Genomic DNA, 72,089 nt, shown 5'->3' on the forward strand with positions numbered 1-72,089 from the left:
TAGACGATATTACATTGGATCACAATTGTGGGTATGATAATGTAGTGCACGGGGATGATCAAGGATATGGTAATGGATGTGATAACGATGACCATGGATACGATAACGACTACAATGGATTTGACAATGATGATCACGTATATGATAACGATCATCGCCAAAGATCCGTTTCAGAACCATCGATTGATAATGTTCAACCAAGTTTGCATGAGATTGATGATGATACAAGAATGAGGAGGAGAACGGATCCATTTCGTTTTGTTCCACAAGTACCAGAGGATGTAGGCATTCCGATCAAAAGTACATGATCTTCCGGGGGTGATGGGTTGAAGGCGCATGATATGTTCAAAAGCAAACGAGAACTGCAAGATGCACTTGGGAGATATTCAATTGATAATATGTTCGAATGGAAGGTGCACAGATCAACTAAGTCCTTGTTTGAGGTCCGATGCAAGCATGTTGACACATGCAAGTGGCGGGCTAGAGGTGGAGTCATACTCGGTTCAGATATGTTCATACTTCGGAGAATTGACAGTATGGACAGTCACACTTGTGATAGGGGTGGACAACTATTGCCACATCACAGGCAAGCGGGGAAACGAGTAGCAGGTATCATACTTAGTGAGAAGTTATATATGGAGAATCGGGTGTACCGTCCAAGTCACATCATTTGGGAGATTGAAAAATTATTTTCAATCAATCTATCTTACATGCAAGCTTGGAGAGCAAGATGTTGGGCGGTAGATAGCGCGAGTGGTACACCTGAAGAATCGTACATGTTGTTACCTGATTATTGTGAGACACTGAAATTTGTTAATCCAGGTACGGTGACACATATTGAAACTGACGATGAAAATAATTTCAAATTCTTCTTCATGGCCATTGGTGCTTCAATCCGGGGTTTTAAGGCACATATTCGCCCCGTTATATGTGTAGATGGAACACACTTAAAGGTTAAGTATGGCGGGGTACTTTATGTTGCGGTTGGAAAGGATGGTAATAATCAAATTTACCCTCTTGCATTTGGAATTGGGCCGAATGAATGTAATGAATCATGGGCTTATTTCTTCACCAGGTTGAAAGAATGTATTGGTGAAGTTGAAGACCTCGTCATAATATCAGATAGGAATAAGAGCATTGATTATGCAGTCAATATGGTGTATCCAAATGCGGTACATGGAAGTTGTGCTCATCATTTGAAACAGAATGTGAAGGCTAAGTTTGGGGGCGGGAAAAAGTTAGACATAGCGTATTGGCAAGTTGTAAAAGCATGGCGGACCTCTGATTTCCAGGAAAGATTCGCCAGACTTCGTAGTATAAGTCCGGGGGCAGCGGACTATCTAGAGGAAGCTCGTCGAGAGAAATGGACACGTGCATACTTCTGCGCACGTCGGTATAACATTATGACGACAAACATATCCGAATCATTCAACGCAAGAATGGGAGATGGTAGACGTCTACCGATCACATTGTTGGTTGAGTATATAAGGACAATCCTCCAAGCATGGTTTCATGAGAGGCGCACAAAAGCAGGTATGATATTAGGACCTCGTCCATGGTATAATAGTAATAGTTCTTATGTACTCACGTAGTGAAAATGTTTTTGCAGGGGAACGGGAGACATATTTGTCCACATTTTATAACGAGAAGATGCATAAACATGTCAATAAGTCCGTTCAGTGTTCATATAAGCCCATTGATGCACACAATTTTGAAATCGACGATCGAGGTAAGGGTGGGATAGTGAATCTGCGCGCGGGAACATGCACGTGTAGGAAATGGCAATTGTCACAATTTCCATGCAGACTTGTATGTAAGATTGCATCCATGCATCGATTAGAGAATGCATATGCGTGGGTGCATCGATACTACAAAAATGAGGCTGTACGATTATCGTACCATGAACCCATACATCCACTAGGCCACCAGTCTGAATGGAAAGTTTGTGATCCTCCTAGGCGGGTGCTTCCTCCTAAAAAGGTTGCGCCTAGAGTGGGACGTCCGAGAAATCAAAGCCGAATACCGTCAAGGGGCGAGGAGGTAACTCCGACAAGGTGCACCAGATGCGAGCAAACTGGTCATAATCGAGCGACTTGTACTAGTATGTTACGAGTTCCATCTCGGCTTCCACCAACAATATCGAGTGAAGCAAGCTGTTCTAAAAACTCTGCTGGCAAATAGTGTACTCTATCTTATGTATTGTTACTTTGTATTCATAATTTGTGTATTGATAATGAGTATTGATAATGAGTATTGATAATGAGTATTGATAATCGCCGATATGTTTCCATATCGACATTGTACACGCCGATATGTTTCCATATCGGATATGTCCACGCCTTCCATGACCCCATATGTCCCTACGTAATCGCCGATATGTTTCCATATCGGCTATGTCCACGCCGATATGTTTCCATATCGGATATGTCCACGCCTTCCATGACCCCATATGTCCCTATGTAATCGCCGATATGTTTCCATATTGACATTGTACACGCCGATATGTTTCCATATCGGCTATGTCCACGCCTTCCATGACCCCATATGTCCATACGTAATCGCCGATATGTTTCCATATCGGCCTTGTACAACAAGAAGATGTCACCAATAATATACATTTATAAGTTACCAACAAACGTTTACATGTTAAAATAGATTACAAGCCAAGCAAATTAGGCATTGGAATAAGATCATTCTGGTTCAACAATCTTTGGTTGAAGAGTTCCAAGCACACCCGCAGCCTATAGAAACGTCCATCAAACCCAGAGAATCCATAATCCGTACATAATGGCCCTTTTTCAACATAATGCTGAGCAAACAAGCATAGGAAGACACCACAATCATTGGATTTGCGCAGCTGTTGTGGGCACCCACGAGCCCTCTCCCACTTTATCAATCTATTGCCGTTATCAGGCCGCCCACTTTTCTTCCAAAACTCGGCCTCTTCCATTGCTCTTGTCATGATACGAAAATGGGGTTCAAGCCATTTGTCCATTGATTCTTTGGATGCATTTGACTCCAGACTATCATAGAACTCTATCCTCATTTCTTCCACGTAGAACACACCGAGTAACCAGTGTTCTCCTTTATAATTGATGGGTATTAGCACATGTTTAACCTCATACCAGGGCCGACTGTGAAACTCTTTCATCCTATTGATTCGTTGCACAAACACATTGGAATGTCCCCATTTGCCGGGTTTGTCATAATTCTTGGTCATATTTGCAAACTCCATAAAGCCAACGAAATTTGAGTCGATGGCAGTCCAATCCTGACTTTGATGGACGTATTTACCGTTTAATAACCACAAAAATGCATTTACAAGCTGCAACACACATGCACAAATAAGTTCAAACACAACACATACATAGTGAAGAATATAAACCAACAACTTGGAAAGTGACCAATATCTTACTTGACTGTCTATATACTTTCCAGTTATCTCTGCCTCTTCAAACCACGATACAGTCTGACCCCAATCGGTTCCACCTAACGTCCTCAGCTGATCGCGGTGGGTACTCTTCTTCCAGTCGTCATATGATTCTAGAAGGTGTCCTTTTATACGATCGCGACCATCGTGGTGTTCCACGGGGTACTTTGCATCATCATCATCATCAAAGTGATATTCCATCCGAGGATCAGTGAATGGTGACTTAACGTCTTTCCCACGTTTCTTTTCTCGCTGGGGTCTACCTTTCACGTCTTCCTCCTTGATGTTTACATCCCTTCCTCTACCTCTCCCTCTTCTTCCTCCTCTTGTCCCTCTTCCTCCCACTCCATCCCTTCCTCCTGCATCCCTTACCCCCCCTCCTCTCCCTCTCCCTCCTCCTCTTCTACCTCCTCTTCCTCCTACTCCTCTTCCTCCTCTATTACCCTGCCCTTCCTCCTCATGTTTAACCTCGATAGTCAAATCTTCTATTTCTCCTTTGTCTTCATGTATAGGTAAAGACGATTGGACAACTTGGTTAACCAGAAGAGTAAGCTGTCCATGATCGATCTCAGCATCATGGCCGTCATGGCTCTCATCCTGTTAAAACACCAAATAGAGACACAGATTATGTCATTGTGAATTCAGTTAAAAGCACCACCTTAAACGTTAAAAACAAACTTACATCAATCATCATAACAATTTCCCTCTCCTGCTGCTTCTTCTCTCTTTCCTCCCGTTCTTTCTTAGCCCTCTCCTCCTGCTGCTTCTTCTCCCTTTCCTCATGTTCTTTCTTAGCCCTCTCCTCTTGATCTTTCTTCTCTTTTTCCTCCTGTTCTTTCTTAGCCCTCTCCTCATGATCTTTCTTCTCCTTCTCCTCCTGCTCTTTCTTCTCCCTCCCCTCCTGCTCTTTCTTCTCCATCTCCTTCTGCTGCTTCTCCCTTTCATCCTGTTCTTTTTTAGCCCTCTCCTCATGATCTTTCTTCTCCTTCTCCTCCTGCTCTTTCTTCTCCATCTCCCCCTGCTGCTTCTTCTCCCTTTCTATATGTTCTTTCTTAGCCCTCTCCTCCTGCTCTTTCTTCTCCTTCTCCTCCTGATCTTTATTCTCCTTCTCATCCTGGTCTATCTTCTCCTCAGTTTCTCTATTCTCCCTCTCCTCCTGAACAGTTTGGTCATCCAGACCTTGTCCTCCAATCCCCATATCATACATATCAACGTCGCGTTGTGACTTCAGTTCCTGCACATCACGTTCTACAACGGACAATCTATTTACAAGGGTATTCAGTTTCCTATCTTGCTGACCAAAGTGTTCAGTTATCATCTTCTCCTGCTCATCAAACTTGGCATTCATCTTCTTCTCGTGCTCATCAAACATCCTCCTCAGTACTCGTTCAATACCAGAGTGTTTCTTCTTCTGGACAGGTACTCTAGGTGAGACAATGAAGGCATTTTCATCATTATCAGTATCAGATTCACTGCCATCCTCTACATCAACATATCCGCCTTCATATGTACCCAATCCCTCCTGTTCCTCCTTTTCCATACCTTCATCCTCTTGCTCCTCTTTCCCCTCTTCTTCCACCTCCTTCCCCTTTGCAGCCTCTTGCCCTTTTTCCTCCTCTTGCACCTTTTCCAAATCGGTAAAGACATGGTCATAATTACAATGCAGACCATCCACATGGTTTACTAGATGATCATACCATGAGCTTTCTTTCTCGGTGTCTTCAGCTGTAAGTTTTGTGGCATTTGGTTTTACACCCGACTAAAAATACAATACAAATGTACAAATAAACAAATCAGTCAGATGTATAGCATAATAGTGACACATATAGGCACAATGCTTGGTCAACTTACTTCAAAAATGGTTAGGACTTTGGGCAATTTAGCGATAGCGGTCTTTTTCCATCGTAGCCATCGTGGGATGCGAGTGCCTTTCTTCTCATACCATGTCCGGGTGGCATCCCATACTTCCAACAACCAAGCCTGCAACAAAGGTCCAATTCATTATTTATGCCTATGACCAACATTTCTAGTATACAGAATATACACACATCATACCTGAAATACGTATGCAAAACCATATAGGTTGTATGAGACACGGTTAATCCTTAAATTCTCCATATAAGCGATCAATTCGGTCTTTTCCACCATCTATTCCATTAACAAGAGACCTGTAGGTCACATCCCAGCCACAAACACCCCACGGGAACTCGTTAAACAATCTTGGAAATTCAGCAAGTTCCAACACCCAACGAAGAACTTTTTTTTCCCGAGTGTTATCCAACACACAGCCAATGGCAAAATACAACATGGCAAATGAAACTGCATCCTGGTCAGACTGATCCTTCCAAACAGTTTGCAGCATAATTGTTTCCACGTCTTTATAGGATGGTGTAGGGATGCCTGGAAAAAACTTATTCCTAAATCTATATGGCTTCTTTATCCCACTGAACCTTTCCAGAAATGCTTCCATGTCCCCAAACCGTAACCCACTTAGGAGTCCAAACTCCCAATCCCCAAATCTTAACTCAACACCTCTAACTCTGAAGCAAAGCTCCCTGGGTTTGAGGTCTTCACGTATGATCTCCCTTGTTAAAACGGTGTGGCATAGGACTCCTGCAAATACTGTATTGGTCATTTCCAAGTACTGGCCGAAGCAACTCTTCCTAAATAGATTTAGTTGGTCTGATGTTAACAACCCCTTTATCTGTTCTGATGCTTGTAGATTACACCTAACCGTGATGACGCTTTCCGTTCCAAATGCTTTTTTGTATTTATATGCAGGTTTCTTCTTGGCTTTCTTCTTCGACGGAGAGGCATGCTCATCTCTCTTCCTCTTGTCTACACGATCATGCTGAAAAATGTTGTAGACATATCATCAGGGAACATAAAATCAAGCTAATTATAACGTTGACCTAGAATGAGCTAGCGTATGCTAGAATAAGAGAGTTATCGGCAATATAACGTCGATATGAATGTTCTATCGGCAATATAACGTCGATATTAATGTTCTATCGGCAATATAACGTCGATATGAATGTTCTATCGGCATTATAACGACGATATGAACGTTCTATCGGCAAACTGATCGACGATATGAATATTATAGCGGCAGTATATCGTCGTTATGGATGTTCTATCGGCCATTAGGCTGTCTATGAATATGTGCTATCTACAATTAGGTTGCCGATGAACATACACATCGACGAATTTCAACCAAACCGAATGACTTCCTAACACCAGACGAACCCAGAAAAAACCCTAACACCAGAAGCAGTAAACGAAACGAAACGAAACGAAATGTTCCTTCTCAAACACAACAAATGTACATGCAATAGAAGAGAGAAACGCAAATGTAAAGTCAAGTTATTTACCCTCTTTTTCGTTCTTCCTTCTGAGTTCGATTCGTTGTCTGAACTTTGTGTTCTCGCCATGTCAACTCCAAGTAACAGAGATTCGCCGGATGAAATGTACAGAATCGGCCAATGAATCGCCGGAAAGTTAGAGAGATGAATAGAGGGGTGTTAGGTTAGAGTGATGGAAGTTCGAATATTGAAGAGCGGGAGCGGAGTGTTAGAGATGAGGGTAAGGTTGGAAATTAGTTAATGAAATGTGTTAGTTTTGGTGAGATTTTGAAAGTGTGTTAGAAATGAAAACTAACCCCCAAAAAGGTGCTAGTTTTGTAATTGTCCCTTCATTACATCAACAACAAAACAATCATCATACACAATAATTGAGTTTATTAAATTTAATTTTTCAGCTTTTACAAAAGTCTTCATACGAAAAATAACACGAGATTTTTTAAGCGATATAGTCCCAAAACCCTATGTGCTCGAGGTTTGTTAAGCCCACGGCAGTTCCAAAAAGATGCAACTCATTCTGTTAGATGGGCTTGAATGACAGGCCCTGCCTCTGGCCCATTTTTGTACTCCATTTGTGTAACATCCAGAAATTTGTCATTACAACTGTGCCAAATATAGACCTGTTCAAAAGCCCATTGGCCCGCCCAGCCCGTCCAAGCCCACTCTTCAAAGACTGGGCTTGGACGTATATGTTTCGTAATAGGCCCGGTCCAAGCCCGCTTAGGCCCGAATACATAGTAGGTTGGGCTTGGGATTTGTCTCAAAACCCATGTCCAACCCAGCCCGGCCCGAAATTTTAATAATAACTTTAATTTAATAAATTTTATAGTTTAATAAACTTTATATTCCAAAAATAAAAATTTTAAATTTCATCAACATAAAAATTTTCAAACCATATATCTTTTAGAATTGATGAACATGTACATATTTTTTTATTACTGTTTTATTTATTACTATCAAATGAGTATTTTTTTTATTTAGGATGGCGTTAATTGATTTTTATTGGAGTAATCCTCTAAAGTTTAGTTCATTGTATTGTATTATTTATATTTATAGTATAATTTTTTTAGTTTAATTTTAATTTAAAAAAAAATATAAAGATTAGTTGGGTCGGGCCGGGTTGGGCTTGGGAATTAGTTCTTTTAGCTTGGCCCAGCCCGGTCCGAGCCCGATGTAAATATAGTACGGGCTAAGTTGGGCTTGGACAAAGCAATTATGTAACAAGCCCGCTTAGGCCCGGCCCAAGCCCGGCCCGGCCCAGCCCATGAACAGGTCTACATTTCGGTAGGTTATTTGTAACTGTGTTAGTAACAACATAAATATTTTAGACATAATTGATGTTTACAAAGACTGAAGTGATAATTAAATACGAGTTAAATAACAGTAAAGCGGATTGTTTAAATTTTCTGTTAGGTGAGAGTAAAATTGATCTTACTTGATAAAATTACGATATACAAAACGATTTTTATTGAGATTTTATTTCTGTAATCGCATCATTAAACTTTTATGTTATTGCTAATTAGATTCTTTATCTTTGGAAGCAGCTAAAAGTATAGAGACCTAATTGAATGAAAAAATAAATTATTATGACTCAATTAAATAAAAAGAAAAACGTACGAACTAATATTTCATTTTTGCCAATAAGCAATGAGCAAATCATGCCTGAATTAACGGTGACTGTTAAAGCAAACAAGCACAGTCAAGTTTCGATAAAGCAACCCAACTTATTAATAACATAAAGAAAAAAAGGTAATAATTGTTCTTTTACCCTTTTTTTTGGTCTTTTCATGAATATTTTCCTTTTTGGTTTAGAATGACTTGCAAGTCGATAGATCTGTTCATGGATCGGGTTGGGTTGCTTCCAGTGGAAATTTATCTGAAAATGCACAGTTCAGGTCAAGTCCAGTCCATTATTAATTTAGGCGAATTCGGACCGGGCTAGGCTACAGTTCAAAATCAAATCTCAAGTACAATCTATATAAGCCCATCTAAACATATACGTATAATTTTTAATAATAACAAATTAAATTTATATTTAAAAATAAATATTAATCTATAAATCTATAAATTTATTAATTAATATTAATAGGTGGACCGGGCTAGACCGGTCCGTGCTACTTTAATAAATCCGAAGCCCGTCCAAAAAAGACGGAACTGGACCGGACTGGGCTTAAAGATAAATTTTCATGTCCAAATCCAGTCCAGGGGACACAGGCCTAGGCGAGTACCCAGGCCCGTGAATAGGTCTACAAGTCAATGGTACAATCAATTCGATCCTAACGAAATATCAACGATTCAATCTAATTCTAAATTTTTTATTCGGATATTTAGTTCGGTTTAAAATCTTGAAGATCAACGTGCAATCCTATCTCAAATGGAAGGATGATTATTAAATTTTAGGGTGTGTTTATAAATATCATTGAATTTTACTCTCTTTTTTTCAATAAAAACACTGAAATTCACATTTGGTTTCAATGAAATCATTGCGGTTAATTTGTGTATTAAAACTCATTGGAATATTAATAATGCTCAAAAAGATTATATACCAACAATGGCGGATCTAGAGAGGGCCAGGAGGCCACCTGGCCACCTTTCCCGGATTGTCATGTGGTTCTGATAATTTTGCACTCTCTACCGGATGTCTTGTTAGCCTTCCGAACTTGTTTAAAGTGATTTATTAGCCACAAGAATTTGTTTAAAGTATTTATTAACCTCATAAATTTACTTAGAGTGATTTATTAGTCTTCTGAACTTACTAAAATGATATAATGTTTCATTTGTTCAAATCCTCACTTGTTCTATTACGTGGATTTGGAGGGAACTTAGCGAGAACAGTCTATAAGTTTATGAAGTCAATTTATTTATTTTTGACCAATTTAGGGAGCAGCTTTTGATATATTAAGTTTATTATAAATAATATTTCAACTCTTTTATCCAATCTCTCATGAATTACGAATATTTTTTTCTCATTTAATTTTTAATCAGTGAACCAAATATCCAGACAATAGAATAAGTTTCATTTTATTTTCCAGCCACCTTAAATAATCCATTCTAAAATTGCCCTGTTATCATTGAATAAAAAAAAAAAAAAAAAACTTAAACAGTCTCCTAAATTTTCAAAAATTTCATTCTAAAAAAATCTTTCATTTGCTCCCCTATTCTCGTTGTTCGTGTTTTTTTCTTGTCGATGTCCCCCCTCGAAAATTTATGATCTGCGAAAATTTATGGATCTGTCATTGTACACCAACTAAGTGTCATACGTTGCATATGTAAAATTTGTAGCCGACATGACAAAGTTGGCAACCATGTGATACATCCTACGATAAGAGAGATTCTACATGGTAGTATTATAATCACTGAAAGAATCTTTCTGGTGCATGAGATAAGTCAAAAAGATGGTCAGGGGAGGTCGTTAACAGGCGACCCCACTATGATGCCAAAGTTAGCAGTATGCCAGATTAAATACTAAGCAGTTGAGAATATATATATGCATGTACTTTGATTGTGGGATTTCTATTCTTATTTATTGGGTATCGATGTCCTTAGATTTCTTGAAAGATATCTGGACGTAATTTAGGTAAGTCGTATCCTACTTGTTTTGGATTATCTTGATTCTAGGCAAATTTGGCAGGATGTACTACGAGTCGGATTCAAAGACTGATACGGATCGGTGACGAACAAGTTGATTTTAATTATAAATAATCAAAAGAGGTTCTTCTCTAATTAAACTAGAAGGGGTGAATCCTGATATTTACGAGCTAAACTCGTAGGAATTATAAAATCTCCATTGTAGAAAGGATGAACCCTAACACAAGCCCTCAAAGAGAAAATATAATTTGATCGATAAAAGTTAATTGAGTATAAAAAAATAGATGAATTTATATTATCTCAAAACCTAAATATGAAATTACAATAAAGGGTAAATACATTTAACTAAATAGATAAAGCTTAAATGGTGAAACGTGATAATGATAATGGGGTGACATGCGTTGTAAATAAGAGGTGATAAATTTGTAATTAGAAGGAAGCTGTGTTGAGAGGCAAGACTGATTTATGAGGATCTTTAAAAAGTTCATATGGCGTGTGGGCTTTATATTCGAAATATGGCTGATGTTTTTTGTAGTCCACACAACGTGTAGGATTTCCACACGGCGTGTGAATTACCAAAATGAGAAGCATGAACACTTCATTAGATCCACACGGCGAGCTCTGTTTTTCACATTAATAGCCTTCTCTTGATCTTGGTGTGTTACCCCTTTGATCTAGTTTCTTCCACCACCCGTCTCTCCTCGTTTAGTTGGCTGGATTCTCGCATCAAAGACTCTTCCATTCGTCCACGTGTCTGAGAAATGACGATCTCTTTAGTTGAATATAATGATTCTCGTTGCTCTGAAAGCTCCTATTTACTTAGGCTGAAAACATTTGTATTAATATTATTTTGTGTATTATCACTAAGTAACATTTCTTTAAAAAAAATCTATAAAGATATGACATTGTGTTTAATTAGCATATAATCAACTGTCTTTTATTTTATGCTACCTCCATTTTAAAATAATTATCACATTTGATCAAATTACACGTATTAAAAAATTAATTTGCATTATGATAAAATAGTTATTTTAGATAAGATATTTTCCTTTTCATCATAAGAAAAGAGTTGGTCCAAAAAATTATTTCTTTATGAGAGAATAATTCCTTTTATTAAGGAGCAATTGGTTGAATTGAAGATGCTACAATCATCATTCACATGCACCACTTCCCTACCTTCACATTATAGCATCATACGTTATAATTATTTTATCAACCAACTTACATTTTACATTTTAACCGTTACATTTGTAACTGATGAACAATAGTCTGACAGTTATCGGGTTCGTATCATGTCATTTTTGGATTAGTATCAAAATGAGGTAACTCTAACCGAATCCAAAAACTTTTGTAACAGCTTCGTGTTTATCTAATCAAGTTAATATTGATTTTGTATCGTGTTTTCGGGTCACACGTAATTTTACTATGTACGTATATTAATAGTGACTTTAAAAATGTAGGAGGATATAATATAATTTTTAAATATTTTTGTCATTTTTAGATTAATATGATAACAATAATCATCCGAAAGTCCGCTAATATCATGTTGGGGAGTCGTGCAATGTGTTTATAATAATATAGGAGATTCGGATCATGTTTGCAAGTAATAATTGTAATTTTATTACATTTATTAATAAAAATGACATGCAAAAACATAAAAGAATATAACAATAATTTAAATATTCATGTCATTTTTGGATTAGCATGCCAACTCACCCAATCCAAAAATTTCCATGTCAAATTCATATCAACCTAAATATGACACATTACTTACTAAACTAAATCCAAGCACTAATATTGCATGCCAATTTCGTTTCGTGTAATCGGGGTATGTATAATTTCACCATCTCTAGTGTAGTCTAAATCCACTTTTTTTTTTTTTAGTGACAAATTCAAAATTCACTATAAAAGGGATTAGGGCGGGACATGAAATGCATTTCCCATGTCCGTCCCCGCGAGTTAGATGGAGATAGATTTCTTTCCATTCCCGTCCTGCGGGGATCCACATTCCTTGTTTACAGATGTTCGAAAAACTTTTTCTCCATTCTTCATTTCTCGTTCCCCGCGGTGAATCACTGATTATGTTCTAAAAAAATAGTAAAGCTTAAAATTTTTAAGAAGTCATAACTAATAATATCAAGTATCAACAATCATTTCCAAATTTTTCAAACTACGCAAAATTAAAAATTAAAAACAATCAATCACTTAAATAAAATGTAATTAAATCATCCAAAAAAATCAATTATCACGGAAAATAGTGAGAAATCTCCTATCGACAAAATAATGAGATATAAATACCTTTCACCACACCCCGAATAAATCTATCAGCATCCCCAACATATAAGTTTGTCAGTTCATACAGAAGTCGTCATTCAATCAAATAAAATATAGATGTAACATAATTTGAGTAAACGACATAAGTTTCAATGACCAAAATTTTGTCCCTACATTGACTTAGAACTAAACTTTTTAATTCAATCATCTAACTTTTTCTACTATTAAATGTTATATTTTTTTGTTTCAAAAAAAAAAAAAATGTTATATTTTCATTGTAGTTTTAAATGACACTCTGATTTAAAAAAAAGTACTCCAATACACTCTTAATTATTCACCCGTTTCATAATATTTATTTTTCTAGAGAGTTTTTTTATTGCATGATATATGATATTTTAATTCAATCTATACGTATTAATTAATTTTTTTATCAAATATACTTATATTTTTATTTTAGAAATAGATAAAAATTAATTAACAGATGTAATTAATACAAATGTAACAAAATATTTTTAGTTAAAATTACATTTTTTTTAAAATTCTTATACCTTACCTTAAAAGATAAATATTATGAAACAGAATGAGTACTTGTATATTTTGTTACAAATGGATTTACGAGAGGATTTATAGCTCTACTTATAAAGATTCTAACGGTGGAAAATGTGAAAATGACGACGGTGAAAAATGTGAAAAACAAAAAATTGTCAACAAACACGAAATACGTGGAAAAACCGAAAAATGAGTAAAAACATGAAAAATATAAATAATAATTTTGAATTTATGTTTTTTCATGATTCACGCTTTTTATATTTTTCTGTTTTTTTCACGTTTTACACATTTTTTCCATTTTATTTTTTTATTTTTTTCACATTTTTTCCGTTATTTCATTTATTATAATATATAAACTTTCTTATCAGACATGAGAGTTAAAGATACAAGTCTATCCTTACCTAAACTTTTCACTGCCAAATAAAAAAATAAATATAAACTTGGTATCTAAAACCATAAAAGTAGAATTTCCTTTAAAAAATAACTACTTACAATTTACATCACTTATCTAAAACCATAAAAGTAGAATTTCCTACTCTGACCCTAGAGAGATACTCACCGTTCCTTTGTTAATCGGAATGTACAAATCATGCTTGAGATCCGATTTTGATATGCCTCTATGAGTTAAATCTTGGAGGTAATAGTTTTAACATGGGCGGAGACTCTTTAGAATTGAGAAAGAATAAAACTTTATAATCAGTGTGGTTGGTATTATGCAAGATTGAAGCTCAATGCAAAAAGAAGATGAATAATCAATGGAAATCAAATTAGAAACAAATTGTTGATGTGTCGGCGAGATAGATTGTTTCCCTTCCTTGAAAGGACAAGTTCGCCGAAAGGTTAGGATTGTTTAATCAACAGTTGGAGGATAAGATGGAGGGACTAAAATGGTTGAGAAGAAGAGAAAGCGACTAAAAATTATTACTTATTTTGTGTCCCAAATGTTGTAGTGTTGGATAAATAGACGCTTCTTTTTTGCTATTTCTATGGAAATCCAATATTTTCCCACAATTATCTTAATTATAGTAGCGATTTTCAAATTACTTCATTATCATCACATATTTTGTGGAGAAATTGTAATTAATTTTCCATTTATACATTAATGCAATTTTCATCAGATGTAAAGAATATTTCTATTATAGACTTGGATCAATATGGTTTCCTTCATTCAGATGATGCCACGTCAATCCAACTGTTGATGTGTCATTATATGAGTTTACCTTACCTAAACTGTTGATAGATCTATCCTTACCTAAACTTTTCGCTACCAAATAAAAAAATCAACTGAGTAATTATTAATGAATTACATATTCTTTTTTTTTATCTATATTGGTAAAAATAATCAAAGTATCTAATTTTTTTATTCTTAGGGTTATATGTTTAATTTTAAATTATGCATATAAAACTAGTTACATTTTTCTTAAAAAAAAAACTAGTTACAATTTATATCACTTCTAGTATCTAGAACCATAAAGTAGCATTTCCTACTCCGACCCTAGAGAGATACTCACCGCTCCCTTGGTTGGACGAACGAGTAACCGAAATGGACAAATAATGCTTGAGATCCGATTTTGATATGCTTCTATGAGTTAAATCTGGGAGGTAATAGCTTTAACATGGGCGGAGACTCTTTGGAGACGATAAAGGATAAAATTTTATAATCGGTATGGTTGGTTTTATGCAAGATTGAAGCTCAACGCAAAAAGAAGAGGAATAATCAATGGAAGCCAAATTAGGAACAAATTGTTGATGTGTCCGGGGAGATCGATTATTCGCTTCCTTGAAAGAACAAGTTCGCCGAAAGGTTAGGGTTGTTTAATCAAGAGTTGGAGGAAAGGGTGGAGGGATTAGAATGGTAGAGAAGAAGAGAAAACGAGTAAAAATATTATTTTTATCTCCTAAATGTTTTTTTTAAGCAACCCCCAAATGTTATAGCATGGGATAAATAGACGCTTTTTTTTTTTGCTATTTCTATGAGCATCTAATATTTTCCCACTATTATTTTAATTATAGTGGCGATTTTCAAACTACCTCATTATTATCACATATTTTACGTAAAAATTGTAATTTTCATGAAATTTTATTAAATCCATAGAATTTCTAATATGGAATCAGGATTAGTATTGGTTCCGTCCATTTAGATGATGACACGTCAACAGTTAGGTTGGTGTGGTATTATCTTAATTGAGGGATTAGTACTGATATTTTGCTACATCAATATGTATTCTTTTTGGTGACAAAAAAATACAATTAGTAGTGAGTGGATTCAAACCATAGGGAATGGGACAAAGTCATCAATCACCATAATTTTCTTTTCCTCCTTAAATTAAATTAAATCTCCAATTGACGTTACTCTATTTGTTTTATTATTATTGAAGGACAAGGAAGAACAAAAGTCATGTGACTCTAGTTTAAAGAACATTATGAAATATAGTTGAAACATTAAATTAGGACAGGTAGAGAGTCAAAGATCTTGAAAGAGAAGCCATACGATAAATAATAATAAAAGGTTTCACATGTTTTTTCTGTATTTTTTATCCATCATTTTTACTTTTTACATTTACTTTTGACTCTCATCATCATATTTTATTCTTCTTGAAAGGATGAAATCCCTTTTGACATTAGCCAAAATCATTTATATTCAATTAGTAGATCTTAATCTCAATCTATAAAACATTATTGTCATAATACAAAATCATATATATTATTTATTTCTAACAAATTATATAATTTTTTTTTATTTTGGTAATTGTGTAAATAACACTAAAAGGTGATGTTTAGAACCGTGAACCAATTTACGTTTGTTATTTATTATGTGAACCAATTTAACCTTTGTTATTTATTATTTGTTGTACGTAGATATTCAATGGTTTTCCTTTCTTCTAAAATAAGAAAAATGAGCTATATAAAGGACAAACAGACACTAGATTTAGAAACGAGTTTCTCAATATAGTATTGGAGCCCCCGATATTAAGTCAACGACAATCATGCATATTTCTAGAAGCAAGAATGGCGTGTCAATCATCTCTCGATTTCGGGATAAATTATATTCATTGTCTCTTGAATTTACCCTCAATTTTTTTTCATGTCTCCCGAACTTCAAAATCGGATATTAAAATCCTTACACTTTGAACTTTATATATAATTTATTTCATTGTTGATCAAGGTAAAATTACTAACGTTTCTCGAAATGAAAAATTCCAAGAATTAAAATTGTTTAGAACTGTATTTCTCATAGAACTACTGTTCTTTATTATCTAAATCACCATTTTTTTTTATCTTTCTCTCTTTTAACCAAACAACGTCTAAATGATTCAAAATCAAAAAGTTGAATAATTAAAACTGTTCAGAATATTATTTCTATCAACTTTATAATGAGGAATTACTTGCTCCTAAACTTGTCATCTTGATTAACAAGCTCTTATTGTGTTAAATAAAGTCCAAAGTTCATAAACTTTAGAACTCGTTTGTTTGCTAAAATTATAGTGTAAAAAATATTTTACCGATCTTCCAGTATTTGTTTACTTAGGAAAATTTAAGATTATTCAATAGAAAAATATACGAAGAAAATGAGAAAAATATTTTACCTTTTTAGAAAGAGTAAAACATTTTTCTAAACCATTTGAAACCCTACTACATTTATTCGTTCCCTCTTGAAAGTAGCATCCATCCACCACTACTTCTCCTTTTTTGGTGTTGTGGCTAAACACCAAAAATATTTCATTTCCCAATAAAAAAATTTACACAATATTTTCCAACAAACAAATAAAGCATTAATACCCGATTTTGAAGTATAATGACTATAAAGAAAGTAAAAGCAAAATTAAAGTGTGGCGAGTGTAATTTACCCTTTGATTTAAGCACAAATATCTAAAGAAGCTGAACAAAGGTATACTAATTAAGGTACACCAAATTGAAATATGTAATTATGAAAAGGGAATTAAAGAACAGAATAAGAAACAAGAAGGGCCATGAGCTATGTAGTTATCATCAAAAGTTAACAATGATGGAGATGGGAATTATTATGCATGTGAACATGACTTATTACATCAACCTCCCTAAATTTTATCCAAAAGTTGTTTAGCCCCCTCAATTTTGAAAATATCGCATAAGTTCTCTAAACTTATTTAAAGTGTCCTATTAACCCTTAAATTTTTTGAAGAGGTCTATTAGTGTCTGGACTTGTTTAAAGAGACTTATTGACTCCCTCGACTTGGTAAAGTAATACACGTTTCTAGTAGCAAATTCAAAATTTCAGATTCTTACTAAAATTTTCTTTACAAATGTCTTAAAAACTATATCATTTTAACATATATCACTTTAAGCAAGTTCGAAAGATGACAAAACACCCGACAAAACGGCAAAGTGTCCTTTTAACAGTTGTAGAACTACGGGATAGGGCCGGAAGGACATTCAGTTGCCCCTGTGCCCCCCCTCTAAATCCGTCGCTGCGTATTTCAACTTGTCCAAATATACTTTTACTTCGCCACGTAGCGATAAATGGTTAATGATGTCATCGATTTTGATCATATGGACTTTAATGACCATGTACTGGTATTTAGTTATTCATGGTTAGATCTAGGGTTATTAGAATGTGGAGATTCAAAGCATACTAAGGGAGTGTTTAGTTGCTCATTTTTTACCTCATGTTTGCCTTTTCACTTTGAAAATGAAAGTTTTATATGTTTGGTTAGATACCCTCTATTTGGCTTTTGTAGCTGAAAATCAGCTTTTTATAAAAGCAGAGAATCCATGCTTTTTGGAAATGCAACATTTTCAAACAGCAAACATGAAACATCAAACAGCAAACCGTAACAAGAAACATCAAACATCAAACAGTAGGTAAAATAAATGGACCCTACGGCTTAAATTTAATAAGTCCAGATCTAACGGGTTCATGTGAACTCTGCTACACATTAAGTAAGTTCGGGAGGCTAATAAAACATCTCTAAAGTTCGTGGATCGATCTGTATTTTAAGAGAAGAATCATAATTCCTACCCACCAAACCCTCCATTCCTATTTATTCCATCCCTTTTTCTTAACTTCTTCAACACAAAAACAAAATGCAGAAACCCCATTTCCTCATCTTGCTCTCTTTTTTCCTCCTCTCCTTTTCTTCCATCCCTTCAACACAAACCAAGCTATTCAACTATGAAGGTTCATCAGATTTAGTTGATCTTCAATACCATATGGGTCCTGTTTTATCATCTCCTACAATCAACTTATACATCATCTGGTATGGCCATTGGAACCATAACCACCAAAACACCATCAAAGATTTCATCTTCTCCCTCTCTTCTCCCTCCTCCCCTTACCCCTCAGTTCCAGATTGGTGGCGAACCGTCCGCCTTTACACCGATCAAACAGGCTCAAACATAACCTCAAACATTCTCCTTTCAGGAGAATATCATGATTCAAAATACTCACATGGTTCTTACCTAACCAGGATAGCAATTCAATCTGTAATCAGAACTTCAATCTACTCCAATTCGAGGCGTACTTTACCGCTTAATCCACGCAATGGTTTATACTTAGTCCTGAGTTCAGGTGATGTTCAAGTTCAAGACTTTTGTAGAGCTGTTTGTGGGTTTCATTACTTCACATTTCCAGAGATAGTTGGTGCAACTGTGCCTTATGCTTGGGTTGGATATAGTGGAACTCAATGTCCAGGGCAATGTGCATACCCTTTTGCTTGGCCTAAGTACTCCGGCCGGCCCCCGAACCGAGGGGGGAATCTGATGAAACCACCAAATGGAGATGCCGGTGTAGATGGAATGGTTAGTGTTATAGCTCATGAGTTAGCAGAAGTTGCAAGTAATCCACTTGTTAATGCTTGGTATGCTGGTGATGATCCAACTTCTCCTACTGAGATTGCTGATTTGTGTTTAGGTGTTTATGGGACTGGTGCTGGAGGAGGGTATCTTGGGAATGTCAATAAAGATAATTGGGGAAATGGGTATAATTTGAATGGTGTAAAGGGTAGGAAGTTCTTGGTTCAATGGGTATGGAATCCTGTCAAAAGAAGATGCTTTGGACCTAATGCATTGGATTAATCTTAATTTCAATGTTAATCATAATCACATATCATGATTTTCTGTGATTTCTTTACTAGGTATGATTTAATTTTGCTTCCCGATGTTATTCGGGGCGAACATATAAAAGAGTGCAATTTTGTCTCGATAGTTGAAATTTTAGAGCAAAATATCCGTTTTTTAAGGAATTTTGTTGAAAATTCAGTAACGGTTATGACGGGTTGGTAATTTTGGTAGATATTTAGTTAAAATTATGCATTTCATGAGCCAATAAAATTGGTATTTTTAGAGCCACAATAACTTTTACTTTTCAAACTATCTCACAACTTTTTACAGAAGTTATAAATTCTGGATGTTAAATTTATTTTATTTTATTTGATGAAACTGGTTGTTACATTACAATTTTAGTTTAGTAAAAATTGGTTAGTGAAAGGTACAATGAGCTCTTTTTGGTAATATTGGACCCACAATTGACCATAAATTGAACTTTTCTGCAACATTTTTACCTTTACCCCTAAAAAGGTAAAAGCATAGGATGATGGAAAAAGTTATAAGAAAAAAAACATTGAAATCTATGTGCCAACAGAACTTGGAAGAAAATACCTCTATGAAGAGAAGAGATGTCAAAATAGGCTATAGTGTCATAATCATATATGCTTATAAGATAAACGGTTATATATGATATAAATGCAACAGAAGTAAAAATCGTGTTAAACAGATTATCTTTCTAAATCGTGATCCTATCATGTCATCAAATTTAAATGGTATTTTCTTGTCCGAAATAATACAACTTCCCTGCTCGTCAACAAGGGAAAATGAAGAAAAATGATGAGAACAATAAAGTTGGTTGCAAATAGCAGAGCCAACTTCTATACATCAACGCATCCATCACAGGCATTTAAGGAATTAAACAATGTACACATTTTCTCTTTCTTAGATTCCTTACCTAATTGGCATTTTGCTACCAAAAAAAAAAAAACTGTACAGTGACACCACAGAGCCATGTTCCATTCTTCAGCACCAAAGACTTAGATCTCGGCTTGGATATATCAGGATATTCACGCCTTCGAGCTAGCAGACTTTTCATAACACTGACAAGTTATGTGAAAATCACAATACATCAAAGCACCGGATGCAGTAACTGTTGATGAGCCGAGCCACAAGGCTACCAGGCTCTGGAATGAGTCCAGATGTCAAGCTGCTCCAGAAATGAAACGTCAATGACTCCTTCAGAATCTTATCGAAAAGAGCATCTTGATAAGCTTTTTCACTCTCTGTTGCTGGTGCAGTGAAATAACTGTTTGCAATTGAAATATATCAAGTCACAGACAGACATTAAGAACTTCTTTTTGAAAAGAAACAGACATTAAGAACTTAAGTAGCTGTTATGTCATAGTCTGATTATTTACACCCGAATAGGACCAACTTGTCGCTATTGATCACATTATTTAAATAAGTTCTAGCGTTCCATTAACTATTTAACATCTTTCTATGTTAGAAGACTTGCATATATAAGCACAGGTATGAATCACAGAATTGATGAGTGAGAACTTTCTGCTACTGATTCTGTTCCTTTGTTTTCTAACATATCCTCACAAGGACAATCTCTTATTTAGTTTGAAATTATTTTCTGCAATTTATAAAATAATGTAGCACTTAATACCCCAAATTCTAGTGATTAAAATTTTCCTTTTCATATAATGCCAAATTTTGAATTGAGGAAAATATGGTAGTGGATAGGACGGAGTGGAGGGAGCGAATTTGTGTCACTGACACGACTTGATTTCACGGTTTTATATGATGGTTCATGTTAGCCGATCCCGAATCATTTCGGGACTAAGGCTTTGTTGTTGTTGTTGTATATAATGCCAAATTTTCCAACATAAAACTTGAAAACACAATTGCACAATCTGTCATTAGGCTTCTGGACCTGTCCTGCACGAACTTACAGTTCATTTAAGGGATAAAGTAAAAAATTTGGCCCTATGATTATTGGGCAAGAACGGATTTAGACTCCACATATGAAACTGTGCAAATTTAGCACTAACATTTGGTTCCATGTGGATGTCATTGGAGCTTAGGCGGCACAAACATGGAACCAAATTAACGGAAAATGGGCTTCTGTTAGATTTACCATTAATGGAGTCTACTCCATCCACAGAACATTAGTGCTAACACTGTGATTTTATACATAGTCTCTAAATCGGTTCTTCCCCAATAACCATAGGGCTAAGTTTGAATCTTATCCCTTCATTTAATGGTATGACAATAAATTTTGCAACAGAAAAAATGAGCCGATATCTACTTTTCCCCATTATTATCCTTACCCTACCTGCAATTATAATAAGTCCATATGTTGCATTATCTTTTTGTTTTTGCAACAGCGAGTCAGACAATTAACAGACAAGTACTAATTATACTCTTCATGTCCATCTATTGTGATGGCTTTTTGTGCTAAGTTTTTCTTCTTAACCCATTTGACTGTTTACCTAAATTTAAGAAAATCTGACCCTAAACCTAGAGTTTCTGGCAGGTGCTCCCAAGAAATAACGATTTGTCAGACTTGCAGAAAAGCACAATGCGGACGTTGCTTTTTATTAGGGTCTGCAAAACTGAGCTAAAGCTTTACTCCTACGTTCCAGACCGTTTCAACCCCACATGCTTAAAAAAATACTATGGTTTTTGTTTTCTTCTGAAGAAATAGAAAGCTTTGGAGGATACCTTGTAATATCCTGTGAACCAATTGGGAAGAAAATGTAAGAGGGTAGTAATTTTAACTCCTGCTGTTTCCAATATTTACTCTTTTTAGCCAGAAATTTTCTTGCAACTCTTGTCAAAAGGTCAGCTCCATTCCATCTCAAACGAGTATCATCATATGTCATGTAGAACTCCTTCAAGCACTCCATTATGAACAGACTGCACAGCAAGAAGGACAAACAAATAAGAACAGTTAATCAAAGATAGATATTTGTTTGATGTGTTCCACCTTCACGCTGAAGTTTTACAAACAAAAAGGAAAGGAAAAAAAGCAGAAAAACTTCAGGTTTCTTCAAATGTTCTCCAGATTTTCTAATCATCTTGCCTATCCTCACATTCCTTCCCACTTAAAGCAATTTTTGAAGGGTAAGGGCCAAATTTGACCCTAACGTTTTTGGAAGAGTGCAGATTTGGCCCTAAAATATGAAATTGTACAAAATTAACCCTAACGTTTCCAAGCAAGATCAATTTTACCCTATCTAATACAAATTTTGAATGGACCGGTTTGACCGTTATTTGACGTTTAGTATATTTTGGTTAGTTATTTGTAGCTATATCAGTAACACGCTACATATCTTATAGATATAATTGATGTTTGAAAGGTTAAATAAGGTAAGGGAAAAATTGATGTTGCTTGGAAACATTAGGATCAAATTTGCACCATTTCGTAAGTTAGGCCAAATCTACACTTCTCTCTGAAAACGTTAGGATCAAATTTGGCCCTTATCCCATTTTAGAAAGGTGAAACAATCATAACTATATTGTAAACACTTTAACAAGGATTCAAATAAAATATGGATAATACTGAGAATCAAGATTCAAGGCTGGAAAAAGAAAATGGAGCGAGGATGTAGAAGTCACTTCCAAATTGCTATGGTTAACATGTTCCTATTACTCTTTTAGAATTATAAATAAAACGATTATGATCCTTGGTAAGAAAATTCGGTTATCATTTTTTATTGGTTGAGAAGAAAGGTGCAATAAATAGGTTAAAAGTTTCCCCCTTTTCAATTACTCCTTTGCAACATAAGTGATGATGACAAAGAATCCGGAGAAGGGGGAAGGGAAAGGGAAAGGGAAAACAAGATACACACACACAAAAAGAATAACTTTGAAAAATCAACCAGTTCTCTATCGAGGACGAACCCCATTATGAAGTAAGTAGGCTTAAATTTGAATGACATTATGTCCAAGTCTAATTCAACATTTTCCATGCAGTTACATGATTTCCCATAAGAAATGAAAGAATGTACCAAAAAGTACCTATTCTTTGTAAATGCCATCACAGCCCCATTCAAAGAACTTCTGGTGAGCTCACCCTCCAAAGCAACAGTATTGTTAAGTGAAGACAATGAATTAAGAACGATGATGTCGGAATCAAGGTAGATACCGCCATATCTGCATAATGAAACTAATAAATAACATAGCAAACGTAATTAAAAGTTGAAAAAAAAATCTATGCAATTAAATTTATTTAAAATAATAAAAGGATTTAGTATTATCAAGTAAACATTTGAACATATTATCTATTGAGTACCACAATTGCTTTCATTTGTTATAAAGGAGAATCCACTTTTACAGAGGATTTCTGTTGAAGTGGTTTGGAGGCTAATGCTAAAAAGTACCATATCGACATGGAGTAGTTGTAAAATATGATACATATGATACTAGGCACTTTCTATAGCTTACACTTTTCCTTTCTCTTCAAATTAAATAAAGCGAAATCAGAATCTTCATCAACCAATTCAAGTATGTTAGAGAGTTAAAGAATTCAACTTGGATAATGTGAAAAGCATTTACACTCCAATGAGCACATCGACAACAACAACAACAACAAAGCCTTAGTCCCGAAATGATTCGGGGTCGGCTAACATGAACCATCATATAAAACCGTGAAATCAAGTCGTGTCAGCGACACAAATTCGCTCCCTACACTCCGTCCTATCCACTACCATATTTTCCTCAATTCCCAGTAAACTCATATCACTCTCGATCACCCTCCTCCAAGTTTGCTTAGGTCTTCCCCTACCCCTCACCACTACATCCCTTTGCCACTCTTCGGTTCTCCTAACTGGCGCATCAAGCGCTCTACGTCTCACATGGCCAAACCACCTTAGTCGGGTTTCTCTCATTTTATTCTCAATAGATGTGACCCTACTTTTGTCCTAATTATTTCATTACTCACCCGATCCTTTCTCGTATGACCATACATCCATCTCAACATACGCATCTCCGCCACCGACATCTTATGGATGTGGCAGTGTTTCACTGCCCACCACTCCGTACCATATAACAATGCTGGTCTAATTGCCGTCCGGTAGAATTTTCCCTTCAATCTATTAGGCATGTCGGGGTCACAAAGGAAACACGTAGCACTCTTCCACTTCGACCAACCAGCTTTAATCCTATGAGCAACATCTCCATCTACTTCTCCATCCGTTTGGATAATAGATCCTAAATACCGGAAGCAATCCGAGGCCTGAACAACTCTCCCATCTAGGGTGATTGTCCCTGCCTCCCTACACTCCAAATATTCCGTCTTACTTCGGCTCAACTTAAAGCCTCTAGATTCTAAAGTTTGTCTCCATAGTTCCAACTTCCTCTCCACTCCTTCTTTCGTCTCATCAACCAACACAATATCATCTGCAAACAACATGCACCATGGTATACCATCTTGGAGTGAACTTGTTAGTTCATCCATAACGATGACAAAAAGAAATGGGCTTAGTGCGGAACCTTGATGCACTCCAATCGTAATAGGGAACTCTTCAGTCTTCCCAACACTAGTACGTACACTCGTGCATGCTCCCTCATACATGTCCTTTATGATGTCAATATATTTCCGCGAAATGCCTTTCCTTATCAAGGCCCACCAAAGTACTTCCCTTGGTACCTTATCATATGCTTTCTCCAAGTCAATGAAAACCATATGCAAGTCTTTCTTCTTATTTCGATAGTGCTCCATTAATTGTCGCATTAGATGGATGGCTTCCATAGTTGATCTTCCCGGCATAAAGCCAAACTGGTTTTCCGAGATCTTCACCGTCCTCCTTAGCATTTGTTCGATCACTCGCTCCCAAAGTTTCATAGTGTGACTCATTAATTTGATTCCCCGATAGTTGGCACAATCTTGGACATCGCCTTTGTTCTTATACAAAGGGATTAAGATACTTTTCCTCCATTCTGTTGGCATCTTATTGTTTCTCCAAATTTTGTTGAAGAACGTCGTCAACCATTCGATTCCTCTTTCTCCCAAACATCTCCAAATCTCAATACGGATGCCATCCGGTCCTACTGCTTTCTTCAACTTCATCTTACTTAATGCCATTTTGACTTCACCCTTTTAAATTCTCCGCAGACATTCATAATTTATCATATCGTGATGGATACTTATATCTCCAACATCTTGTCTGCGATCTCCATTAAATAAGTCATCAAAATAGGACCTCCATCGTTCCTTGATATCCTTATCTCCAACTAGGACTTTCTGGTCCACATCCTTCACACATTTAACTTTTCCGAGATCTCGCGTCTTCTTATCTCTCATCCGAGCAATTCTATATATGTCTCTTTCCCCTTCTTTCGTATCCAATCTTGTATACAAATCCCGATTCACCTTTGCTCTAGCATCTCGTATGACCTTCTTTACTTCCCTTTTAGCCTCTTTGTATTTTTCGTAGTTCTCGTCACTCCTACATTTCCCCAATATTTTATAGGATTCTCGCTTACTCTTTACTGCTTGTCGTACTTCTTCTGTCCACCAAGATGTGTCCTTACCCGGTGGCATGCTACCTTTAGATTCCCCTAGAACTTCCTTCGCTACTTCCCTTATACTATGCTCCATCTTAGTCCATATCGAATCTACATCTAAATCCATATTATAAGTCCAAATATCTTTTTTGGCCATCTCATCCACAAATTTTTGATGATTCTCCCCTTGCAGTTTCCACCACTTAATAGTAGAGTGAAAAACATTCACATGTATCTTACTAGTAGAGTGAAAAACATTCATTTCAAGTGTATGTGTAAGGTCCCAAGCTTGTCCTAAAGAGTCTCACCTAGCTGTGGAAAAAAAGAAATTTTAGGTATCTTGCTAGTTTTCAAGACCTTAGCCTCGGTATTCTACAGTGAATCCTTTCAGTTGGTTAGATACAACGATCTGACTTTGTTATTGGAAATAGAACTGATAGAAAGAGCACATTCAACTGATAGAAAGGGCACCATTCAAGTGCTGGAAACTGGAAAGAGAGACTTTTGAAGCAATAATCCGGTAAGCAATTACAATGAAGTGTTTGTCTCCTCTAAAACCGAAAGGGAAAACAAAAAGTTATTCTAAGAGAGAGAGAGGAGAGTGTAAAAGATAAATGCCAAGGGAAAGATGAAGGTGGAATTTGAAAAATCTTTATACAAGACCCTACTTCAATCACACCCCATCCAAAAGAAGAAGAAAATGGCCCCTATGAGTTCAAAGAAGAATAATATTTTTCAATCTACAACTAGGAATACTAATGTTGTTACGAATAAATTTTGGGCAGTGAAACTATAGTTTAATGTGATGGGGATTCAAGATTATGACTTTGAGGGTTGGTCTACTTTGCAAAGATCAAAAGAGTTTTCTGATATAAATAAAGTTGCATATTGCAATTTAATTTAGATTGTGGATGTTATAAGTGTGGTTGATAGAGGTTTAAAGTTTTGATTTTTATTGTACGATATTGTAAGTTGAGTTTATATGCTTGCTGCAAACTTTCCATCACATGAATGCACACTATGATATTATACTTTGCTCTTTAAAACAACAATCTTTAGATATCTTGAGACTTTCATAGAGATTGTAATTTGAAATAGATAATCTTAGTGACTATTTGAGGCCAGATTTTGTGTTAGGGAAAATACAAAGAAAATGCTTTTAACTGTTCGTTGCTCTTGGGTGTGTCTAATAGTCTAAAGGGAGCAACGTAGATAATAGTGTTCTTATTATATAATTTAGTTCTCTTATACTATTAATATGCATGCGCCTATGCCATACATCTAGGCCCAAGACCCCTTAGCATCTTGTGCCTTTGACAAATATGTTTTTGGGATTTTCCAAAAATCAAAATGAAATAAAAAAAAGCTATACAAAATGTTATACAGAAATTACTTGTCCTAACTATCTTCCTTCCAAATTAGCAAGTTACATGTTAACTTTTTCAGTTAATTGTTTGGATTTAGATGGTTATTCATTCGTATGTCTCTTTTTTCCTATTATGACTAGGAATATTATTTCAATTAGTTGTTTAGATTTAGATAGTTATTCATTTCAAATCAAGAATAACAGTTGTTCTTCTTAAGATTCACATGTTGAACTCGATATCTTTCCGTAACATTACACAAGCAACGACCTTAATACATGGTACATAATGTCGATTTATGGAAAATAGTTAAGGTTCACCATAAGTTAAAGTTTATTCTCCATTAAATCTCCATAAAACACAAATAAGACAGACTGCCATCCGGTAATTCTTTACTATGACTAGATACTCACACTATCCCCTTTCTAAGATGAAAACTTGAACATGAATATTTTATCACAACACTTATCCTCTTCCCAATGAAATATATACTACGTATTAATTAGGAAAATCAGACCATGTTTCAGTCCATGATTTGCTTAATATACAATTCAACATATACTTAGTTGTCAGCATAACTTCCTATTTCAAATCTATTATCCGCATTCTTTCTTACTCAGTTGGAAAAAAAAAAAAGAGGAAGAATCCTGCTAATTTTAGGCATATACATCTAGTATAGCATATTATCCTTCGCCATTCTTTTAGGAAATCTCTAAAGGGGGAAATACTAAATAGCCTTAGAAATTAAACCATGCAATGATGCAAAAGAATAAGGTTAACAGAATGAACAAACTCACTTGTAGAGAGCAGCTAGCCGCACAAGCTCACTATAGTGTGTAGAATATAATTTTGTCTTTCTCCAATGAGACCAAACATCAGCAAATACAGATGCTGGTGTATCCTTAAGCAATTCATCAAGATTTGGCATGGCAACAGCAACTTTGTAACTACAGAGAAAGAATGGCATTGAACAACAATTCAGATTACTGATCAATAAAGTATATCAAAAGGCACAGTTTGAGCGCTTACCCATCTTTTACAAAGCTGTTGGCAAAAAAGTCCAACTCAATTGTTTCAGATAGTATCACAACACAAGCATCTTTGTGGTGCAATAGCAGACTCTCAAGCCCCCTCTGCTGTCTAACAGTATACATCCAAGGTGGAGAATTCCATACCATGAATACCCTCATGCCACACCTCCCCTTCCTAAAAAAAGAATCCACAAAATCTGAAAACGATAAATGGGGATGCAAACCAGGAAAATAACCCCATCTTTTCCCATCTGCGTATATGTAATTCGCCTCCTCGGACTTCCTCTGCTGTACTTCAGACTCCCTGTTTTCCACACCAGCCATTTGACTTAGTTCAACCCCAGTGGTATCTATTATACTCTCAGTAGCTTTGTTAATTGAATTGTCCCTTTGAACTGCACTACTCTTTTCATCCTCAATCAATACATTTCCTTTCTCTCCAGAAGTGAGACTATTTCTCTCACTATGAGATCCAGTGCCCACATTCTCATCAAAAATTCTCCTCTCCGTTATCTTGATCCCAGAATCAACCCCACTCTCTCTTCTTCTGCCATTACCATTGTCACTGATTCTGGCCTCATGACTATTTTCTTCAATAGCATCCTCACCACTCATCTTCAAAACCCTAGTGGGCTTCTTAACAACAAATGGAGTTCTCTTAAACTCGTTAAATAACAGTTTCTGCACAGCCTTATCCCCTCTAGTAAGCCCAGTAACACCAACCCCGTCGGGATCCTGCAAAAGAGCATTACTCAAAGGATTCAACACTTCTAAATTTGACTTGAACATTCTATCTCTCCTCAAGAAATCGCCTTTCTTATCAAACCAGTCCCCCCATCCTTTTCTCAATGGCGAAACTCGTTTTCCAACCTTTAACAATAAGGCATCTTCAATCCCCTCAACCTCGATCACTTTCCTCCTCACATCCTCATCTATAGGAATATCGTCGCTCCCAAAAGCTACATTACTTTGATCTTCTATGCCCAATCCTAAACTAAACGAATTGGAATCATAATCCCACTCTTCAATTGAGCGTTTATTCAGAGCTCTACGAATGGATCCAGTTAAAGGATCCATATAATACCCGGAGGAAGAAATTTTTCTCATAATTTGAGCTTGGCCATTGTCTATGTCTCCTTCTGCTGACTCATCATCGTCATTTCTGAAACCCGCCATTTCCTTTTCTTCTTCGAAGTTGTCGAGCTCGTCGATCTTGTCAGTCACGTCGCCGGTTTGGCTGTCCTCGGAATCGGAGAGAAGGGGATTTTGGTGGAGAATGGTGGCTGAATCTGCATCATGTCTAACTAGATAGGGTTGATGATTGTGATTTTGATTAGAGGAAGAGAGGCGGCCATAAAGCAGAGATACTGATAAGAGAAGAAGTAGAGCGGAAATGACAGCGCACAATTGTGATCCGTAACAGGGCCGGCGACGGGACCGGAGAGAGCGGAGCATTGAGTCAGAACGGGAAAATAATCGCCGGGAAAAGTGGCGATTATGAATTTTGAAGCATGTATGAAGCTGTTACATTTTTTACAGTGACGAAGTGTTTGGGTTTCAGCGTTAAAGTTTTACACTTCACACTGGATTTACTTTTACCCTTCAGGAAAAAAAAATAGACTTTACTTTTTAATTTTTTTTATTCTTTTTGGAAATATTTAAATTTAATTATGCCTTAACTTTTTGGGTTATTATTTTATTTTGGATTAAAGGTGCAAAAATACCCCTAACGTTTCGGGTCAGGAGCAATTTTACCCCTAACGTCTAAAATGATGCAATTTTACCCCTAACATTTGTAGTCAAGAGCAATTTTATCCCTAACGTTAATAAATTGGGTCAATTTCAGAAATAATTCAGCAAACTATATTCTCGGTCATAAATCTTATTATCTACATTTCACATGTGCGTCATTTTATCAGTAACAAATCATAAACATATGTTAGGATGTGGAAAAAAATAAAAATATAAAAAATATATTGTTTTTCTTGTACGAATTAGACAAAAAAAAATCAAAAAATTCACCGAATTTATAAATATTAATCTCAAATTTCTATTATTAAATTGCAAAAAACATGAAATCTTTTTTTTAGAATGAATTGGTATGCAATTGGTGCAAAATAATGAACAAAAATATCTGTATTTTATAATAGTGTCTGAAATAGACCCAAATTACAAACGTTAGGGATAAAATTGCTCTTGGCTACAAATGTTAGGGGTAAAATTGCACCATTTTAGATGTTAGGGGTAAAATTGTTCCTAACCCAAAATATTAGGGGTATTTTTGCACCTTAACCCTTTTATTTTTATTGCGAAGACTTCAAACATACAACCATGAGATCAAAATCATTACTTATTATGTTAATGGAAATATCCACATGTTACCCGTCATAACTCTTTATATATTAAAAAATATTATTATTTTTTAGATGTAAAATTTGAGATTTGAACCTCAACTTTTTGTTCTTCAACCATTGGATTATACGGTTAAACTATTTTATTTTTATTAATTAAGATTCAATTTATCGATTAACTTTGTGTTGGGGTTACCAAAGACACAAAGGGACATTGCATTCCATCATTATACCGATTCTCCAAGATGACAACTTCATCTCGTCTAGGAAGACTATCAATGCCTCGACAATTGCTAAACTCTCTTCCAAGAAGTGATAAGGTTGCATGGTGTACTGAAGACCATTGTGTCAGATAGGAATACAAAATTTCTAAGCCATTTTCGACGTACTTTGTGGCTCTATTTGACATCACCTTGAAATTTAGGTTATCCTCAAACCAACCCACAAATTGTGGTGGTAAACCAGAACTTAAGAAACCTCTTGAGGAGCAAATGTACGATAAACCAAGGATGTGTGACTTGGTATTGGCCCAAGCGAAGTTCGCATACAATGCAGCCGCACATTTGGGAACGGGGGAGTCGCCTTTCGAGATGGTATATACGAAGACTCTCAATCATACTCTGGACATTGTAGATCTCCCGAAAAGAGACAAAGGGAATGTGACCGCTCACAAGCTTGCTAAGGAATATCAACATATGCATCAAAAGACGAAGGAAACTTTTGAAGAGAGGGACAAGAAGTTGAAGGCAAAGGTAAACGTGCGCCGAATGCACATTCAGTTTGAAGTCGGGGATTAGGTGATGGTATATCTAAGCAAGAATAGATTCGTTAGTACACCAAGTAGCAAATTCCGATCAAGGAAGTATGGTCCATATAAAGTAAGTAACTAAGGGGGTCAATGGCAATGCTTATCATACCGTTGTTCCGAATTGGCTAGGTAATATATCACTGTCCTTCAACATATGTGATTTAAGCCCGTACAAACCGGATGCATCCCTTGAGTTTACTAAGAACAAATTGGGGTCCAACTCTTTTAAAGAATGAGAAAATGATGATGACATCTCCTTGTGTAGATCGAGGCAAGGGTGAAGGGGAGCTCACACAGCGTGTCACTTCAGCCATACGTCGTGTGCGCAAGGTGCTGAAGGAAAGAGGTGATGGATACAAACTCACATGACATTATGAGAGAGCCACATCGGGTATGGCTCGCTTGCTGAAACTTCAAGAGTTTCAGAATAAATTCACACGCCACGTAGCTTTCTATTGATAATAATTGATAAGAAATATAATTTAAAAATAGTCTCCATTGTTAAATAATAATTGAAGATATTTTACAACTGAAAGAAAAAAACAGATAGGTAGTTTGGTCCCGAGCTGTCTTCAGTTTTCACCCATGACTTCATTATCCAGAAAAAAAAAAAAACTTTCAAAACTCAAAAAATATCTTTTTCCATTTGTTCTCTGTTTTATTTATCTCTGCGATTTCAACATTCAAGAACTACACTCTTTAAATTTCAAAATAAACCATCCTCATTTAATTCGTTCATGTAAGTCCAAACCCTATTCTATTCATTTCCTTGTGCATTTCGGCTTTTGATTTTCTAATTTTAATCTCTTCCATCAATTGTTTACAGGTTGATTGTTTTATGCAAAGTGAATCATCTCATATTTATAGAGCCAAGAAGAAGCTGTAAAACTTACCTGAGATGCAAAGCAAACACCTCCAATGGCGGAACTGTTGAAAAGTACAAACCAGACGCTCTTTTTATCGACAAACATGGCAGATGGCGAAGCTTTAAACGCAAGAAGTTGTCCAGAAAACGATGTACGGATACATTATACAGGACTAGTGAAAATTCAAATATCGGTCACTTTACTTTGCTTAATTTGTCAATTTGGTCCTCAACACATCATAGAAAACCCTGGATAAAGAGGCAGTTTGCCTCTTAAACTTGTTTTTCAGGATTAATTTGGTTTAAAATGAACATTTTTGTTAAAATAGTCCAAAGTTCACTGTGTAAACATATGATTGGTGGCTTTTTGACATATGAATTTGTTAACATTGGTACTAAAAAAAGTTTATTTTGGATTAAATTGAATTACAAATCAAGTTGAAGGGCCAAATTGATATTTTGTCCCATTAACTTTCAAGGAGTCCTCATGAGTGGTAGACAAAACTGTGTCATTTAACCATGGAACTTGATGCAATTTGTCAATTTTGAAGAAGCATTGCTAAAATAATAGTTACTACCACTAAATTGATGAATTGAATCCAAATTCAGGAACTGAATATTGAAGTTAAGGATGAAATTAATAAATTACCTAAAGTAAAGAGACTGAATGTGCACAATCAAAGTTCATTATCAAATTTTATTTTCTGTTTTTCCTAGAGGAATGTAATAATCTAAAATGCAATTTGTTTAGTGTTAGGCTCTGTTTGTTCAGCTGTTGTTGGTTGTTTACTGTTTGCTGTTGATAGTAAATGTTAGCTGGTTTTTCTTTCAAAATAGGTATAAGCAACTTTCAGTACCAAAATTTCTTCTGTTTTTTTTGTGTGATGAACTAAAATGCAATTTGTTACTGTTAGTGCGTGTTTGTTCAGTTGTTGCTGTTTGTTGTTGCCGGTAGATGTTAACTGATTTACCTTCTAAAATAGCTACGAGGATGTTAATTGTGCAGGTGGATCTTTAAGAGGACAAGGATGGAAATATGGATCTGGATTTGTTGATGGAATATTCCCAGTGCTGAGTTCTACTGCTCAGGAGATTCTAGACTTCATACAAAAAGAAGAAGTGGATTCTAATACAGTTTGGGCTGCTCTTGATTCACTTCCTGCCACTCATGAAATCTGGGATGATCTTATCAATGTTGCTGTTAAACTCAGAATGAATAAACTATGGGATCAACTTTTGTTGGTACGAATTTCATTTGCTTTCTGACATTATGGTCCCTGAACTTTATTTCTCGACCCGAAGCGCTACTAACATTATGGTCCCTGGACTTTATTTCTTGACATTATGATCCCTGTAACATTAATGTAGAGTGATGTTGCGAGGTTGTATCTTTCTGATGTTCTTGTTTGAAAAATCTGCAGATATGTGAATGGATACAGTATAGGAGCTGCTTCAAGTCAGATGTGATGATATTCAATTTACTTATAGATTCTTATGGGCAAAAATTACAGTTTAAGAAGGCTGAATCTTTGTACTTTGAACTTCTTGAAGCCAGATGTGTTCCTACTGAAGACACATATGCACTCCTTCTTAAAGCTTACTGCATCTCTGGACTGCTAGATAAAGCTGAAGCCGTCTTTGCCGAGATGCGAAAATACGGCCTTCCCCCAAGTATGTTCTCATTTTTTGTTTCACTTTGACTTACAGCACATTTGTTCAATGAGTTCTAATCTTAGGGAAGTAGAATCCCCAATGAGAAACAAATTACTGCTGATTCTGAACTAGTTGATGTGGTGTAGTTTATCCAGATATGGACCGAACCGTCTCACGATGTTTTCAACCCAGTTTATAATAGTTTAGTTAGGTGTTGGTCATAGAGAATTCTGAGGTGAACTCGTGCCTTATCCGTCTGTGTGTCCTAGTGGTTTATCTCACCTGGGCGCTTAGGCGAACGCCTTTTGTTAAGTGTATGTTTGGCTAGTGAAGATGTGAATTTGCTTGGACCCTTGTTTCGGTGCAGGTGCAGTTGTCTACAATGCCTATATTGATGGGTTAATGAAGGGTGGAAACTATCGAAGAGCAGTCGAGATCTTTCATCGAATGAAACGAAATTGCTGCCCACCATCTACTGATACTTACACTTTATTGATCAACTTACATGGGAAGGTAATTAAGCTTGGTCATCCTTCTATGGCAAGAGCAAATTTTTGTCCTAAATATGTGGTCGAGACCTCGTATGAGAAGCATATAGACATGTTTCGTAAGCGAAGAGGATGATAGTCAGACAACTTCCATTGACCTTCTGTCTGAAATTCAAAGGTACAATCATTTGATGCGTGCAGGAAAGTCGATCTTACATGGCCTTGAAGTTGTTTAATGAAATGAGAAGTCAAAAGATTAAGCCGAATATCTGCACGTACACCGCTCTTATGAATGCATTTGCTCGCGAAGGACTTTGTGAGAAGGCTGAGGAAATTTTCGAGCTGCTGCAAGAAGACGGCTACGAACCTGATGTTTATGCTTATAATGCAATCATAGAGGCATATAGGTAAGTAAACAAGATAAAATTCTAGCTCGAACGAATAATCACAACCCGTAAAATGTATTGCTTCTTGCAAAATTCAGCAAGAGCAATCAGATTTTTGCCTATATGCAAATGTTGTCGCTTGACTATATTGTTTTTGCAGCCGTGCAGGTTTTCCATTTGGAGCTGCTGAGATATTTTCATTGATGCAACATATGGGTTGTGAACCCGATCGAGCTTCGTATAACATAATGGTTGATGCCTATGGGCGAGCTGGTCTTCAAGATGGTAAGATACTTGATCAACTGTTTATATCTGTCTCGAGTTTGATTACTAGTGTATACAACGAACTCTAGTTAGGAGAGCAGTCACCTGATTAACCGGTTCACTTACCAAATTTCATGCAACAGTCATCGTAAGAAATGCGTGAAATAATAGGATAAATTCGAAGAGGATAGTCCGAGTGCGTTCTGATATATTACGTGTTATCCATCTATCTAATGTAGGTTAGATTTATTCTTTGAACACCGTTTCAGATGCACAAGCTGTATTCGAAGAGATGAAACGACTCGGAATTACCCCAACAATGAAATCGCATATGCTGCTTCTATCTGCCTACTCAAAAGCTGGAAATGTAGCTAAATGCGAACACATAGTGAACGAACTGCACGAATCAGGGCTTGAACCGGATACTTTTGTTCTCAACAGTATGTTGAACCTATATGGAAGATTAGGCCAATATGAAAAGATGGAGGAGGTCTTAAGTACAATGGAGAAGGGACCGTATGCAACCGATATCAGCACATACAACATCTTGATCAATATATACGGACGGGGAGGGTTTTTCGAGAAAATGGAAGGGCTATTTCAATCACTTCCGAGCAAGAACTTGAAAGCGGATGTAGTGACTTGGACTTCAAGGTTAGGAGCATACTCCAGGAAGAAATTGTATATGAGATGTTTGGAAATATTTGAAGAAATGATTGATGCTGGTTGTCATCCAGATGGAAGAACTGCAAAAGTGCTTTTATCAGCATGTTCAAGCCAAGATCAAATTGAGCAGGTTACTAATGTTATTAGAACTATGCATACTAAGAATTTTGATGATTCTTTTCTGCCTGTTTGATTCTTGCTTATCTAGCTTGTACAAATTAACAACAAAAGTATCAATAAGATGATGCAACAAAATCTCGAAACTCGATAATGTGTCATTAGCTTTTTGAACTTACTTAAAGTGGACGATTAATCCTCTAATTCTTACGTGGTAGAGCAAAATGGTAATTTAGACAAGTTAAAGTGCAAATCACTTTAAACGATAAGATATTATTTGGTGGATATAATTACGAATATTATCAATATGACGGTAGAAATTAACGGAGGCCAACATTTTATTAAAAGTTTAGGGCACTTCAAATATATAATTATACACAAACTTGTTACTGTTTTTTAAACAAATGTGTTGCTTTTTGTCATTTGGTTATCCGAATTCTTAATTAGAGAGCCATTGAACATATATATTATTCAATTTTGAACACTCAACACCCTCATTTACGAACATGGTCTGTTTGAGTCAAGGAACATGTCAATTTTGAAGTCTGACAAACTTGCAAATGAGGGTGTTGAAAGTACAAAATTGCCAAATCAACAAACAAAATGTGTGTTGATCCAAATACAAAAAAGTGACAATATTTAAGTGTACTTGGACTATCAAACCCTGAAAAGACAACACCATTTTCAAAGATAACACGTTTGACACAATTCACATTTCCTTGTTATTTATATCACTATATTATCATGTAGACTATATAGATCACATAACACGATTGCAATATAATAACTCAATTTGATAATTAACTATTTGTATTTTTTAGATTCGATAAAGGACTGAGATTTCTCTCCAAGTCTACAGCCAGCTAATGGATGCCGACAAGATTTCTCTCCTATAATCATTTCATCAATCCTACGTCTGAGAAGATTCAGATTTCCCAGACCAATATTGAAAACACTTGTCAATAAGATTAACTCCATACTATCAACCAATGTTAATTGATGAGGTTTGGAAGCTAATATGACGTCCTTAATTGTACCTACCAAAACCATTTCAACTACTAAACGTTGTAAACTATAATTAACATATTATTTACCACATATGAATTGTAGACCATACTTGAATGCAGCACTCCGCTAAAGTCTTTTCATCATCCATGAGCTCGAATGAACAAAACATCAGCCTCTTGTATGGGGGTATGCCCCCTATAGCCTGGATTTTGGCCTTCAGATTTCCAATAGTGTCACTGCTCTCAACATGCAAGGAGATGGTCTGGCGATCACGGGTCTTAGCAAAAATCTGTATACCAGGCATACCACTTCTCTCACTAAGATCAAAATGGTCGTAAGTAGACAGTTTGTCCCCTTCCTGCCCCTGCTTTGGCTTTTTAGGCTCTTGAGCCTGCTCATTGAAGCATTTACGCTTGTTGGATCTATTTTCAACTGATGTTTTTCCAATGAAATGTGCCTCAACATTATTCTTGATGGATGTAAGGCGATCCTCTTCTAACTCTAGATGGCGAGCAACATCCTCGAAAGTCCTTATACTTTCGGTTTGGATTAGGTGCATCCTCATGTGGTCCCAACTCTCTCGTAAAGAACGAATAACAGCTTGGATTTTCTGCTCTTCAGTCATTTTTTGACCAGCTTCAGTAAGCTCACTGATCATGCTAGACATTTCTCTTAAATGGATCTTCATGGTATGATCGTAAGACATCTTATAAGTATCGAATTTGAAAGCTAGGGCACGGAGTTTTGTTAGAGACACACTTCCAAACTTGTGCTTCAATGCGGTCCATATATCCATTGCATTCTCATACATGTTGAATTGTTTAGTAATATCATCATCCATCGCACTTAGCAGGACGATGCGAGCAGTGGAGTTCTTCTTCCTCCAAGCCATATAGGCTTCTAGATCCTTTCTATATTGGGATGTAGTCCCTTCCTCGGGTTTAGCCATAATGGAACTCAAAGAATCAAAAACCTCTTGCTCTTCAAGTAAGTACTGGACTTTCGTGCTCCATATCTTGTAGTTATCCCCATTCAACTTGAAGTCTTTGTTGAGTTCCATAACAATCGATTTTGACATTGATGATGCTAATGATCTACAATAAAACATAGTGTGAGTTGCACGTAATAACAGAAGAAAACTAAACTTATAGAAGTAGATGCAAATCAATACACAACCAGAATTCATGAACATAACAACTATAACTTATTAAATCAAAATAAAAATAAAAACACAAAACTAGGCAAAACCCTTAAGTTGTTTCAACAATCCAATATTCCCTTTGTTTGATCAATGGAGGACTTGGTTTATAAATCAACATAAGAAACATATAATATGCTTTATGCATCATGGAACCTTATACCCGTTCAGATTATTTGATTGAACCTCTAAAGTTTGGAGATGTCTCATTAATTCCTAAATTTGTTTACAATGATCTAAATGGTTACAATAATCTATTAAACTCTTGAAATTGCTTAAAATGATATAAGTTTTACTTTGTCCAAATCTCTCATTGTTCTAGCAAGTGGACTTAGAGTTAAATGAGACATTTTAAACAAATTTCACAAGGCCAAAGTTTAACAAATATAGAAATCCTAATGTGTTAAGCCTATATAATATCAAAATTTCATATGCATACTAATAAAATCTCGAATTCTCAAACACATAATTCATATCATAAAAGGAAACTCCCTAAATTCATTTATATCAGTGTCATTTTCCTATACACAGAACTTTGACTTAAATTGTGTCTTTACCCAAAGAAACAATTCACGTTAGCCAGTTGGAGAAAAGGAATCCCAGATTCATTTTTCAAATTGTTCAAGTTGAATAACGAGGGGTATAAAGCTAACGGACACTATCTCGATTCTAAGACAAATATAATTGCATAAGAAAACATAACATTATTCAGAAATTTTAATTCCCAGAAGAAAAGAGAGATTCGGAGTATCTGACCAGTGGGGCTCCAGAACAGCTTATCCGATCTCCTCCAATGGAGCAGCGACTCTGATGCAGCGGCAGAGGAGGGAGAAGTAATCGGGACTTAAAGGATGGTTGAGTCGTCGAGAGATAAGGTGAGGAGAAAGAAAAACAAGCAAATTGAGAAGAAGCGGGAATTACAAAATCGAGAAGAGGGAAATAGAAAGAAGCATCTCCTTCCCAGTGTTTGCCACGTCAATCGTGAGATCAATTTTATCTCTAGTATTGACAGTTCAGATCAATTTTAATTCTAAGATTGTCAAATTGACCAAATTTGAAAAATAATTCATCAAATTGTTTTTTCGAGCATGAATCTTGTCATTTAGACTTTGGATATGAGTCATTTTATCACTAATTAGTAATATAACATGAATCCTGTGATCAGTTGTCTTCCTTCTGATGGACTTCTTTGTTTGGAATGTTAGAGGTGCGGCTAGCAAGGCAACCCGCATCCATGTTAATGATCTTATTAAGCAATTTAACCCTTCTTGTTTTGCTCTTCTTGAAACCAAGGTTAGTGGTTCTAAAGCAGATGAGGTGGTTAAAAAGTTTAAGAATTGGAAGTGTGTCAGGTCGGAGGCGACGGGTCGAGCAGGGGGGATCTGGCTTTTTTGGAAGCCAGGTCGTGTAAGTATTGATATTATTACTATTGATAACCAATTCATTCATAGCAAGGTGTGTTATCCTGGCAACAAACCTTTCTTTGTGTCCTTTGTCTATGCCGATCCGATCCTGACTAACCGGAAGAGGCTTTGGGAGATCATGTTCTCTATTAGTACGAATATGATGGATCCTTGGTTGGTCGCTGGTGACTTTAATGATATTGCTCGGATGAGTGATCAGAAAGGGGGGGGGCAATCATTATATCAACCGGTGCCTTAACCATAAGCAAAATATGGATCTTTGCGGGCTATCGGACCTTGGTGCGGCTGGCCACAAGTTCACTTGGAAAAGGAACAGCGTGTTTGTTCGGTTGGATAAAGTGTATGCGAATGTAGCGGCGATCTATAGATTTCCTGAGGTAAACGTGCTGAACCTCCCTTTTCGCCACTCGGACCATAGTCCTATCCTCGTTAAGCTGGTTAAAGGTCATCGGTCCAAAGGGAATAGACCGTTTAGGTACCTTGTTGCTTGGGACACCCATCCTGAGTTCAGGAACTTTGTTAAGGATAATTGGCAACCCCATTCTAATGTTCTCCTTGCTGCTGAGGAGTTTAGAAGAAATGTGGTGGGATGGAATAAAAACATCTTTGGCCATATTATCCGAAGGAACAATAAACTCTTAAGGAGGATGGAAGGCATTCAACGCTGTTTGGAGATCCGTTTTGACCACGGTATGAATTGTCATCTTAGATCTCTCCAGAACGAGCTGGAAGCGGTCCTTAGACAGGAAGAGCTCCTTTGGTTCCAGAAATCTAGGAAGGCTTGGATTAAGGATGGTGACCGGAACACCAGATTCTTCCACCTTTCTACTATTATTAGAAGGCAAAGGAACCAGATCGATGCTATTAAAGATTCTAATGGTAACTGGATTTATGAGGAAGAAGATATTCGTCGCCTTGCTCTTGAGTTTTATAAAAACCTCTTTAAAGAGGAAGTTGTGGATCTGGACAAAGCCCACTCCGGGGTCACCTTTCCTAGGCTGGAGGAGGAGGTAATTGTTGATGCCTTTCATCCTATCGACCGGAAAGAAATTGATATTGCCTTCACCAGTATTGGAGCTACTAAAGCTCCAGGGATCGATGGTATCCCTGCTAGTTTCTACCATAAACACTGGGACTCGGTGAAGGAAGGTGTCTATAATTTTATCTTTGGAATCTTCCGCGGTTCCAACGAGATTAGCCTGGTGAATAAAACCCTCCTGGTTCTGATCCCTAAGGTTGAAAAGCCCTCCTCCTTTTTACAAATGAGGCCGATCAGCCTATGTAATGTTTTATACAAAGCTATCACTAAGATTGTGGCGAATAGGATCCGGCGGATCCTTCCTGAGATTATTAGCCAAAATCAAGGTAGCTTTGTTCCTGGTAGGCAAATGATGGACAATGTGGTAATTGCCCAGGAGATGGTCCATTCCATGAAAATGAGGAAGGGTAAGAAAGGGATCGTGGCTCTCAAGCTTGATCTGGAGAAAGCTTATGATCATTTAAACTGGAGCTTTCTTTTGGATAGCTTAAGTAAAGCTGGTATTCCTGAGAACTGGAGGAGTTTGATTGAAGGTTGCGTGTCTTCTCCTGTTTTTCCAGGTTCTGATCAATGGAGATATGTCTGATGAGTTTTCTCCTTCTAGGGGTATCCGTCAAGGAGATCCTATGAGCCCTTTCCTTTTTGTGATAGCAATGGAAAGGCTGGCTCACCTAATTCAAGAAGCTGTGAATAAGGGGAGTCTCCATCTTGTGTCCATTAACAGATTTTGCCCTCCTATTTCCCACTTGTTCTTCGCTGACGATGTGATGATCTTTGTGGAAGGGAATGAGGAGCAAATTGGTGTGGTCATGAATATCCTGGAGTGCTTTTGCGTTGCTTCTGGCCAGAAGATCAATGTCCACAAGTCCCGGATGCTTTGCTCTAAGAACATGGATAGAAGCCTCTGTAATAAGCTTAGCGATCTTTCGGGTATCCCTCTTACCCAATCCTTGGGAAAGTATATTGGGATCCCCTTCATAGTGACAGAGTTTCCAAAGCCTCCTTTAAGGAGACTCTGGACAAAACTAATGGGTTGTGTGCTAGTTGGAAGGCCAATTCTCTTTCCTTGGCTGGCCGCCTAACCTTAATTCAGTCTGTCAACTGCGCAGCTCCCAATCATATCATGCAAGCATGTAAGTTGCCTGAGCCGGTTCTCAATGAGCTTGATAAAATCAACCGGCGTTTTCTTTGGGGTGAGTCTGGAGAGGGTAGGAAGATTCACCTAGTCCCTTGGAAGGAGGTCTGCCAGCCTAAAAGCAGGGGGGGTCTTGGCATCAGACAAGCTAAAGATAACAATAAGGTCTTGTTGATGAAGCTCCTCTGGAGAATGTGGCAGAACCCTTCTTCTCTTTGGGTTCGATTGCTTTGTGGCAAGTATCGTAAGGACAAAATCTTTGGGGGCCCTAAAGAGAGGATTGGCAATTGTTCTTTCCTTTGGAAAGGGCTCAGTGTTGTGTTTGCTGAGTTCTGCACGGGGGTTGGCCTGGAGGTGGGTAATGGTAAGTCCATAAGCTTCTGGCATGACACCTGGATCGGAGATAAACCTCTTATAGAGGTTTGCTGCTCTCCCCCGCCTAGCAATTTCCGCAACTGGAGGATTGCCGATGTGGTGGACTCTGATGGGGACTGGATTTGGTCTATGTTTGATTCCTTCTTGAGCCTTGATTCTCTCCTCAGAATCAGGGGAGTGAAGATTAGTAACCTTGAGGAGGACAAGGATAGGCATTGCTGGGCCCTGACAAAAAATGGAGCTTACTCTTGCAAGTCTGCCTTTGAAGCTTTTACTCTTGACAGATCCGACCCTCTTTCGGACACTTGGAAATCCATTTGGGCTCTGAAAATCCCTTACCGAATGAGGAGCTTCCTGTGGCTTGGAGTCAAGGACAGATTGTTGACTAATTCGGATAGACATAGACGTCACTTGGCGGATTCAGGTGCTTGCAGTAGATGCAGAGGCCAAGTTGAATCTTTGTGCCATGCCCTTAGGGACTGCCCTAAGAGTAAGGAGGTTTGGCAGAAAGTTCTTCCGCACCACATTCTCCCCTCCTTCTTTGCCTACCCTGAGAATGACTGGTTCTCCAATGGGGTTAAAGGTAGGTTAATGGCTAGCATGGAGCATGGAGACATTTTATTTGCTATTATCTGCCACCACCATTGGAAGTGGAGAAACGACGAGATCTTTGGTGAGAAGACTGTTTTTATTCAGAACTTACCCGAGTTCTTCTCTAAAAAGCTCCTTACCATTACGGGGAGCTTCAAAGGGGACCCCCTTGCCAATTCTACCCAGAATAAAGAGGTTCAACTCGTTGGGTGGTGTAGGCCGAAGGATGGGGTGGTTAAGTTGAACACGGATGGCTCCTGTCTCAACAATGGAAAGATCGTGGCTGGAGGCGTGCTCAGGGACGCGGGAGGTGCCTAGTTGTCTGGATTCACCCATAACCTGGGTTTGGGCTCATCCTTTTCAGCGGAACTTTGGGGTATTCTTTCTAGAGTCAAGCTTGCCAGAAATCTGGGTATTAAAAGGCTTGCTGTGGAGTCTGATAATATGGAGGCTATTAGTATGATCTCTAATAATCATGTTTTTTGTCTTAGTAGCCAGAACCTTATCAAAGCAATAAGAAGTTTTGGCTCCTCCTTTGAGTCCTTAGAGTTCAGCCACATCTACAGAGAACAAAATCGAATTACGGATCGCTTGGGCACGAGGGGATGTTAGGTGTTTCCACCCTTTCTGATCCTCCTATCTATCTTTCTTCTCTCCTTTTAGAGGACAGAGTTGGGGTTAGCTTTCCTAGGCTGATCCCAGGTTAGCTTTTGTCTCGGTGTTGGTTTGTTTTCTTTCCTGTTTCTACCAAAAAAAAAAGTAATATAACATAAATATATGATTAAACGTGAAAAAAATTTAAAACAAAAATTTAAAAATATATTCTCTATTGTACGAGTTGGACAAAAAAATTCAATATTTCGCCAAATTTATAAATATTAATCTCTAATTCTATTATTAAATCACATAAAATATGAATTTTTTTTCTTTAAAACAAACTAATATGCAATTGGTGCAAAATAAGGAACAAAATATCTGTGTTTTATAATAATGTCTGAAATTGATCCAACTTAATAACGTTAGGGGTAAAATTACTATTGTCTGCCAACATTAAAAGTAAAATTGCACCATTTTAGATGTTATGGGTAAAATTAATTATGCATGTCAATATTAGGGGTATTTTTATACCTTAACCCTTAATTTTTTTTTTTACTTTATTAGTTAATAAGAGCATCTCCAACAGGCTCTTAGTTCACTCCCTAAAAATAATATAAAAAATTGACTCTTAGTGATTTAAGAGTTACTAATACATATCATCTCCAACAATACTCCTTATATTCACTCTCTATTTATTATTTTATTATTAAAGTTATTAACTATTGTTATATTAACCAATAGTGAAAGGAGAGAGACAAATCAATAATTAATTATTGTTCTATCTACCAATAGTGAAAAGAGAGAGACTCCTTAATAAAAAAAAGGGCGGCCCGGTCGCATTACGCGTCCCCGCTGAGCGAGGGTCCGGGGAGGGGTCCCACCACAAGGGTGTATTGGGGGCAAGCCTTCCCTTAATAATAAATTATTAATAAAAAAATGAGTTAAGAGTCACTAAGAGGTGGATAGAGGCTCTCTATTAATAGAGCGGATGAGGAGGCTCTTAGTTATTTGAGGAGCCACTAAGAGACTGTTGGAGTTGATTTTTAACCCTCCCTCCTCAAATTTTAACTTAAGAGCCATTTTAAGAGGCTGTTGGAGATGCTCTAAAGTAAATGTCATAAGTTGAACGATAAGACTAGAGATGTATGGGAACAAAAGATTTTCATCCCCTTATTAGATTTGTGAATTATTCTGTTTAAATTGTATTAGAACTGATGTAATTCTGTTATTTGGTTCAGTTTTTTTTTTTACTTTTTAGTTCGAAATCAATTACAGATGTAGGTGTATAATCATTATCCTTCAACCAACTTAAAGCTTTACAAACACTCACGCTTTCGGACAACATAGGATCCAAACTGCAATACAGAAGGCTAGAGGAGACCTTTATCATTGCGCAAAACGAACCCAAAGCCAGCTGTGGAAAATGTGCAAAAAGGGCAGCATCAATATTACCCTTCAATGATCCTATAGGTGGAGGAACCCATCAGAGATTTGCAGGAGGTGTCGAACTCGTTGAGATATCGGTAGCCAACTGAGCTTGGGATGGAAACTGCCCTTCAATTCAATTTTTCAAAAGATCCACATATATACTATATATAATAGCGGAAGCAGAGGGAAATTGAGATAAGTGTTTTAGAGACCTTTTTGATGAGTTGTCAACGTAGTAAAAAATCAAAATTAAAAAGATTTTATTAATTAAAAATAACATATTTGTATTTATAATATATTAAACAATTACTATCCCATTAATGAAAATAATAAAAGAAAGTAAAAGTTACAAATAGATGAAAAGACACAAAGTAAAAGAAATCCAAAAATCACAAATAAACTTCTATATAAAGCATGATAGATAATATTTCACCATTATATTCATTGGCCATGATAGATAGTATTATATTTCTGAAGGTAATTATTCGATTTTTCTTTCATATGTTGTAGTTATTTTGTTCTCAATTGTGTTGTTGTTTTATTTTTCTTTCAGATCCATTTCTGTCGTTACCCAGATTTTATACTTCTCGCTACCTTATCCTGTTTTCTTTATTATTTATCCTTTTTTTTTCAAACTGATAACTCCAATTGAAGAAATCTAATAGAAATAGAAGATGGATGGACAACTAAAATCGGGAAACACAAAAGTGTCAAAAATTAAAAGAAATTCTTATGTTTCTCGCTACCTTATCCATGTTTTCTTTATTATTTATCCTTGTTTTTCAAATTGATAACTCCAATTGAAGAAATCTAATAGAAATAGAAGATGGATGGACAACTAAAATCGGGAAACACAAAAGTGTCAAAAATTACAAGAAATTCTTATGTTTCTCAAGGTAATTATTCGATTTTTTTTCATATGTTGTAGTTATTTTTGTTCTCAATTGTGTTGTTTTATTTTTATTAAACAATAGTTGTTATAGTTTCATCTTTCAGATATGAAATTCCATTCTGTCGTCTCTCCGGTTCCATATCTATCACTCCATGTTTTCTTTTTTATTTGTTTGTTTTTTTCAAAATGATTAAAATAAAGATTTTGTATATTTGCATTCTTTTTTAGTATGTTTTTTTATTTTTATGCATTTTGGAAAAATAGACATAAAGTTTCACACAATAGTTGTTTATTGAAGTTATAGACATATTGAATAAAATATTAAAGAGGTATTGAAATATTATACTTACTGATTCGGAATATCAACCGGGGGCCCAGCTGGCCCATAGGCCCAGCAGGGCCCAAGAAGGCTCAATATAAATAAGGGGGACACAACCTAAAGAAGGGGCGGGTAACATTATTTCTAAACTCTATCTTAATACCAAGAGTAATTTCCCTTGAGCTACTAACTGTCTTGATCGTCGGAGTATATACAGGGACCGCTCCCCACACAGGGACGATCATCGCAGAACGCGAGAACCTTACCCGGAGAGAGCCAGTTTGCTATTTCACGTATCCTGATTATTTGGTGCGGTGAAGGTGGAATACAAGTGACTTCGGAATCTCAAGCAAAATGCAAACCCCAAATGAGCCTGCTCCGACGCAAGCACCGGAAGTAGGAATGACTAGCTCCATGACTAACGTCGAACGTTCCGTACCAACCTTTCCAATTTCCCCTAGAAACCTGGGACCGCTAATGGAGGAGGTGAGCCCTGAGGAAGAAGAGACTCACAATACCAGACAACTCCTCAGTGCGATACAAGGTTTTCAGACCACTCAGGCCGTTCATACGGCGGCTCAGATGAAGATAATAGAGCAACAGAGAAGCTTGCAGGAGGAGAACGTGAAAATCTGGCAATACCTCAAAGCAACATTGGAGATACAAAGAAAGGGCATGCTTCTGGGCGAACCCTCAGGGCCCGGGGTCCCCGTAGGGACAAGTGCCGTTTCTGTTGCGGCCAGAGGTAGCGCTGGGCGGCGCGAAAAGATAGCGGCCGCAGGTAGCGAAGATATGTTGGAACTAAAGATCCAATGTTTTCTTGACAAAAGGGCCCTCGGAGGCGTCATGGGGGGAAGCATCACATCCAGTAAAACACCGCTAGTAAAAAGAATCATCAAGACAAGGTTCCCACGAGACTGGAAAGCTCCTCGACTATCCCAGTGTTCGGGGACCGAAGACCCGAACGACCATGTCGCATCTTTTATGAGCACCATCAACTTGTATTCAAAAGACGAGGACATTATGTGCAAGGTTTTTCCGACCACACTCTCATCTAGTGCGCAAGAATGGTATCGAGGACTTGCTCCAAAAGTAAGGAAGATCAGCTCGGACCTCAACGGGCTCAAGCAGTGAGCAACTGAACCACTGCGCAACTTTCTTTCTAGGTTTCACCATATGGCCTCACAGGTTAAAGGCCTCAACCTCGAGGTGGCTCATGACGCTTTGGCAAAAGGAACCTCGTGCGAGCCTCTAAAGCAGAAATGTTTCCGAAAGATGCCAAGATCTTTCGAGGAGCTCATGACCATGGCACAAACCTTCGTCAGGTATGACGACTACGACCGGCCCGTAGGATACGAAGAGTCAGACAGGGACAAGGCCAGAGGAGACACGCACAAACAGGAAAAAGGTAGACCGACCATAGAAGCACGTGAGGAAGGCTGGGCACGCAAGGAGGCCCCAATGCCTTTTCCAGCTCGGGCCGAGCGAGCCAACCTGGAGCGCAAGGGAGACCGATCCCACGGGAAGGAAGTGCATTATGCTGCTCAGACCCAGCCTCACCGATTCGCACATCAGAATCCACCGACCGACAAGGGCAAGACCCGTATCGAGAAGGAATACTGCAAGTATCACAAATCCTCCGGACACTCCACGGAGAACTGCTATCAACTGCAGAAAGACATTGAGCGGATCACGGAGCAGGGCATGCCACCAAAGGCAGTTAGGCAGAGGGAGCAGAGCCCGAAGCAGCGGGACACCGGCCGAGCAGATGAGCCGAAGCGACCAAGGTACCACGGGGAGATCCACGTCATAAGGGAGGGAGCACCAGCGCTCTGCGCGCCTCCGAAGAGCTCCCGAAAAAGGAAAGCAATCGACTAGACCCTGATGGTGCAGCCGCCGCTCTGGACCAGCCATTCGGAGGCCCTAGTTGTCACCATCAACATCGCCGGCTTTAAGACGCATCGAGTGCTGGTAGACACAGGAAGTTCGGTGAACTTGCTCACCTGGACGGTGCTCCGTGCAATGAAGAATACTCACACTGCCCTCCAAGCTGGGACTTTTCCCGTTGTTGGCCTGTCGGAAATTGAAGTCCCAGTAAAGGGAGTCATCTCTCTATCAACTAACAAAGAGATCGAGGACACCGCAGAATGGGTGGTGGTCGATATCCCCCTGGCCTATAATGCCATCATCGGAAGACCTATGATGGCTACCTTGAAGGCCACAGTCGATATCTCCGGATTATGCTTAACTTTGCCGCTCCAACACGCCAGGATCACCATCCAAGGAGATCGCATCCTGGCCAAAAGATTGCAGTAGGAGGCGAATCAGCCTCGGACAGCGCTTTACCTGGAAGATGGTCTGATGGATGTGAGGGGTTACAATCCCATACCAATCGAACCGGTTAGCGACTGTGCCATCGGGGACACCAAGACAGTAAAAATTGGGACCAGGCTCACGTCCCATTTGGCCGATGAGATCAAAGCCGTCCTATCTGAGCATTCAGATGTGTTCGCATGGTGCACCGAAGACATCACGGGAGTCTCACCCGATCAAGCAGTGCACAGATTGAGCATCGACCCCTCTATGGAGCCCCTGAAGCAGAAGATGCGAGTACAGGCGAAGGACAAGCAAGCCGCAGTAAAGGCAGAGGTCGAAAAGCTACTAGCTGTAAAATTTATTCGCGAGGTCCACTATTCAGACTGGCTTTCTAACGTCGTACTTGTAAAGAAAGCCAGCAGAAAGTACCGCATGTGTGTAGATTTTAGAAATGTTAATAAAGCATGCCCCAAGGATTCTTACATGTTGTCTCACATAGATCAGCTCCTCGACCAAACAGCTAGTCGCAAAGTCTTATCTCAGTTTGATGCCATCGCCGGTTTTCAGCAAATCCCTCTGGACCCGGCCGATGCCGAGAAGACCCCCTTCATTACGCATGAAGGCACTTATTGCTACAATGTGATGCCTTTTGGGTTAAAAAATGCGGGGGCCACTTACCAGCGGTTAATAGACAAGATGTTCGCCCATCTCATCAGCAAGACGGTACAAGTATACATCGATGACATGGTTGTCCTAAGCACTGAAGAGAGTGACCACCCGCGTGACTTGGCGGAAGTGTTTAAAATTTTTAGAGCCTACAACCTCAAGCTAAATCCGGAGAAATGTTTCTTCGGAATTCGTAGCGGCAAATTTCTAGGATGCGTGGTATCAGAGAAAGTCGTCGAGCCCAACCCCGCGAAGATCGAGGCAATCTTGGCAATGGAGCCACTGCGCAACTTGCAGGGGGTTCAAAGGCTCAATGGAAGGATCATCGCTTTGGGACGGTTCATTTCCTGCTCAGCACAGCGGTGTTTACTTTTTACAAAGCAATCAAGAAGGAGCATCCCTTCAAATGGTCTAAGGACTTCCAGGCCGCATTCAACGCCATCAAAACTTTCCTCGCCACACCCCCACTGTTGTCGGTACCAAGGCCAGGACGGGACATTCACTTATACTTCACCATCACCGATGAAACGGTAGGAGTCGTTTTAACTTAAGAAGAGGGGACAGAGCTTTACCCGATTTACTTTCTGAGCAAGGTTCTGAAGGGAGCCGAAATCCGATACTCCGAGGTTGAGAAGGCTCTGTTCGCCATAACTCAAGCATCCGAGCGTCTTCGACCATACTTCCAAGCACATACGGTTGTGGTCAGGACCAATTACCCTCTCAAAAAGGCCGTCTTGAAACTAGAGGTCTCCGGTCGGATCACCAACTAGTCAGTTCGACTATCCCAGTTTGACATACGATTTGAGCCTCGAACGACGATCAAAGATCAGGTGCTGTCCGATTTCATTGTAGAATTCACCGGATCATCTACTAGCAACTCCACACCAACAAAATCTCACAACAACGACGTCTGGACCATGAGTGTAGATGGGTCCTGCGGCCCGGGGCGAGCAGGCGCAGGTGTAGCCATTCAGGGACCCAATAATCTCCGAATACGGTACACCGTCCGGCTTGATTTCCCGACCATGAAAAATCAGGCAGAATATGAGGCCTTGATCGCAGCTCTTCGATTATCCAAAACAATGGTGAACGGACATTTGACGGTATACTCGGACTCGAAGCTCGTCGTTAGCCACGTCAGCGGTACCTACAAGGCAAAAGATCCGACGATGTGCCAATATTTGGCCCTCGCCAACTCCTTGCTCAATGATCTCAAAGATAAAGGAGTAATCCTTGACCTCATACTAGTGCCACGAGAGGAGAATGAGGAAGCAGATGCCATTGCCGCTCTCGCAGCAAGTGAGCAGTCTAGTGATTCGCACACCCTGATAGAAATCGCTGCTGCCCCAGCCATTCACATAGAGTGCTCGCTACGGATCGACACAGCGAGCGGGTGGAGGAGTCCGATAATCAGGTACCTACAAGATGGAACGCTGCCGGAAGATCGGACGGAGGCATCCCTCGTGGTTCGGCGTTCCTGGCGATATGCAATGCATGACGGCTTACTCTACCGGAAATCCTCCATACACCCTTGGTTGTGCTGTATATCCGAAGAGGAAGGGGATCACTGTCTAAAGGAAATACATCAGGGCGTTTGCAGCTCGCATCAGGACGCTCGGGCAATTGCGAAGAAGGTCCGGCTTCAGGGACTTTATTGGCAAACCATGGACTCCGACGCGATGCGTTTGGTTCGTAGCTGTCAGGCATGTCAATTACATGCCAATACTCATCAAGCGCCAGCGGCTCCGCTCAAAGGCATTATCACACCTTGGCCATTTACAGTATGGGGCGTTGATCTGCTCGGCCCTTTTCCAATGGCCTTAGCTCAGAAACGCTTCGTAGTGGTATCAGTCGACCATTTTACCAAATGGATCGAGGCAGAAGCAATCGTAAAAATAACCGCCGACAATATAATCGGTTTCCTCAAACGAACAGTCATATACCGATTCGGAGTCCCTCACTCTTTCATCACAGATAACGGGAGGCAATTCGACTGCAGTAAATTCCACGAGTTTTGTAAGGAATGGGGTATCAAAGGGTGGTACACCTCCGTAGTGCACCCTCAAAGCAACGGGCTCACTGAAGTAAGCAACCGAATAATTCTGCGAGGAATTAAAGCGCGCCTGTCCGACCAGGGTCGAGAATGGCCTGACCATATCCCAGATATATTATAGTCGTACCGCACAACCCCGCACTCCGGCACCGGGCTCTCTCCTTTCTTCCTCACCTACGGGGTAGAAGCAATGGCGCCGTCCGAGGTCACCCTTCGCTCTCCTCGACAGATCACCTTCGAAGAAGCTGATAACAACGCGGAACTTGCCGAAGCAAGTGAGCGATTAGAGGAGGAATGCCTTAATGCCTTGCTTCACATCACGGCATATAAGCAAAGCATAGCTTGATACCACAACAGACGGGTCCGGCCCTGCACTTTTCAAGTCAGAGACCTTGTGCTCTGAGACGCCGCTGCCGCTCAATCTCCACTAGCTCAGGGCAAGCTCGGGCAGTCATGGGAAGGGCCGTACAAGGTCGATACTGTCCTCCACAACGGTGCCTATAAAATCGCCTCATTAGACAGTTTGGTCTTTGACAATAGTTGGAACATCCAGACTTTGAAGAAATACTATTAGTAGCCTGTATACACAATTATGATTAATCGAATGCCCGTGTTTTCTTTGAGATCTTTTCATTAATTGAGCACCTCGACTGCCTTCGTAATCGCCTAACAATCCCATATTGTTACCGATTATTTACAAGCGGACACCACAATGCGTTCTCCGCTACCAAAACATCAAAATGTTATCCAAAGGCTTATCGAGCATCTCGACTGCCTTCGTAATCACCTAACAATCTCATATTGTTACCGATTATTTACAAGCGGACACCACAATGCATTCTCCACTACAAAAACATCAAAATGTTATCCAAAGGCTTATCGAGCATCTCGACTGCCTTCGTAATCGCCTAACAATCCCATATTTTTACTGATTACTTACAAGCGGACACCACGATGCTTTCTTCGCTAAGATAAATCTCAAAAGGATACTCGAGCATCTCGAATGACCTCGCAATCACTTGATCGACCAACGAATCCATATGGTTACCGCTTATTTACAAGTGCACATCCCGATTCATTCTCCGGTAAGCAACACTAAACATTACTCCTAGAGCATCTAAAACGCTCTCTAAAGAAGGAATCTTTCGCACGCAATTTAGAGTAAAATGGCCAATAACAACGCTGCATAAGCACATAAGTATTATGACGATAAACGACAACACCATACCAAATTTCATTACAGAAAGGGATCCATAGTTACATCCATTATAAGTACAGATAAAACACACCACAATCACTCAAGCGAAGCACAGACACTATCGGGATTCGGGATAGCCTCCGCATCCATTAGGGCCTGGTGCACTGCTTGCCAATCAGTACATTCGTCGGTGTTATGCCCATTCTGCCTATGGTACAGGCACGTTTTCCCGACGTGCGTCACTTGATGCGCCGGATCGGCTGGAATAGGCCCTAGAAACCCTTGTTTAGAAAATTCAAGGAAAACCACACTACGAGGTTTCAGCGGATCGACAAATGTCGCCCCATGGGGTCGACTCGGCGAAGCATGGCGCCCAGAACGGTGATTTTCCAGCATAGGGGGGAGGTTCATAACTCTGTCTAGTTCGTCGGCAAGAAACCTCCTTACCGAGGCAGGATGCGGATTTGTCACGGGTACCACTGACTCGTCGGAATTCAAAAACCCAATCCCATCCTGCGACCAAGCTTTCTTCTTAGTGGAAGAAAAGGCGCTGACAACCACATCGCATGAATCCGTCGCAGATCCAGTATAGGGCGCGGAACTCTCACTCTCCCCGTTTCGGCTTCTCCGCGAGAAACCCGGATTCATCCACACCGGGGAGGCATACCGCACTTTCCTGTCCAGCTCATGATCATCCCTTGGGGGACAATACACATAGGGATGGGGAATCGCCGAGATGGCCTTTTGCACCTCAAGCACCTTGGCAGAGTCCACCACATCCCGAAGCGACATCACAAAGATAGGCGTAAGCAAATGACTAAGGATACGAGCACTAGAAGCAAGAACCAAATTTGAACGAGAAATACAAACAAAAACCGACTCCTATTTATAGTAAGAATGGAAAAGACTTGACAAACATATCATGAAGTCTCAAATCAAATCAAAAGTGCAAGATGATGATCAAAATAGACTGCCAAAAGATCCCTAAAGATACAAACCGTACAACAAAATTATTACATATTTGAAAACAAAGGAACAAGTGGATCAGGCCACCTCCATCTCCAACTACTTCTTTTTAAAGCGACCACAGAACTCTACGGCCTTCACCTGGGCAGCCTTATCATAGACATTCAGAGAAAAAATGACCTCCGGAGGAACTTCATACCCGGCAACGTAGGCAGCAGTGATAAGCATCATCCGGTCTATCGTAATTAGTTTCTCCTCGCGATCTCCCATGAGGGCCCGTAACTCCCTGGCCTCTTTCCGAGCTGCCTCAAGATCCTACCTGAGTTTTTTGTTCTCATCAGATAACGCAGTTGCTCGCCTCACTCTCTCGTCCACTTGCCCCTTCACTCGGCGGACCCATAGTATGGCCGCCTTAAACAAAACTTTGTAGGAACGAAGTTCCTCAGCATCATGTGCCAACCTTTTCGACAGCTCCAGTCGGCACCCCGTCTCCACCTTTAGCTGCTCGGTCAGCACAGCAATCTCGCCCTCCCGGCGCTCCAGCAGTTCCCCAGCGGTGGCTAATTTTACATTGGCCGTTTCTAACTTCTTCACCGCGTTCCGCAGACCTTGCTCCATATCACGAAATAGATTTTCATCGTTCACACACATGTCGAAAACCTTGTTAGCATTTTGAATGGCCTGCATGCAATTTGCACAATTCAGGACACAGTTATTAGGAATGAACCTAGGCGAGAAGGTCAAACGAGCTTACCACACCAAGCGCCGACAGAGTCTCCACACCGAGGTTCATCTTGGACACACCATCCATCCGTATCACTTCTCTGGGCACCTTAGCGATGCGAGCCATTGCCCGCGCAAGGTCGGACGTCATCATGTCGGAGTGCACCGACAAGCCCATCACATATTCCCGAAACTTAGCAATCATGACATCCACTCTTTTCATCATCTCCAGGTGATCGCCTAACCGATCCATCATCCCTGCCTCAAGCTCGGTCCCACCATCAGTACACGCTCATTTAGAGCCTTCGTGCGCTCCGATGGCATCATCACCAGCACGCACCTTTTCATTTTCTATCCCAGCAACAGACTTAACTTTGTCTTTTTTACATTTCCAGGTAAGGGGTCTTTGAATCTGCTGCTCGCCTTGTTCCTTTTCAGCAGCGGTCACCTCTGCAGCTTCTTTTGCCTCACTCTCTACCACAGGCATCCCTTGCAGTATGTCACCAGTAACATCAGTATCATCGTGCACGGCTAGCACGCCCCCCATGCTCTGCACCACTTGGTTCGCATCTTCAAGCGAAGAAAAGGAGGCCAAGGATCCGGATGGAATAGCAAAGGCTTCCTCCGCAGTCTCAAGGCCAACACCAAACTCGTTAGGATCAAAATCCATACTAACGCTAGGATCACCTGGACCTGCATCGGTAACATCATGGTCAATATATATTTCAAGCAAATACACGTTAGAACTACGAAATAAAGCTTACAACCCAGACCCTCACCTACGATGGCAACATTTACGGTTATCGCCTCCAACTCCGCTAGCTCTCCGTCCGAAAAATTATACCCGCGTTTCCATTTTTCGAAGTCCGCCTGCGACCAGCCAGCTAGCTGGGCCATTCGCCACTGTTTCTAGATATAATATCCAGCGGCCAGAAAATGTCCCACGAGCTCATCCACATCCTTCTTACTTTCTTCGTCCGTCGGCAACCCCTTTAAATACCTTATGAGATGCTCCTCCGATGGCAACATTGGTCGCGTTTTTAACCACCTACCCGAATCCATGGGATCCTCATTCCATGTCACGCGGAAAGGGAAGTCACCATCCAGTTTCCGCACTAGAAAGTACCGATGCCTAAACTCAGGGATCTTATCCTTCAGGCCACCGAGTACCTTAAACTTTTGATGAGAGAAGGTCACACGTTGGGAGCGGGGTCCCTTATTCGGCCAGAAGAATTCGCGAAACACCAGCCCGGTAGCTCGATATCTAGCCGACCGGCACAAAGAATAAAACGCCACCATCATCCTCCACCCGTTCGGATGAATTTGACCAGGACACAGGTCATACTCTTTTAATACCTCCACAAAGAAGGGAAGCAGAGGTAGCCGCATCCCTGACTCCAACTGCTCCTCATATACAACCAGCTTGTTTGCCCCGCCCACATGATGAGCACGATCATCTTCCTCCAGCGCCACCAACTCATAAGGCTGCCCTAATCGGTACACTGCAGAGATAGCGGCCAAGTCTGCGGACACAATAATACTATAGGCATCGTCCACCGAAAAGGATTTCGGCCTCTTCGGGCGGTGCCTCCCCTCAAAGCGTTTCCCATCCACACTCGTCACACCTGGCGACCGCGTGCATACCCTTTCACGCATTTCTTCATAGATCAAAGCCAAAGGTCGTGCTTCGGTAATCACTCCCTTTGGTACAACCACAACTACTTCAAGGACACCGACACGGCCCCTCTAGGCGGGCGCTCAACGCTGGGCGGCGCGCGTACCACGGCGGTTTTCCTTTTCTTTCCAACAGCGACACCGCCCTCCTCCGCCGTCCTTACTCGCCTTTTTCTCTTTACAGATCGTTTTCGGGAGGCGTCACGAAGTGTAAAGTCGCCCAGTGTCACTGGCGGCAGTCGTTTTAGGGCTCCCCGTGAAGAACCCTTTGACATATTATCCCTCCCAAGATAAACAAATAAAATAACGAAGCAGAAAAGATGAGGAAGAGGCAAGACTGACCTCACACGGCGTCTCGACCACGGGAACCATCCACCCTCCGATGAGCGCCATGAACAGGCAAGCCCGACGTTTGGAAAATTCTGATAAAAAGCGGAGAACAAATTACAATGCTGGCAACGAAACAAGGAGTCCAAGGAATGATATGGGCAAGTAGTACACACCAGATGAGACTTTGCAAAGAAAGCTTATGACCTTTTTTCCCTTATTTATACCTAAAACGGAGGCGCCGGCAGGGCACGGTATCCAACGATGCTTTACGGTGCATGCAGAAGCATTAATGAAGGGGCAATTAATTTTCGCGTTAAAACAAGGAGCACATGCGACAATAGGAAAGGTCACCCCGACCACACTGACGCGAGAAACCTTTTCAGAACTTCTTGTTGCTCGATACGGCAATGATAACGCTATGAGCTCCCCGACTACACCTCGCATGCAATACTCGGTACACCTGACCGAAGGGGGGGGGACTACTTGATTCGGAATATCAACCGGGGGCCCAGTTGGCCCATAGGCCCAGCAGGGCCCAAGAAGGCTCAATATAAATAAGAGGGACACAACCTAAAGAAGGGGCGGGTAACATTATTTCTAAACTCTATCTTAATACCAAGAGTAATTTCCCTTGAGCTACTAACTGTCTTGATCGTCGGACTATATACAGGACCGCTCCCCACACAGGGACGATCATCGCAGAACGCGAGAACCTTACCCGGAGAGAGCCAGTTCGTTATTCCACGTATCCTGATTACTTACAATAAAGTTTATTTTAATTATAAATTATGTTATATTATTATTATTATCATCAAAAAGTTATTTTTTTCCCGTTCTCTAGACAGAGATTGTAAGCGTCTAATATACTTGATAATATACTTATTTTTGAAGAATTTGGATTATGCTAGTTACGAATTCAAAATGAAGGTAAATAAAAATAAATTTTGATGCTCAAAATCCTAAAAATGCACATTAATGATGAGATATTGAGATAATTGCTTATGCAATATTGACTTATATAGTTTTTAACTATTATATTGTGCTTTATACAAAATTGTTGGTATTTCAAGAGTTTTTAATAGATGAAAATGAAATATGATCATGGGACAAGTTGTTAAAAAATATTATTATCTGAATCTCTTCAAATTCTCAAATGTTGAGCATAATGATTCCAATTAATAGAATTAATTTCATATATTAATTATAAACGTTTTTTTTTGTACTGGGTGGTTACAATTGCGATTTAATTCTATTTAACTAAAATTAATTTATGAACTTAATACTTCATTAAGAAAAAATAAAAAAAATTAATTAATGGGCAAAAAATATTTCACTCTACTCTTTATATGCTTATATATTGACAATCTAATCTAACCCTTCAAAAATCAACAAAAAAAAATGCTTATATATTGACATTCTCTGTTATTTAAAAAAAAAATGAGAGGAAGATAGTTCTCTCTTAATTATCTTTTTTGTCCATTCATTTTTGTTTTCTATAATTATTAGAAAAGTATTAATGAAGTCAAATAAGTGATATCTGCGAGCGTGACTGATATTCTATATAGTGAAATAATAAAAAATAAATTGATTGAATGTCTTGATGAGATATTACAAGATGAAAATAGAAGAAATCATCACCTTAAGCTGATTCAATTGGATATATTGGGTTATTGTAGCAGAATATGTAACATATTGAATTGATAAAATTTCTTCATGTGCAACATTAGAAAAGTATGGATTATAATAATTTATAGCATAATATATTGATGTTGCTTCCATTTTAACATAGATTGTAACTCTTTTCTATCGTAGATATAATATTTTATTTTAATTGTAGTTTAATTCAATTTTTGTTTAACATATATTGTAATTATTTTATATCGTAAATATAATATTTAATTTTAATTATAGTTTAATTCAATTTCTGGGTTTTCATTATATTCTAATATATTCCTTAATTAATCTCCTATTTTATTATTATTGGTTATAAAAAATATGAAAATGTATTAAAATTACTAAAAAAAATACAAATCATTAAATTTTGTAAAAATAAATAAATCATTCACCTTTAATTAAAATTATATAAGAAAATTAAATAATTATTTTCAAAATTAATTTAATTTAATTTGAAGTATCAATAAAAAATATATATATTAATTTCAAATATATATAATATAAAAAAATTTCATAACATGATATAAAATTACTTAAAAGTAAATATGTTAATTTATTTATTCATCTAAATTATATAAAAGTTTGATATCCCGTGCATCGCACGGATTTTCGACTAGTAGTTTATAATTAGGACGTCTAAAACATATATTCTATATTACACATACTATTCTGCTTCAAAACCTAATTGACCCCAATGTTTCATTTAAATTATCAACACAAAAACTTATTTATTCAGGTAAACAAAACAGCATGGCAACGGATAAACCTGTGTGTAGTGTCAATCCAATATCCGTATCCGTTTATTTTTTTCATTACTAGTATCCATCTCATTATTCTAAAGGGTATACTTCATGAATCTCATTTCTGTCAATTTAAATAGGAAGTACCCACGGGTACCACAATCCGTTAAAAATCAATACATAAAACAAAAAAAAAGGATAATTAATTTGTTAATCCCTATATTTTGACAAAACACACTGTTTAGTTCATGTATTTTAAAAAACACGCGGTATGGTCCCTAACATTTTTCTCGATGAACTGTTTAGTCTCTAACGTTTTTCTCGATGAACTGTTTAGTCTCTAACGTTTTTCTCGGTGAACTGTTTAGTCCATGCCGTTAGACTCTCATGAAGATTCTGTTAATCAATTTGAATTTGAGTCAGAATCTATTTAAATGAAAAATGTAATGTCTTAAATACCCTCCCGGCGCTCCAGCAGTTCCCCAGCGGTGGCTAATTTTACATTGGCCGTTTCTAACTTCTTCACCGCGTTCCGCAGACCTTGCTCCATATCACGAAATAGATTTTCATCGTTCACACACATGTCGAAAACCTTGTTAGCATTTTGAATGGCCTGCATGCAATTTGCACAATTCAGGACACAGTTATTAGGAATGAACCTAGGCGAGAAGGTCAAACGAGCTTACCACACCAAGCGCCGACAGAGTCTCCACACCGAGGTTCATCTTGGACACACCATCCATCCGTATCACTTCTCTGGGCACCTTAGCGATGCGAGCCATTGCCCGCGCAAGGTCGGACGTCATCATGTCGGAGTGCACCGACAAGCCCATCACATATTCCCGAAACTTAGCAATCATGACATCCACTCTTTTCATCATCTCCGGGTGATCGCCTAACCGATCCATCATCCCTGCCTCAAGCTCGGTCCCACCATCAGTACACGCTCATTTAGAGCCTTCGTGCGCCCCGATGGCATCATCACCAGCACGCACCTTTTCATTTTCTATCCCAGCAACAGACTTAACTTTGTCTTTTTTACATTTCCAGGTAAGGGGTCTTTGAATCTGCTGCTCGCCTTGTTCCTTTTCAGCAGCGGTCACCTCTGCAGCTTCTTTTGCCTCACTCTCTACCACAGGCATCCCTTGCAGTATGTCACCAGTAACATCAGTATCATCGTGCACGGCTAGCACGCCCCCCATGCTCTGCACCACTTGGTTCGCATCTTCAAGCGAAGAAAAGGAGGCCAAGGATCCGGATGGAATAGCAAAGGCTTCCTCCGCAGTCTCAAGGCCAACACCAAACTCGTTCGGATCAAAATCCATACTAACGCTAGGATCACCTGGACCTGCATCGGTAACATCATGGTCAATATATATTTCAAGCAAATACACGTTAGAACTACGAAATAAAGCTTACAACCCAGACCCTCACCTACGATGGCAACATTTACGGTTATCGCCTCCAACTCCGCTAGCTCTCCGTCCGAAAAATTATACCCGCGTTTCCATTTTTCGAAGTCCGCCTGCGACCAGCCAGCTAGCTGGGCCATTCGCCACTGTTTCTAGATATAATATCCAGCGGCCAGAAAATGTCCCACGAGCTCATCCACATCCTTCTTACTTTCTTCGTCCGTCGGCAACCCCTTTAAATACCTTATGAGATGCTCCTCCGATGGCAACATTGGTCGCGTTTTTAACCACCTACCCGAATCCATGGGATCCTCATTCCATGTCACGCGGAAAGGGAAGTCACCATCCAGTTTCCGCACTAGAAAGTACCGATGCCTAAACTCAGGGATCTTATCCTTCAGGCCACCGAGTACCTTAAACTTTTGATGAGAGAAGGTCACACGTTGGGAGCGGGGTCCCTTATTCGGCCAGAAGAATTCGCGAAACACCAGCCCGGTAGCTCGATATCTAGCCGACCGGCACAAAGAATAAAACGCCACCATCATCCTCCACCCGTTCGGATGAATTTGACCAGGACACAGGTCATACTCTTTTAATACCTCCACAAAGAAGGGAAGCAGAGGTAGCCGCATCCCTGACTCCAACTGCTCCTCATATACAACCAGCTTGTTTGCCCCGCCCACATGATGAGCACGATCATCTTCCTCCAGCGCCACCAACTCATAAGGCTGCCCTAATCGGTACACTGCAGAGATAGCGGCCAAGTCTGCGGACACAATAATACTATAGGCATCGTCCACCGAAAAGGATTTCGGCCTCTTCGGGCGGTGCCTCCCCTCAAAGCGTTTCCCATCCACACTCGTCACACCTGGCGACCGCGTGCATACCCTTTCACGCATTTCTTCATAGATCAAAGCCAAAGGTCGTGCTTCGGTAATCACTCCCTTTGGTACAACCACAACTACTTCAAGGACACCGACACGGCCCCTCTAGGCGGGCGCTCAACGCTGGGCGGCGCGCGTACCACGGCGGTTTTCCTTTTCTTTCCAACAGCGACACCGCCCTCCTCCGCCGTCCTTACTCGCCTTTTTCTCTTTACAGATCGTTTTCGGGAGGCGTCACGAAGTGTAAAGTCGCCCAGTGTCACTGGCGGCAGTCGTTTTAGGGCTCCCCGTGAAGAACCCTTTGACATATTATCCCTCCCAAGATAAACAAATAAAATAACGAAGCAGAAAAGATGAGGAAGAGGCAAGACTGACCTCACACGGCGTCTCGACCACGGGAACCATCCACCCTCCGATGAGCGCCATGAACAGGCAAGCCCGACGTTTGGAAAATTCTGATAAAAAGCGGAGAACAAATTACAATGCTGGCAACGAAACAAGGAGTCCAAGGAATGATATGGGCAAGTAGTACACACCAGATGAGACTTTGCAAAGAAAGCTTATGACCTTTTTTCCCTTATTTATACCTAAAACGGAGGCGCCGGCAGGGCACGGTATCCAACGATGCTTTACGGTGCATGCAGAAGCATTAATGAAGGGGCAATTAATTTTCGCGTTAAAACAAGGAGCACATGCGACAATAGGAAAGGTCACCCCGACCACACTGACGCGAGAAACCTTTTCAGAACTTCTTGTTGCTCGATACGGCAATGATAACGCTATGAGCTCCCCGACTACACCTCGCATGCAATACTCGGTACACCTGACCGAAGGGGGGGGGACTACTTGATTCGGAATATCAACCGGGGGCCCAGTTGGCCCATAGGCCCAGCAGGGCCCAAGAAGGCTCAATATAAATAAGAGGGACACAACCTAAAGAAGGGGCGGGTAACATTATTTCTAAACTCTATCTTAATACCAAGAGTAATTTCCCTTGAGCTACTAATTGTCTTGATCGTCGGACTATATACAGGACCGCTCCCCACACAGGGACGATCATCGCAGAACGCGAGAACCTTACCCGGAGAGAGCCAGTTCGTTATTCCACGTATCCTGATTACTTACAATAAAGTTTATTTTAATTATAAATTATGTTATATTATTATTATTATCATCAAAAAGTTATTTTTTTCCCGTTCTCTAGACAGAGATTGTAAGCGTCTAATATACTTGATAATATACTTATTTTTGAAGAATTTGGATTATGCTAGTTACGAATTCAAAATGAAGGTAAATAAAAATAAATTTTGATGCTCAAAATCCTAAAAATGCACATTAATGATGAGATATTGAGATAATTGCTTATGCAATATTGACTTATATAGTTTTTAACTATTATATTGTGCTTTATACAAAATTGTTGGTATTTCAAGAGTTTTTAATAGATGAAAATGAAATATGATCATGGGACAAGTTGTTAAAAAATATTATTATCTGAATCTCTTCAAATTCTCAAATGTTGAGCATAATGATTCCAATTAATAGAATTAATTTCATATATTAATTATAAACGTTTTTTTTTGTACTGGGTGGTTACAATTGCGATTTAATTCTATTTAACTAAAATTAATTTATGAACTTAATACTTCATTAAGAAAAAATAAAAAAAATTAATTAATGGGCAAAAAATATTTCACTCTACTCTTTATATGCTTATATATTGACAATCTAATCTAACCCTTCAAAAATCAACAAAAAAAAATGCTTATATATTGACATTCTCTGTTATTTAAAAAAAAAATGAGAGGAAGATAGTTCTCTCTTAATTATCTTTTTTGTCCATTCATTTTTGTTTTCTATAATTATTAGAAAAGTATTAATGAAGTCAAATAAGTGATATCTGCGAGCGTGACTGATATTCTATATAGTGAAATAATAAAAAATAAATTGATTGAATGTCTTGATGAGATATTACAAGATGAAAATAGAAGAAATCATCACCTTAAGCTGATTCAATTGGATATATTGGGTTATTGTAGCAGAATATGTAACATATTGAATTGATAAAATTTCTTCATGTGCAACATTAGAAAAGTATGGATTATAATAATTTATAGCATAATATATTGATGTTGCTTCCATTTTAACATAGATTGTAACTCTTTTCTATCGTAGATATAATATTTTATTTTAATTGTAGTTTAATTCAATTTTTGTTTAACATATATTGTAATTATTTTATATCGTAAATATAATATTTAATTTTAATTATAGTTTAATTCAATTTCTGGGTTTTCATTATATTCTAATATATTCCTTAATTAATCTCCTATTTTATTATTATTGGTTATAAAAAATATGAAAATGTATTAAAATTACTAAAAAAAATACAAATCATTAAATTTTGTAAAAATAAATAAATCATTCACCTTTAATTAAAATTCTATAAGAAAATTAAATAATTATTTTCAAAATTAATTTAATTTAATTTGAAGTATCAATAAAAAATATATATATTAATTTCAAATATATATAATATAAAAAAATTTCATAACATGATATAAAATTACTTAAAAGTAAATATGTTAATTTATTTATTCATCTAAATTATATAAAAGTTTGATATCCCGTGCATCGCACGGATTTTCGACTAGTAGTTTATAATTAGGACGTCTAAAACATATATTCTATATTACACATACTATTCTGCTTCAAAACCTAATTGACCCCAATGTTTCATTTAAATTATCAACACAAAAACTTATTTATTCAGGTAAACAAAACAGCATGGCAACGGATAAACCTCTGTGTAGTGTCAATCCAATATCCGTATCCGTTTATTTTTTTCATTACTGGTATCCATCTCATTATTCTAAAGGGTATACTTCATGAATCTCATTTCTGTCAATTTAAATAGGAAGTACCCACGGGTACCACAATCCGTTAAAAATCAATACATAAAACAAAAAAAAAGGATAATTAATTTGTTAATCCCTATATTTTGACAAAACACACTGTTTAGTTCATGTATTTTAAAAAACACGCGGTATGGTCCCTAACATTTTTCTCGATGAACTGTTTAGTCTCTAACGTTTTTCTCGATGAACTGTTTAGTCTCTAACGTTTTTCTCGGTGAACTGTTTAGTCCATGCCGTTAGACTCTCATGAAGATTCTGTTAATCAATTTGAATTTGAGTCAGAATCTATTTAAATGAAAAATGTAATGTCTTAAATACCCTCCCGGCGCTCCAGCAGTTCCCCAGCGGTGGCTAATTTTACATTGGCCGTTTCTAACTTCTTCACCGCGTTCCGCAGACCTTGCTCCATATCACGAAATAGATTTTCATCGTTCACACACATGTCGAAAACCTTGTTAGCATTTTGAATGGCCTGCATGCAATTTGCACAATTCAGGACACAGTTATTAGGAATGAACCTAGGCGAGAAGGTCAAACGAGCTTACCACACCAAGCGCCGACAGAGTCTCCACACCGAGGTTCATCTTGGACACACCATCCATCCGTATCACTTCTCTGGGCACCTTAGCGATGCGAGCCATTGCCCGCGCAAGGTCGGACGTCATCATGTCGGAGTGCACCGACAAGCCCATCACATATTCCCGAAACTTAGCAATCATGACATCCACTCTTTTCATCATCTCCGGGTGATCGCCTAACCGATCCATCATCCCTGCCTCAAGCTCGGTCCCACCATCAGTACACGCTCATTTAGAGCCTTCGTGCGCCCCGATGGCATCATCACCAGCACGCACCTTTTCATTTTCTATCCCAGCAACAGACTTAACTTTGTCTTTTTTACATTTCCAGGTAAGGGGTCTTTGAATCTGCTGCTCGCCTTGTTCCTTTTCAGCAGCGGTCACCTCTGCAGCTTCTTTTGCCTCACTCTCTACCACAGGCATCCCTTGCAGTATGTCACCAGTAACATCAGTATCATCGTGCACGGCTAGCACGCCCCCCATGCTCTGCACCACTTGGTTCGCATCTTCAAGCGAAGAAAAGGAGGCCAAGGATCCGGATGGAATAGCAAAGGCTTCCTCCGCAGTCTCAAGGCCAACACCAAACTCGTTCGGATCAAAATCCATACTAACGCTAGGATCACCTGGACCTGCATCGGTAACATCATGGTCAATATATATTTCAAGCAAATACACGTTAGAACTACGAAATAAAGCTTACAACCCAGACCCTCACCTACGATGGCAACATTTACGGTTATCGCCTCCAACTCCGCTAGCTCTCCGTCCGAAAAATTATACCCGCGTTTCCATTTTTCGAAGTCCGCCTGCGACCAGCCAGCTAGCTGGGCCATTCGCCACTGTTTCTAGATATAATATCCAGCGGCCAGAAAATGTCCCACGAGCTCATCCACATCCTTCTTACTTTCTTCGTCCGTCGGCAACCCCTTTAAATACCTTATGAGATGCTCCTCCGATGGCAACATTGGTCGCGTTTTTAACCACCTACCCGAATCCATGGGATCCTCATTCCATGTCACGCGGAAAGGGAAGTCACCATCCAGTTTCCGCACTAGAAAGTACCGATGCCTAAACTCAGGGATCTTATCCTTCAGGCCACCGAGTACCTTAAACTTTTGATGAGAGAAGGTCACACGTTGGGAGCGGGGTCCCTTATTCGGCCAGAAGAATTCGCGAAACACCAGCCCGGTAGCTCGATATCTAGCCGACCGGCACAAAGAATAAAACGCCACCATCATCCTCCACCCGTTCGGATGAATTTGACCAGGACACAGGTCATACTCTTTTAATACCTCCACAAAGAAGGGAAGCAGAGGTAGCCGCATCCCTGACTCCAACTGCTCCTCATATACAACCAGCTTGTTTGCCCCGCCCACATGATGAGCACGATCATCTTCCTCCAGCGCCACCAACTCATAAGGCTGCCCTAATCGGTACACTGCAGAGATAGCGGCCAAGTCTGCGGACACAATAATACTATAGGCATCGTCCACCGAAAAGGATTTCGGCCTCTTCGGGCGGTGCCTCCCCTCAAAGCGTTTCCCATCCACACTCGTCACACCTGGCGACCGCGTGCATACCCTTTCACGCATTTCTTCATAGATCAAAGCCAAAGGTCGTGCTTCGGTAATCACTCCCTTTGGTACAACCACAACTACTTCAAGGACACCGACACGGCCCCTCTAGGCGGGCGCTCAACGCTGGGCGGCGCGCGTACCACGGCGGTTTTCCTTTTCTTTCCAACAGCGACACCGCCCTCCTCCGCCGTCCTTACTCGCCTTTTTCTCTTTACAGATCGTTTTCGGGAGGCGTCACGAAGTGTAAAGTCGCCCAGTGTCACTGGCGGCAGTCGTTTTAGGGCTCCCCGTGAAGAACCCTTTGACATATTATCCCTCCCAAGATAAACAAATAAAATAACGAAGCAGAAAAGATGAGGAAGAGGCAAGACTGACCTCACACGGCGTCTCGACCACGGGAACCATCCACCCTCCGATGAGCGCCATGAACAGGCAAGCCCGACGTTTGGAAAATTCTGATAAAAAGCGGAGAACAAATTACAATGCTGGCAACGAAACAAGGAGTCCAAGGAATGATATGGGCAAGTAGTACACACCAGATGAGACTTTGCAAAGAAAGCTTATGACCTTTTTTCCCTTATTTATACCTAAAACGGAGGCGCCGGCAGGGCACGGTATCCAACGATGCTTTACGGTGCATGCAGAAGCATTAATGAAGGGGCAATTAATTTTCGCGTTAAAACAAGGAGCACATGCGACAATAGGAAAGGTCACCCCGACCACACTGACGCGAGAAACCTTTTCAGAACTTCTTGTTGCTCGATACGGCAATGATAACGCTATGAGCTCCCCGACTACACCTCGCATGCAATACTCGGTACACCTGACCGAAGGGGGGGGACTACTTGATTCGGAATATCAACCGGGGGCCCAGTTGGCCCATAGGCCCAGCAGGGCCCAAGAAGGCTCAATATAAATAAGAGGGACACAACCTAAAGAAGGGGCGGGTAACATTATTTCTAAACTCTATCTTAATACCAAGAGTAATTTCCCTTGAGCTACTAACTGTCTTGATCGTCGGACTATATACAGGACCGCTCCCCACACAGGGACGATCATCGCAGAACGCGAGAACCTTACCCGGAGAGAGCCAGTTCGTTATTCCACGTATCCTGATTACTTACAATAAAGTTTATTTTAATTATAAATTATGTTATATTATTATTATTATCATCAAAAAGTTATTTTTTTCCCGTTCTCTAGACAGAGATTGTAAGCGTCTAATATACTTGATAATATACTTATTTTTGAAGAATTTGGATTATGCTAGTTACGAATTCAAAATGAAGGTAAATAAAAATAAATTTTGATGCTCAAAATCCTAAAAATGCACATTAATGATGAGATATTGAGATAATTGCTTATGCAATATTGACTTATATAGTTTTTAACTATTATATTGTGCTTTATACAAAATTGTTGGTATTTCAAGAGTTTTTAATAGATGAAAATGAAATATGATCATGGGACAAGTTGTTAAAAAATATTATTATCTGAATCTCTTCAAATTCTCAAATGTTGAGCATAATGATTCCAATTAATAGAATTAATTTCATATATTAATTATAAACGTTTTTTTTTTGTACTGGGTGGTTACAATTGCGATTTAATTCTATTTAACTAAAATTAATTTATGAACTTAATACTTCATTAAGAAAAAATAAAAAAAATTAATTAATGGGCAAAAAATATTTCACTCTACTCTTTATATGCTTATATATTGACAATCTAATCTAACCCTTCAAAAATCAACAAAAAAAAATGCTTATATATTGACATTCTCTGTTATTTAAAAAAAAAATGAGAGGAAGATAGTTCTCTCTTAATTATCTTTTTTGTCCATTCATTTTTGTTTTCTATAATTATTAGAAAAGTATTAATGAAGTCAAATAAGTGATATCTGCGAGCGTGACTGATATTCTATATAGTGAAATAATAAAAAATAAATTGATTGAATGTCTTGATGAGATATTACAAGATGAAAATAGAAGAAATCATCACCTTAAGCTGATTCAATTGGATATATTGGGTTATTGTAGCAGAATATGTAACATATTGAATTGATAAAATTTCTTCATGTGCAACATTAGAAAAGTATGGATTATAATAATTTATAGCATAATATATTGATGTTGCTTCCATTTTAACATAGATTGTAACTCTTTTCTATCGTAGATATAATATTTTATTTTAATTGTAGTTTAATTCAATTTTTGTTTAACATATATTGTAATTATTTTATATCGTAAATATAATATTTAATTTTAATTATAGTTTAATTCAATTTCTGGGTTTTCATTATATTCTAATATATTCCTTAATTAATCTCCTATTTTATTATTATTGGTTATAAAAAATATGAAAATGTATTAAAATTACTAAAAAAAATACAAATCATTAAATTTTGTAAAAATAAATAAATCATTCACCTTTAATTAAAATTCTATAAGAAAATTAAATAATTATTTTCAAAATTAATTTAATTTAATTTGAAGTATCAATAAAAAATATATATATTAATTTCAAATATATATAATATAAAAAAATTTCATAACATGATATAAAATTACTTAAAAGTAAATATGTTAATTTATTTATTCATCTAAATTATATAAAAGTTTGATATCCCGTGCATCGCACGGATTTTCGACTAGTAGTTTATAATTAGGACGTCTAAAACATATATTCTATATTACACATACTATTCTGCTTCAAAACCTAATTGACCCCAATGTTTCATTTAAATTATCAACACAAAAACTTATTTATTCAGGTAAACAAAACAGCATGGCAACGGATAAACCTGTGTGTAGTGTCAATCCAATATCCGTATCCGTTTATTTTTTTCATTACTGGTATCCATCTCATTATTCTAAAGGGTATACTTCATGAATCTCATTTCTGTCAATTTAAATAGGAAGTACCCACGGGTACCACAATCCGTTAAAAATCAATACATAAAACAAAAAAAAAGGATAATTAATTTGTTAATCCCTATATTTTGACAAAACACACTGTTTAGTTCATGTATTTTAAAAAACACGCGGTATGGTCCCTAACATTTTTCTCGATGAACTGTTTAGTCTCTAACGTTTTTCTCGATGAACTGTTTAGTCTCTAACGTTTTTCTCGGTGAACTGTTTAGTCCATGCCGTTAGACTCTCATGAAGATTCTGTTAATCAATTTGAATTTGAGTCAGAATCTATTTAAATGAAAAATGTAATGTCTTAAATACCCTCCCGGCGCTCCAGCAGTTCCCCAGCGGTGGCTAATTTTACATTGGCCGTTTCTAACTTCTTCACCGCGTTCCGCAGACCTTGCTCCATATCACGAAATAGATTTTCATCGTTCACACACATGTCGAAAACCTTGTTAGCATTTTGAATGGCCTGCATGCAATTTGCACAATTCAGGACACAGTTATTAGGAATGAACCTAGGCGAGAAGGTCAAACGAGCTTACCACACCAAGCGCCGACAGAGTCTCCACACCGAGGTTCATCTTGGACACACCATCCATCCGTATCACTTCTCTGGGCACCTTAGCGATTGCGAGCCATTGCCCGCGCAAGGTCGGACGTCATCATGTCGGAGTGCACCGACAAGCCCATCACATATTCCCGAAACTTAGCAATCATGACATCCACTCTTTTCATCATCTCCGGGTGATCGCCTAACCGATCCATCATCCCTGCCTCAAGCTCGGTCCCACCATCAGTACACGCTCATTTAGAGCCTTCGTGCGCCCCGATGGCATCATCACCAGCACGCACCTTTTCATTTTCTATCCCAGCAACAGACTTAACTTTGTCTTTTTTACATTTCCAGGTAAGGGGTCTTTGAATCTGCTGCTCGCCTTGTTCCTTTTCAGCAGCGGTCACCTCTGCAGCTTCTTTTGCCTCACTCTCTACCACAGGCATCCCTTGCAGTATGTCACCAGTAACATCAGTATCATCGTGCACGGCTAGCACGCCCCCCATGCTCTGCACCACTTGGTTCGCATCTTCAAGCGAAGAAAAGGAGGCCAAGGATCCGGATGGAATAGCAAAGGCTTCCTCCGCAGTCTCAAGGCCAACACCAAACTCGTTCGGATCAAAATCCATACTAACGCTAGGATCACCTGGACCTGCATCGGTAACATCATGGTCAATATATATTTCAAGCAAATACACGTTAGAACTACGAAATAAAGCTTACAACCCAGACCCTCACCTACGATGGCAACATTTACGGTTATCGCCTCCAACTCCGCTAGCTCTCCGTCCGAAAAATTATACCCGCGTTTCCATTTTTCGAAGTCCGCCTGCGACCAGCCAGCTAGCTGGGCCATTCGCCACTGTTTCTAGATATAATATCCAGCGGCCAGAAAATGTCCCACGAGCTCATCCACATCCTTCTTACTTTCTTCGTCCGTCGGCAACCCCTTTAAATACCTTATGAGATGCTCCTCCGATGGCAACATTGGTCGCGTTTTTAACCACCTACCCGAATCCATGGGATCCTCATTCCATGTCACGCGGAAAGGGAAGTCACCATCCAGTTTCCGCACTAGAAAGTACCGATGCCTAAACTCAGGGATCTTATCCTTCAGGCCACCGAGTACCTTAAACTTTTGATGAGAGAAGGTCACACGTTGGGAGCGGGGTCCCTTATTCGGCCAGAAGAATTCGCGAAACACCAGCCCGGTAGCTCGATATCTAGCCGACCGGCACAAAGAATAAAACGCCACCATCATCCTCCACCCGTTCGGATGAATTTGACCAGGACACAGGTCATACTCTTTTAATACCTCCACAAAGAAGGGAAGCAGAGGTAGCCGCATCCCTGACTCCAACTGCTCCTCATATACAACCAGCTTGTTTGCCCCGCCCACATGATGAGCACGATCATCTTCCTCCAGCGCCACCAACTCATAAGGCTGCCCTAATCGGTACACTGCAGAGATAGCGGCCAAGTCTGCGGACACAATAATACTATAGGCATCGTCCACCGAAAAGGATTTCGGCCTCTTCGGGCGGTGCCTCCCCTCAAAGCGTTTCCCATCCACACTCGTCACACCTGGCGACCGCGTGCATACCCTTTCACGCATTTCTTCATAGATCAAAGCCAAAGGTCGTGCTTCGGTAATCACTCCCTTTGGTACAACCACAACTACTTCAAGGACACCGACACGGCCCCTCTAGGCGGGCGCTCAACGCTGGGCGGCGCGCGTACCACGGCGGTTTTCCTTTTCTTTCCAACAGCGACACCGCCCTCCTCCGCCGTCCTTACTCGCCTTTTTCTCTTTACAGATCGTTTTCGGGAGGCGTCACGAAGTGTAAAGTCGCCCAGTGTCACTAGCGGCAGTCGTTTTAGGGCTCCCCGTGAAGAACCCTTTGACATATTATCCCTCCCAAGATAAACAAATAAAATAACGAAGCAGAAAAGATGAGGAAGAGGCAAGACTGACCTCACACGGCGTCTCGACCACGGGAACCATCCACCCTCCGATGAGCGCCATGAACAGGCAAGCCCGACGTTTGGAAAATTCTGATAAAAAGCGGAGAACAAATTACAATGCTGGCAACGAAACAAGGAGTCCAAGGAATGATATGGGCAAGTAGTACACACCAGATGAGACTTTGCAAAGAAAGCTTATGACCTTTTTTCCCTTATTTATACCTAAAACGGAGGCGCCGGCAGGGCACGGTATCCAACGATGCTTTACGGTGCATGCAGAAGCATTAATGAAGGGGCAATTAATTTTCGCATTAAAACAAGGAGCACATGCGACAATAGGAAAGGTCACCCCGACCACACTGACGCGAGAAACCTTTTCAGAACTTCTTGTTGCTCGATACGGCAATGATAACGCTATGAGCTCCCCGACTACACCTCGCATGCAATACTCGGTACACCTGACCGAAGGGGGGGGGGACTACTTGATTCGGAATATCAACCGGGGGCCCAGTTGGCCCATAGGCCCAGCAGGGCCCAAGAAGGCTCAATATAAATAAGAGGGACACAACCTAAAGAAGGGGCGGGTAACATTATTTCTAAACTCTATCTTAATACCAAGAGTAATTTCCCTTGAGCTACTAACTGTCTTGATCGTCGGACTATATACAGGACCGCTCCCCACACAGGGACGATCATCGCAGAACGCGAGAACCTTACCCGGAGAGAGCCAGTTCGTTATTCCACGTATCCTGATTACTTACAATAAAGTTTATTTTAATTATAAATTATGTTATATTATTATTATTATCATCAAAAAGTTATTTTTTTCCCGTTCTCTAGACAGAGATTGTAAGCGTCTAATATACTTGATAATATACTTATTTTTGAAGAATTTGGATTATGCTAGTTACGAATTCAAAATGAAGGTAAATAAAAATAAATTTTGATGCTCAAAATCCTAAAAATGCACATTAATGATGAGATATTGAGATAATTGCTTATGCAATATTGACTTATATAGTTTTTAACTATTATATTGTGCTTTATACAAAATTGTTGGTATTTCAAGAGTTTTTAATAGATGAAAATGAAATATGATCATGGGACAAGTTGTTAAAAAATATTATTATCTGAATCTCTTCAAATTCTCAAATGTTGAGCATAATGATTCCAATTAATAGAATTAATTTCATATATTAATT

The 72,089-nt window shown here is 38.8% G+C and overlaps 4 protein-coding genes across 5 annotated transcripts; 2 read left to right on the forward strand and 2 right to left on the reverse strand.

Moving 5' to 3' along the window:
- Positions 1 to 18,227: 18,227 nt before the first annotated feature.
- Positions 18,228 to 19,259, forward strand: LOC136206218 (protein EXORDIUM-like 7). Its single transcript, XM_065997185.1, has one exon. The coding sequence runs from the start codon at positions 18,265 to 18,267 to the stop codon at positions 19,252 to 19,254; it is 990 nt and encodes a 329-aa protein (XP_065853257.1). The 5' UTR covers positions 18,228 to 18,264; the 3' UTR covers positions 19,255 to 19,259.
- A 631-nt stretch (positions 19,260 to 19,890) lies between these two features.
- On the reverse strand, positions 19,891 to 29,682 carry LOC136206212 (uncharacterized protein At4g19900). The gene is made up of 5 exons (XM_065997175.1): positions 28,134 to 29,682; positions 27,902 to 28,051; positions 23,254 to 23,388; positions 21,955 to 22,149; positions 19,891 to 20,530 (listed from the first exon to the last, which is right to left on the reverse strand). Exons 1-5 carry the CDS (start codon positions 29,588 to 29,590, stop codon positions 20,344 to 20,346), a joined length of 2,124 nt encoding a protein of 707 aa, XP_065853247.1. The 5' UTR covers positions 29,591 to 29,682; the 3' UTR covers positions 19,891 to 20,343.
- Positions 29,683 to 31,858: 2,176 nt separating this feature from the next.
- LOC136205598 (pentatricopeptide repeat-containing protein At2g35130) lies at positions 31,859 to 36,899 on the forward strand. 2 transcript variants are annotated; one of them, XM_065996259.1, is made up of 9 exons: positions 31,884 to 32,033; positions 32,121 to 32,311; positions 33,166 to 33,401; positions 33,581 to 33,830; positions 34,180 to 34,325; positions 34,502 to 34,707; positions 34,847 to 34,971; positions 35,220 to 35,746; positions 36,555 to 36,899. In XM_065996259.1, coding segments are annotated over exons 1-9 (1,692 nt in total). In that variant the 5' UTR covers positions 31,884 to 32,031; the 3' UTR covers positions 36,564 to 36,899. The 2 variants fall into 2 exon arrangements, with proteins under 2 accessions (XP_065852332.1, XP_065852331.1); XM_065996260.1 differs by lacking the exon at positions 36,555 to 36,899 and having other exon boundaries at positions 31,859 to 32,033; positions 35,220 to 35,881.
- LOC136205606 (uncharacterized) lies at positions 36,824 to 38,881 on the reverse strand. Its single transcript, XM_065996270.1, has 2 exons — positions 38,696 to 38,881; positions 36,824 to 37,835 (listed from the first exon to the last, which is right to left on the reverse strand). Exon 2 carries the CDS (start codon positions 37,817 to 37,819, stop codon positions 36,824 to 36,826), a length of 996 nt encoding a protein of 331 aa, XP_065852342.1. The 5' UTR covers positions 37,820 to 37,835; positions 38,696 to 38,881.
- Between the last annotated feature and the right edge of the window lie 33,208 nt (positions 38,882 to 72,089).

The sequence above is a fragment of the Euphorbia lathyris genome, chromosome 9 (assembly GCF_963576675.1).
Source record: "Euphorbia lathyris chromosome 9, ddEupLath1.1, whole genome shotgun sequence".
Taxonomy (NCBI): Eukaryota; Viridiplantae; Streptophyta; class Magnoliopsida; order Malpighiales; family Euphorbiaceae; genus Euphorbia; species Euphorbia lathyris.

Excerpts from the sequence above, each read along its gene's own strand:
- LOC136206218 (XM_065997185.1), top strand. The coding sequence starts at position 18,265 with ATGCAGAAACCCCATTTCCTCATCTTGCTCTCTTTTTTCCTCCTCTCC.
- LOC136206212 (XM_065997175.1), bottom strand. The coding sequence starts at position 29,590 with ATGCTCCGCTCTCTCCGGTCCCGTCGCCGGCCCTGTTACGGATCACAA. Across the intron at positions 28,052-28,133 it reads AACAGCTTTGTAAAAGATGG|TTACAAAGTTGCTGTTGCCA; the intron begins GTAAGCGCTCAA and ends CTTTCTCTGTAG. Across the intron at positions 20,531-21,954 it reads GGTTCACAGGATATTACAAG|TTATTTCACTGCACCAGCAA; the intron begins GTATCCTCCAAA and ends AATTGCAAACAG.
- LOC136205598 (XM_065996260.1), top strand. Across the intron at positions 34,326-34,501 it reads TGATCAACTTACATGGGAAG|GAAAGTCGATCTTACATGGC; the intron begins GTAATTAAGCTT and ends TGATGCGTGCAG. Across the intron at positions 34,972-35,219 it reads GCGAGCTGGTCTTCAAGATG|ATGCACAAGCTGTATTCGAA; the intron begins GTAAGATACTTG and ends ACACCGTTTCAG.
- LOC136205606 (XM_065996270.1), bottom strand. The coding sequence starts at position 37,819 with ATGTCAAAATCGATTGTTATGGAACTCAACAAAGACTTCAAGTTGAAT.